This window comes from Ahaetulla prasina, chromosome 4 (assembly GCF_028640845.1).
Source record: "Ahaetulla prasina isolate Xishuangbanna chromosome 4, ASM2864084v1, whole genome shotgun sequence".
NCBI classification, from domain to species: Eukaryota; Metazoa; Chordata; class Lepidosauria; order Squamata; family Colubridae; genus Ahaetulla; species Ahaetulla prasina.
The window spans coordinates 32,598,324-32,657,039 of NC_080542.1; the positions used below are offsets into that span (position 1 = coordinate 32,598,324).

Here is a 58,716-nt window from a genome sequence, read left to right on the forward strand (position 1 = left end):
AAGCTTGATTATTTTTATCAGATGGGTCTGAAGGTGTAGCCTGGGAAAGGGAGGAATCAGGAGATGATGGCCTCATTACATCCTCCAACTGGTCTAGTTCTGGCTCCTGGAGCCGAGCCAAAGGAATCGGTGTTCCCAAGGTAAGCCTTACCGGCCCTTCCCCCTCACTTTCTGAGTCACTTTCGGGCATGGGACCAGGTTCGGGGGGCTGGAGTCACAACACATCCTGTCAGACTTGCAAGCCATCTTTCTACCTTTGTGCCTTCAGACTTCAGACCTGCCACAAATTCTACCATGGGAAAATGGGGAGGGGGACTGTATAGAGTGAAAAGGATATGTAGTCAAAATAAAAGGCCATTGTGCCCTGCAGCTATGCTGAGAAGAATGAGGAGGTATCTTCTGTTCTGGAGGGTACCTGATTGGTCGTGTGGTGGACATGTGGGTGAGGGGCAAGATCTTCAACTTTCTTTTTGGTGTGGAAAACCTGGAACTCGGATTTGGGTTTTCCCAGATGTGCCAATATGACATCTCTAATAAAAAATAGCTTTGAGGAACTTCAAACCTTGGACTTTGATTTCCTTGGGGATGTTATTTGGAAACCTGACATACGTGGACACACAGAGACACACCATTCAGAATTAGACTGAGATTATCCCCTTCAACTACTTCCTCACAAAGCTGCTCTTTTTTGCTCTGTGGCACTAAGGCCCAAGCAATCATATCTCCCTGCTAATTCCATGGGGGAGGGGCATCCTACTCAGGCAATTCCCTCACTTAAAGAGATAGCAGAAAAGAGATCTCCACAACCCAAGCCCTGACTGTAACTCACAAATGATGCTGCCCAGTTGCCCAGTAAAGCAGGATACATTGCACTGGTGCTCTCAAGAGTAGGAGTCCCAAGGCTCATTGTGCATAATTTTAAAAATACTAAATAGCTTGGATATTATTTAGAAATACTAAAAAATACTAAATACTAAAAAATACTAAATAGCTGCACTGGCTAACCTCAATTTGGATTCACAAACCCTGGAAACTAAGAGGAAGGGCAGGTTTAGTAACCATCCCATGGAAATGGGCAGCCTGTAATTTAAAGGAAAACTATGGCTGTGAAGAATTTTGGGACTTGTGCTTGCATGAATCCTGACTGGAAACTCACAGAAAGTGATAGCTAACATCTGAAAATAATTGGCATAGAAAATTGGATATTGTAAATTTCTTTCCAGAACTTTTCCCCTGGCTGCTAGACTTTCATGGTTGAAGTCTCTCCTTTTGGGAGCCACTGAGGGAATCCTTCTTCTGCTGCCTCTATCAATGTCTTCCCCTTTGCATCAGAAAAATTAAACGCACCCATCAAAATATTATTATTATTATTATTATTATTATTATTATTATTATTATTATTATTATTATTATTATTATTATTATTAGTCTCCCTGACCTGATCAATTTTTAATCTTTTGCCAATAACATGTGTAACTTCTACATATTTTGGCAAAAAGTGGGGATTGTAAGAAGTTAGCACCTACCCCTCTCCTAGAAAAATGAAATATTCTAGGAAATATTAAAAAGGCAGAATATTGTATTTTCCCTAAAGGAGAAACATGTTTTTAAAGACATAAACTCAGAACCTCAGCTCCCTGCCCCCCCAGCAGATATTTTGGTGCCAACCTATCTACAAGACAAAGGCTGGGACAGCATATCTATAAAACAAAAGACATGGCCCTCAGGACCTGATAGGATTAGCCCTCACTCAAGATCCAAACCAGGGCAAAGCCATTAAGCCATAATGCCCCTTCATTACATCATTACCCACAAAGATTCAACCAGGCTTGGGACTCAAGACAATCTACAAAGTTACCACTGCATGGCCCCATGGGAGTCTGACAACCAATCAAAGTACATTTATTACACAGGAACAGGAAGCTCCAAGACCGGACCCAAGAAAGGGTATAAATCTCTCTCCCTCTCTCACCCATGTGCTCTTTTTTGCCCAGGACCTCAAACCATCTGGTCCTATCCACCATTAAACCATCTTTCTGAGCAGTCTCCATGTTTCCAGTGTCTTTCTTCCCACTTGGAACTGAACCCAGATGGACATTTTTCCCAACAATTCACAAAAACCTGAATGCAGTCAGTTCAATTTTTCTCAAAAGCTACAAGTAATATCCAAAGGCTGAAAAAACATACAAGTCATTTAAAAGGTACCTTTGCTAGGGCTACTGACTGTGTGTGCAAATGCATATAAATCAGAAGCTGATTGCTTGAAATTTTCTGCAGCTTTTAAGCCTCATGACTGGAAGATTTTATTAACTGTTATTCAATCTGGGGATCCTGAAGGTGTACGAAATCCTATGATATCTGCTGCTATTATATGTGCTGATTACTGATCTCTTAATTTTATGACAGTACTCAAAAATTTTCAAAAACACTAGTAATCAAACCAATATTGTGCTTGATGGCAGTTGTAGTCCAAAGATAACTGGCAAGTACCAGTGCAGGAAAAGTTGGTTGAGGTTCCAAGGATCGAACATAGCTAAGATAACATTTTGTTATCTGTGAAAAAACACATACCAAAGCTTGCTCGGTTAGAATAATTTACATGTCTACCCATTTTCTTTCTGAATCATATATATTCATGTATATTTCAAATGAATTGGTTCATTTCACCCAATTAAAATAGGCCAAACCCTGCTTTTAGTTAGATGTATCCTACATCTAAATGCTAGAAGAAACAACAACTATAAAGAGAGATTTTAATATCAGAATGTGATGTGATATAGTCTGATACTATTGAAATATGCTGGATTTCAGTGCTCCAAATCTCCCATGCAGCATTGGAGGAGTTAAAAGCCTAACATTTCTGAAGAGCACCAGATGGATGAATATTAGATCAGAACATCAGAGATGAACTAAGATATGAAGGTGAGTGTTCTCGGTCATCATTGCTATGATTACAAATGGGGGCAGCTGTAAACTTTTGGGAGGAAGATGAAGTATTAATAAATAAATAAGTCAAAAATAATTTGGTGAGAGGTTGAAAACTAAAATTATTGATAACAACAATAAACCAGTGTTCTAATTTCTTCCATCTGGTTAGAATAAAGGTACAGTTCTATTTGAAGATGCCTCATTGCAGGTGGTTTCACATTGCGGATCATCCATAAATCATTTTGTGACAAGGGCAGAATGGCATATAGGTTAGAATGAGGGCAAACTGTGATGAGGAAGTTTAAAAGTGTGACATATTTTATAGATGGTTTGCAAGCCACTTGAAAAATCATTTTTCTGTCACCACTTCAGGCACTCCATTACTTCGGTAAAGAAGCTTTTGTTCAGAATAGTAAAAGCACCTTGATTTTTTTTATTTTTTTTTGCTGGAAGCAAAACTGCAGCAAGCACTCAAATGAAATGCATATGGTAGCAAATACCAGCTTTATTTTGTATTACAGAAGCTGAGAGGTATCAAATTCTGGAGTGGGAGTGAGTGGGATGGGACAGTCAGTAGGTAGTGGGCTAGTACAAACTCATTTAGGCAGATTGCACTGTCTGGATTCATACATATACTGAACCACAGAACAAACTTTGGAATAAACATGTTTAAAATCATGAGAATTTGATGTGTTTGCTTAAAACTGAGACTGAGTTCAGTGACCTTTAATTACTAGTAAAAGGAATTAGGATTGTGAGCCAAGCATATAAGGATTAAAAAGGCAGGTCCCAAATGCTTTTTGCTAAGACAGAAAACCTCAGAGCACTCTTCTTGAGGGGAAAATGCAATTCTCATAAATAAAAAAAAAATGAGTACTTTCTTTGCATTGTCATGAAAATCAAAAGCAGGAGCTTGGGGCCTCCTCTTAAGCCAAAGAGAGGGCTAGCACTTAAAATGAAGGAGACAGAAAAAGGGATCAGTAAGGTCAAGCGGCATGTCTCTGACAGTTCAGGGCAAGTCTAAATGTATACAACAATCTTTCTGAAGAGGTCCATTGGTTTAGTTTGCATTAATTCTACGGATTGCACTTCAGGGTGGAGGATCCCAGTTCTATATCATGTAAGAGCAATAACCTTTAAGCTTTAGTGGAGAATTGTCACTTCTATTTATTACATTTCTTGTCCATTTGGCCCCTGTGTTTATATTCCCTGAGTGCCACATAGAGATAGCATTTCCTGTATATTCTGAAGTAGTGGGCTACTTGAAAAGTTTGTGTCAGAATAAATTTCATTAGTTTTCCATTTAGATGCCAATGAATAAGATTTGTTGAATGCTTATTTTCAAATTAAAGAAGGTTTATTTTCCATACCATTTGGCATTTACAACCCACTAGTGTCAGGACCAGTCAATGTGTAGGAACAGGCAGAAGAGGCATTTCACTTGGACCTCAAAGTATTTTTAAAAAGTTAAATAAAAACCCTTTTAAAATAAATGCTCCAAGTATTCTTATTCTGGATGTGCCTTATTTTGTTATAATGTATTTTCCTCTTCCTTTTGATGTTGGTGGTGAAGAACAAAGAGGAAGAGGAGGAGGAGGAGATGGCTAGGGCCTTTTTGGAATACTATAGCAAAGACTGTTTCCTACGATTTTCCCCGCCCTGAGCTCTAACTCCGCGTAGGGCAAAAGAAGAAGAAGAAGCCCCGGGGCATGGATTACAGAGGGACGAGCTTGAACCTGATCGCCTCGGGTCTCTTCTCGGAAACCCCAGCCTGAAAGGGGGAGTTCCGGGTTTGGGGCTGGAAACAGGCCTGATGAACTGCTTGCCCAAGGAGGAAGCCGGTCTCCATTGCAGAAGGCAGGGGACTAGTCCTCATCAATCCCTACAGCCCTCAGCTCTCTTCTCTTCCCCCCTCCCGCTTTTGAAGTGGGTCGGGCAACGACCCCAAACCTTGAAGACGCCGGTGGGGCGTGTGTCAGGTATGGGCTTCGGCGAAGGAAGGGGGGCGACGGCGGAAAAGCCTTTTCAGAGAGTGACAGCAGCAAGACAAACCCCGGGCCAAGCGGCGGTAGAGATTTATCCAGGTAAGGAAGAAGCGGACAGGCTAGGCAGAGGCTAGGAAGGAAGAAGAGAAAGTGGGGCTCTCCCACCGTCCACCTCCACGTCCGCCTGTCCGCTGCTCTCTCGTCGTTTTCTGCACGTTTGCTCTCTCCACCTCAGCGCCATCAGCCAACCTTCCGCCCGCCCACTTCGGTGTTCCTTCTCTATCCGATGCCTCCTGCTCGATCCTTCCTTCCCCATCCATCTCCGGCACCTCCAAACCAGTTCCGCCGGTCCTTCTCCATCAGGGTCTTTCCCATTCCCCCACGCGCAGTGGAGTCGCTTCATTCCCTTCTCTCTCTCCCGCACTCCCCCACCTCCAACTGGGGAGTGGAGCCTCCGCCGACTCTCGCCTTCCACACCCCCCTGCCTCCAAACTCCAGCAGCTTTTAGCGTGCTCGCCTGAACTGCAAAGCAGGGAATGGGATCCCGACGGTGCCGAACTCCTCTTGGTGTTTGGAAGCCCGAAGAAGGCGTCCGGGGCACTCTAAAGGTAGGAGGCGAGCCGCGGCGGAGAGGGACTCTCGAAACCTGCCTCCCTCGACTAGGTGCCCTCCACCTGGTGGGATTCCTAGCTAGAAAACTGATTGAAAGATGAGGGCAATTGTTGCCCAATTCCTCCAGCGGGCATCAAGTTGAGGAAGACGGGTGCTCTCCAGCCAAAAATCCGATTTTCTATTTAGGGAATCAGGAGGCCTGTACCCCCATCTAGTAGTGACTTCGCTGTAAAGTACACTAATAAGTGATTAGTGCTACTTTCCTTCTCCCCAATATTCTCTCCTCTGCTGGGAGGCTGCCCTGCCTTCGTCTCTCAGAACACTTACCCTAGTCCTCTTACCTCCAGGTAAATGGGTGGCAAGCGAAGAGGGAAAGGATATAGCCATAATCAATATGCCATCTTACACATTCCCACATTTGTCTATGAGCAGGACTAGATGGAAACCAGCTGGAGAGACAAACAGAAAAGCGGAAATATCCCTGCCTGCTTTGGATTACCTGCTGGTGATGGAAAGCAGGATCTCTGGGTGCCTTGCAATGAGAGCAATTTAATACTTAGGGAAAACAGGGTTGCTTCCCCATTGCAAAATATCCTCCCTTTGCTTTGACTCAAGCCACGCTAGCAATGCACATGCTTTCCATAATGCTAATGAGAAAGGTGGATGAGAATTTTGACCTCTATAGCATGAGAAACAAAGACAATCTTGTACTTAAATCACTACAATTGCTAGACTGGAAGTGGGGTTAAAAATAGGTTGGATATGATAGGTTGGAAGCCCATTTTCCTCAGTGTGGAGAAAGAATTTTAATTTTCCAATTCTAATTAAGTAGCAGAAATAATTCCCATATTGTCTGGAAACTTTGGGTATTATATGATGATGCTTCTGAAGCAAACTTTGTGAAATTCTTATGAGTTTGATGAAGGGAGATAGGGCCTGAGTGCTCATTCAATCATTCCATTTCTATAGATACCCATTGCAGTCAAGTGACTCTGGGTAGCTTACAATTCTAAAACTATAAAACAATTTAAAACAATAAAAATGTCCAAAAAAATCTTATTGGGGTGACCTTCTCCCAAATAAGCTTGTTACTTAGGAAGCAAGTATATGGGGGAGATCAATCCACCCACATTCTCCTACTTCCCCATCTTCTAATTTGGATAGGCAAGAATGTCGTTTCATTGAAACACATTAAGTAAAGGTGAAACAATTTCTTAGAAATACTAGTGGGACATAAGATTCAAGAGTTTATATTAAGACACCAGTCAGTAACAGTGAAATACATTTAAACTGTAATGAAATACATTTATACAAATTGTAGATAGCATATTAATTATTAAGTATAGTTGATCAGGTCTGGCACAGATATTACAATATATCTATTGCATATACAGTACAAGTCAGCTGGTGACTTTTCCTTTAATGTACATGTATGTTTGTGCTTGTGAGATATGTATTCATCATTGGAATGTAGAAATAGTGCTAGAAAGATAGATGGGAATAACTGCGTATGGCTGAAACAAAAATTTAAAGTGTTGATATGGTTCTTTCATGTTCTTCCTAATTTGTGCTCCCAGATTTAGATCACTGCTTAAATGGAATCTAAAGGAAAAAATAACTCCTAGATTCCCTACCTCTGCTGGTCTTCTGAATAAGCTCAAATCTGCAATCTTCACTAATCTTAATTATTCTTAGAAACCCAACTGTGTGACTAAGAATACTTGTTGGATCTATTTAGAATTTCTACTTGTCAGAATCAAAGTATATTGCAAACAACACAGAATTCAAGAACAGAGTAACTGTGCACTTTCAGACTTTATTTTCAGTATCAAAATTGAACTGAGGTCACTATCACTTTTACCTAAGGCCCATTATTGGCTACCCATTTGTTTTCTTCATTTCTGCCACTTAATAAAGGTTAAAAAAAATTCAGTGTTCTTATCATGAAGCCCTTAGCACCCCAAAAGCCCTTTTTTGCTTATCTGATTTACCCTGACACCAGATATCCACTAGCAGTTACTTGGGGTCAACTTTCAGTGCAGTTCTTGGATCCTGTATATCCAGATTGCATCTTAGCTCTAATTGGTCAAAGATTTTTGAGCTGTGCAATCCACAGGTTTGGACTCTTTCTTTAAGTGACTCCTTAGTCAGCTTCAAAGCAGTCAAAATTCTGACCATGAATCCTTTAGGATTCCCTAGGATCTGCATGCAGAACAATTCGACTGGTGTATCTCAAGGGTTACTACAAAGGAGGAAGCCAGATCATTCCTGTATAGCAGGGGTATCAAACTCAAGGCCCACAGGCCAGATCCGTTTGGGTGCTTAGATCTGACCCGTGGTGCCTCTGCCAGCTGAGCTGTTTTCAGCTGCGATGGACTCCTCTAACCCTCTGCTATGAAAACAAAAATGGGCCAAGCTCCATTTTCACTGGCAAAGCACTTGGGCCACCACAGACGTCCCTCAGACTAGTGATGTCAAGTTGGCCAAACCCACCCTGGCCATGCTCCCATGCCCCTCCCCCAAGTCAAACCCAACCCTGATGCGGCCTTCAATAAAATCGAGTTTGACATCCCTGCTGCACAGAGTTACATGGGAATGGCTATTACTTCATTTTGGTATCTCAGATTTTTGGATTCATGCCTGAAAGTCAGGTAATGCTATGTTGTCATATAAAGGGGAAAAGAGATTTGTAGATAGAACTAGGATGGAGACTTGAAAAGGACTATCAACAGGCTATGGTCAAAAAAATCAAAGGGTTAACAACAATGGTGATTATAATTGTTGTTGTGTACACCATGATGCAGGTAAAAGAAAAAGGTGGGCTTCAATCCCACAATTATGGCCAATTCTTGACATTTTAAAGCAAATCTTGTGAAGCCACCACAAGATATGGCTAAAAATAGGATAGGATAAATAGATCCTATGGAGAGATTACCTAAGTGAATAGCCAAATTAAGCAAATAATTATTTACGTAAAAACCTACATGGTCTATGTATCATATGTCCCAAGTGATCATATCAAGCATAGAATTTAAATGTTCAAAATTTCAAATTCCTTTTAAGCAAAGGACTCAATTGTAATTTAAGGAATAAAACATTATTGGATGGGATAAAAGACTACATTAACTATTAACCATAATTGCAAATCATAATGCAAGACACTAAGCCAAGCCAAACCAAACCAAACCAAACCAAACCAAACCAAACCATATGGAGATTTAAGCTCAGGATATGAACTCCACTGGTGTTAATGTGTACATGGGAAGGCCAGTGATGAGTCTCCTACTGTATTTTGAATGGATCTGAAAAGCACTGAATGCTCATCTTGTTTAAACTGATAGCAGGATCTTGACTGTATTATACAGAGTTCTGTGCTTCCTTCAGGCAGAAACTCATATATGGTGTGCTGAGCAGCAGGTGTTTTTTCTTTCTCCCACAAATGAACAGTTGATTTTGCCGCCAAAGCTGGCTATTTGGCAGCCTTGCTCCTTAAAACTGAATGGGAGTAACTAGGAAGGACAACCCCGCTCCCCACAAAAAGAAAAACTCACACCTCTAAGATGCAATTCTTGCCAAAGTATCTGAAAAGGCCAAGATCCCTCCCTGTCATATTACCAGACAGAAAAAAAGAGGAAAGAAAGAATTATGGAATACCAAAAACTTTCTGTATAGAGCTTCAAGCCAGAACTGTGGACATCTTTGACATAGCTAAGGCTCCCTCCTTGTTGAGTGGTATTGCTGCAGAAGAGCACGTTGGAGCCTGCCCAGCACTAAGCTACACATACCTCCTTGAAGCAGGGGCTGGTTCCCCTGCCTTAAGTGCCTGCAGCTTCACATCACAGCCCCCTCTTACCCATGGGAGGGAGCAAGGTCATGAGTGTTGAGCATTATGGGAAAAATGCATATGCAAATAGCCTAAGGGTCAGGCTTAACACTGTTTGCTTAGCCACTAGGCACCACTCCTCTTTCACAAACCTAAAAGTCCAAGTGTCACCCTTTTGTAAGTCAGAGAACAACATATTCTAGGGTCTTTCGCAGATTGCCTTTGTTAATACCAAGGAAAGCAAAAATGGAATTTTTTTTCCTTTTCTCTCTCTCTGCCTTACATTATTAGAGGTTTTTTGTTACTATAGTGACCTTCTTTTATTTTTTTCTTTATCCTGCCCTTCATTAAGCACAGTAGGAATATGGACTGCTCATTACCAGTCTTTTGGTTCACTCTTCTTCCCATTAGCTCGAACTCTTTCTGGGAGACTAGATTTAGCAAATTAAGCAGAGGGATAGACATGTACTTGCATATGTTCTAAGAACGAACTCTTTTTTCTTATACGATATTATATTCTCCTTATTCTGCTCTCCTTTTCTCTCCCTGCCATTCAGATGGAATAAGGGAACTTGTTTCTTTGTACCCACATACTCATTCCCTCCCATCCTATTTCTCCCCCCTCCAGCATTAGCGATGATGCATACTGCATGGGTTTAGGCTAGTGGGGGGGGGAGAAAGGGAGGGGAGGTAGACCCAGTGTCAGTTTCAAAGGCAGGAGGGATTAGCTACCCTCCAAACCCATCCCCCCTGTGGTAGTTCTCTCCAGATGTTACTACATCTGGATCCCATTCCTGTGGCTCCTGTCAGCAGCTGCAGAATTTGCAGGAGTCACCAGCTGCCCTTGGGATGGGGTAGAGCAGTGGGTAAAAAAGACGATTTATCAGTCCCTTTTTCCAGTGGCCATGGGCAGGTGCCGCAGGAGGGGATGCTTTTAGGCAGAGTCACTACCTTCATGGCTTGTTCAACTTCTTGACTTGTGACTTCAAGAGAATATTCTTAATCTGTGGTACAGGAAAGATTTTTCAAAGAATCTATTCTCTCTGCAGCATCTTTCCTCTCATTAGTGCTCTCCCAGTTCTGTTCATCTTTAATGTCCTGTTGACTAGGTATATTGAGAGTTAAGTAGTACCAATTGGGGGATTAAGGGTAAATCTCCTGGATGCTTTTTCACACTGGAGGAGGGGAAAAACCTTTTAAAGTTTGAGTGTAACACCCAGCATCCCTGCCAGAATACTGAAAGCCTCTTTTGGCTGATGGGGGTGGGTGGGTGGCGGCACATGACACAGGAATTGTAATCTAACATATTTAGAGGCTGGCAGTTTAGTAAGATTGTTATAAAAAATAATTGGATAGTGCAAGGGAGTCTCCAAGAGCCAGTCCAGTCGGATGTAATGTTTAAGACATCAGACTAGAAACTGGGAGAGTGAGAGTTCTAGTTCTGTCTTAGGCACAAAGGCAGCTGGGTGCCTTCAGACTAGTCACTTTCTCTCACTCCTAGGAAGGAAGCAATGGCAAACTACTCTCAAAAAAACTTAACAAGAAAACTTCAGGGACTTGTCCAGGCATTTAGCAGGAGTCAACACTTACTCAAAAGCACATACACACAAAAGACTCAGTGGGGAATATTTTTATAGCAATTATATGAATGTCCAGTCAGTGCCAGAAATCCAACTTGTAAAAGGCAGTTTCTTTAAATATTTGCAGCATATTCTCAGCACCTTTTGAGCATTTCCATTTGTCTTGGCCCATTGTCTCAGATGTGATTGTGGAATACATTCTTTCTGAAAAACTTATATTTCTGTCCCCTTTGGCTTTTCCAGATGCAGCAATTACAACTTTCATGCTTTGGGTTGGAAGACAGTGGTTTTATAAAAGATGATAATTGGAAAAGATAACATTAATTCAGGGTTTCAGTGAAACAAATATAGCCAGGTTTAACCTGGATCTAAACTGTGGTCATTTAAGTCTGGGACATGGTTTTAAATGAGCAATTTTAAAATAGCATGTTCCAGTTAGGAACTCGCATACCAGTAGCATTCAATGTAAAATAATGTAATTTACATTAATTTTCATATATACTCAAGCTATAGGACCAACCTCTGTCTGACCAACCTACTGAGATATATGTCAGCCATATTTTATAAGTATATAGAATTTCTAGCCTGATACATTTTGTAGAATTTTAGAAACCTTTAGGATTTTTGCAGTCTTAGCAACTTTTACAAGTTGATGTAATCTAGATGTTGGTGTGTATCTCTCTCCTCTACATCCCTCCGCCCATCCATTTGGGAAATAGGAATTATAATCCAACATATCTAGATGGCAGATGATTACAGGAGACTTTGCTGGAACACTAGAACAGGCAGAATGATAGTTTAATGTTCTCTTCATTAAGAGGGTGTTGTTTCCCTCTTTTGCCAGATCCTATGAGTGACATCAAATTCTCAGCCAAATCCATATTCTTCCACACCTTCCTATTGCCATCCCTTATCAACAGTGAGGCAATTTTTTACCTCTGGGTGAGGGACCATTCTCTTTGCTATCTCAGCAGAAGCAAGGATGCAGCATGAGATTTGATGGGACCTGAGAAGTCCCATCTTTCAGACACATGAACAGCAAAGAATCACAAGTGCCTGTGAGAGACACGACAACAAAAAGACGGCCATTGCAACACAGGCTGGCTTGCATCACCAAATATCCAAGCAAGACCCCACTCTGGGGGGTCATGAATAAAGCCCAGAATCTGCTTGACTGTGGCCGAAGGAAGGCTTGAACCACAGGTAATCCTCCCACCCACTTTGGTCTATGTGTTTTTATTGCAGCTTTCCTAAACCAAGCTGGATTCTTTTCTTTTTGGAGGGAAGTATATATAGTATTCATTAGAATTGCACACACATTGAAAATGATGTACATTTTATCATGCAGAATCGCTTCAGATCCCACATGAGCACAGTGCCTCTCATGAAAGCATGCATGAGGTTTTTTTAACCTTCTGAACTTAAAAAGTTTAATGAACCAAATTGTTCAAGGGTGCATCTTTAATTCTTAAAGCTTCTTTAATGAATACCAAAGAGAGGTACTTATATGAGGCCTGAAGATTTCTGAATTATTTCTGAAGTATACAGTGCCCTAGTGTTTATTATAATTATGCTAATGAAAAAAGAATTTGTGAGAGATGAAAAACTACTGATGGGCTTTTTTATGGGAATGGTAAGAAACATAGTTTACTGGTATCTGGCATAGACAGAGATTTACACAAGTGAAACTGGCTTTAACCTGTTTTATCTCAGCATTTAATACTTCTAGTACCTGATTACTGACAACTATGAACTGGAAATATTGAGCTGTGCTTAGCTCAATATTAGCTAACTGTCTACTAATCTCGTGGTTCCTTTGCTGATAATATGAGATTCTTTTATAAACTGAGTCCAGTCTGGACATCTTTGCTGTGAGTCTCCAGTCTGAACACCAAGAGGCACTTGCTGGAAAACATGATAGATTGAAAGTTCCACTGTTCTCAGCTGGTATGCCTCTGAATGAACTACCCATGCTTTTTTTTTTTTTTTTTTGCCTGCAATGAGATGCTTTGATGGAATACCTGAGACACTGCATTCTGGCAAGAATTAAGATGGCTGCTGCCATCTTAAGCCAAACATGAGATCCTTTTAGATAAGGATTTTCTTGAGATGGAATGGAATTGGCCCAGCTAGAAAAGTGGAGGATGGTGGAAAAGAGCTGATGATCAATATCAATTTATTGTTGCTTTCTTTTTTCTGCATAGGTCCCCGCTGTGCAGAGTGATGCTTATTCTGTTCCATGCCATGGTCACCCCATTGCTCTGTGTCATCCAGGCTGCCCCCCTTCCCAACACCTATATCCTCCTTAACACCACTGATACTCTCTGGGCTGAGACTCCCCTGAGGGATTGGGACCTCTTCTCTCCACGTGTCACTCTGTCTAACCAAGCTCCTGAAGAGCCCCCCATGCTTTTCCTTATGGAGGATTCCAATACCCAACCTGGACAAGCTGCTAATAGAACGTTCAAGTCCAAACGGTCATTGGAAGGGTCCCTACGCCGGGGAGAAATGTCTGTATGTGACAGTGTTAACGTGTGGGTGACAGACAAACGGACAGCTGTGGACATCCGTGGCAAAACGGTGACAGTGCTGTCTGAGGTCCAGACACTTACAGGCCCCCTCAGGCAGTATTTCTTTGAGACCAAGTGTAATCCAGCTGGCGGAACTGTGGGTGGCTGCCGGGGTGTGGATCGACGCCATTGGATCTCTGAGTGCAAGGCTAAACAGTCTTACGTGAGGGCTTTGACTATGGATTCTGACAAGATTGTTGGTTGGCGCTGGATCCGGATTGACACTTCCTGTGTCTGCACCCTACTCACACGCACTGGTCGGACGTAGGAAAGAAAAGGGGATAGACCATAAACTCACTTTGGCCAATCAAAGCATGGCCAGCTCTCTAATATGTTCAGTCATGGATTGGAATAATTCCTAAATTTAATTCAGCTTTCATTGGCCAAAGTGTGTGTGTGTGTTGTGTGTGTATGTGTGTGTTTGCACGTACATGTGCCTGTGTTGAAAAAAAGAAGAGGGTGGTCTCTAGTGATTAACAGCTTCTGGGCTACACTGCTGATTCCATTTGTGCTGCAGCAAAACCAGGGGGGGAAGTACACTTTATGGCCATAAGCTCTGGGCATTTGCTGCCTAAGTGGAAGCATGGTTTCTCTTGTTCAAAGGGCCAGGAGAGGAACTTTAAAGTCCTACTTATGGAAAGTTAGGTATTGTTATGGTTGGAGGACTGCATTATCCATGCAAATTGGTGGGTAGTTCAAAAGAGATTAGTGGGTCTTTTGCATTCAAGAGGATCTCAGTTATTACTACTTGTGATCCAGGCATGAATATCAAGGTCCTTCTTTTCTACAATCCTCAGGAACCTTGCAAACCACAAGGGCCTCCCCTCCCCCCATGTTTTTCCTTCTGTGCACTCTCAGGGTTTTTCAAAATGTCTACCCTCGGGGAACATTTCCCATTTCCACACATCTGCCAAGGATTCCCTGCACATGATTAAAAAGTTTTTTTAGGGCATGTTTGAAAGTGCATTGTCTGTACTTGTGTGGCCAGCAGCCACACCTGCTGAGCCTCACCTCCATTCTATGCACACAGCTTAGAACTTTAGAGAATGCATTGGAAGGGAAATTAAGACGTTATGGGAGGTTCGTCCACCTTTACCAAGCTATGTCTTGAAAAAACATCTGATTCACCACTGAAGGCCTTTGGAACAGTTTTGAAAAGCAGTCTCTTAGGCGGAAAATGTTTACTTCCAGAATTTCCTTTTTTCCCCAGTTTACCCCTCTCTTCCTATTTATTGCCGCATCTCCAGTTAAAGAGTTTGTCTGTGACACAATCCTGTCATATTATTAACTTATTTGTGCACACTTATTCTGTGGGAAAATCATTTCTAGGAGTGTGTGTGTGTGTGTGTGTGTGTGTGTGTGTGCTGGCTGGAGGGATTAAAAACAAAGTTCTCAACTTCCTTTCCATTGTCATGAATATTTACTTTTGGGAGCTGGTGTGGGGAGCAGAGGGAGCCAGTAGTCAAGAAAGCAAAACTTGGTTATTAATATATTTGAAGTGTCCACAGACTCTCCATCTGAGTCACTGTTTGGATTGCTCTGTGACCTTCAATGCCACCTGGAGGCTGAAAATAACATTGCAGAGTCCTAATCGGAGTCAAGTCTTCTTCATGAACACATTCAAGGAATTTTCATAGAAGCAGTACAGATGCAATTTGCCATTGCCACGTTCTGAACTTTTAAATCTAACCCATGTTTCTCAACTTCAGTGACTTTCAGATGTCTGGACCAACTCCTAGGCTGGGGAATTCTGGGATTTGAAGTCCAGAAATCTGAAAGTAACTGAGATTGAGAAATACTGGTATAGACACTACCCTTGTATTTCTTGAAGTTTCCCATCAAAGTACTAGTCAGACTTAACCCTACTTAGCTTCTGAAACGTGAGATCAACCAGATGCTTCCCTCAAAGGTAAACAATCTTCCTCTGTCTGTACAGGTGCTATATTTAACATTCTGGGAGTGAGGGAGGCTGAGAGCTGCACACATTCTGTCAGAACTATCAATTTTCGGTAACAATTGTCAGATGAAGTACAAAAAACATATAATTTAGATGTTGCTGCCCACTCTGGTTTAGATATGGATATTTTTAGTATTACGTGCATGCTGTGGGCTAAAACCAACATTACCAAACTTAAGAGAAATATGAATTTATGTCCAGTATTAATCAGACTAGATTCTACAGCAACAGATTGTTGTTTAATCTCGCCAAATTATTATAGGATCCTACTCTGAAGAATTGTTGAAGCTATCAAAGGAAAACACTTCAACAAATAGAATGTGCTAACCCTACAGAGACACTGGAGATTTTGACCTTTTGTTTGTATCAAATAGTTGTGAACAGTAAAACTTAATGCAAGTGTCAACTGTAAACTTTTCAATGTCATTTGGGTTTAAAAGAGATAAACTGATAGAATAGGAAAGAACAGTGAGCTTAATGGACAAAACTGGAGGAAAGTATAGCCTAATGACTAAAGGTAAACATGTATATTAATGTTAAAAAGGATCTCAGGATACAAGATTGGCGGTACTGTAGAGATTTGATCTAGAAAGGCTTAATAAAAATTCCTTTCTTAATACTACTGAGGATAAGTGTGGATCATTATATATGTTATATAGCCAGAATAACATCTCCCATGAAGTCAGAATAGCATCTCCCACTCAGCTTTGACAAGCTCAGAAAATACCCCAAATTTTGCAAATACTCTTGAGGAAAAGAAAATTTAAAAGGGAAAGAAAAACATCCAGTAAGATGGAGGCATCTATGGAAAAAAAATGAAATTAACTCATTTAAGAAAGACAAGTCTAGTTCTAACAGGATAGATGTATGCTCTACATCTTTGTAATACAGTTTCCCTTTATTATAAATTTGAAAATTGAGCACTTGGCACTCTCTTTGGAATTATAAGAAGAAATTGTTTACATGGTAATAAACTTGATATAGATAGTCGCTGACCATAATGCAACTTTCTCATTACAATTGTAAGTCATGTTGGTCGTAAAGTGGATCACCATTTGACTGGACCCATTTTTATGAACAGCATTAATTGACTCCATTATTTGCTATGATCTGTTTTTGCTGAAAAGTGGAAGTAACTTACAGTTTTCAGTCTTAATTTGTGATCATATAACTGCACAATGCTGCAAACAGCCATAAATGTGGGTCAGTCCCTAATGCTTGAAATGCAGCCACATGACCATGTGGAGGGGGTGGCTGTCAAAACTTTGGAACTAGGTTATTAGCATTGTTTGGGTGGCCCTTTATAACTTTGAATGGCTACTAAGTGACTGGTTGTAAGTTGAGGACTACCATACCCTTTGCAATATAACTGCAAAACCACCATTCTTTGGCCCAAAGTCTTTTTAGGCAGTTACATATATTTGCTCCTTAAATAACATTTCCATATAGAAAGGTGAATAATTGGATTTTTAGTTGGCTTTCCCCCCCCAATACTACAATAGGAAATTTAATTTTTAGAAAATCTGGGCAGTCAAAATTGTTTTATGCTGAATTAGACCAAAAAAGCTTCATTTGGTGCAACTATCTAACTCCATTTTTGCCTACTCAGCTCCCCAACTTTGTTCAAGGTATTTACCAGCTTGACCATGCCAATTTTGTCCTTATAGGGTCCTAAACAGAGTTGCTGCTGTCAATATGCACAGCCTCCCCACTTTTCAGTATTCCTAGATATCACTAAGTGATTTCTTGCATCCTCATTTGAATCAGACATTATTTGCCCCATTATTTGGTGCTTTAAGCACCTCAAGGTTCTTGCTGCTGTGTTCACTCTCCTTGACCAGATTGCTCGTGATGTGTGCAGGAGGGAAAAGTGTGTGGGTCAGAGGAAGGTCCATTCCCTCTTCTTGTGAGGAGATCCAGCTTTGTAACCAAAGCACCCTCAGCTATAGGATGGGAGAACACCAGGAGAGGAGTTGGCAAAGGGACAGCGAAAAGAGCACTTGCTGGTGGGCAAGTGCTAAGGCAAGACTTCCCTCAGACCCTCCATCCCCCTCATAATCTTTCTTCCTTACTTCCTTCTCATCCCCATCTTCCTTCTCTCCTTCTCATTCCTTCCCTCCTTCCTTCGTTCCCATTCCCATCTTCCTTCCTTTCCTCCTTCTCATTCCCAACTTCTTTCCCTTCCTTTCTTCCCCTTCCTCTTTCCTTTTCCTCCTCCTCTTCCTTCTCCACCCTTATTCCTCCTATCCCTACCCTTTTCCCTTCTTCCTTCCTTCCTTCCTTCCTTCCTTCCTTCCTTCCTTCCTTCCATCCATCCATCCCCCCTCCCTGCCTACTTCCTTCTCATTCCCATCTCCTTCCCTCCTTCCTTCCCTGCTTCTCATTCCCATCTCCTTCTTCCTCTACTCTCAGGAAGCAACGAGGAAAGGGTGAGAGATTGGCAGCGCTGCCAGTGGCCATGCTACTAGCGGCTGTGGCTTTCCCATGTGGGGCAGGAGCAGTCCTGGTGAAAGGAAAGCTTTGCATGCTGCGAGGCCAAGCTGGCAAATGGGCCATAGAGGTTTGTAGTGGCCATCAAGGCTAGAACGCAGTCAGCCTTAGATCTGACCCATGGGGCTACCCTGGAGCCAGTGATGGGCTGCCCTGGTTTCTTGGTGAAAGGGAAGCCTTGCGGGCTGCAAGGCCTGGCCAGCAAGCGGGGCATGGAGGCACTGCTGGCGGGAACACCACTGATCTACAATTTGTGGTGGCCATCTGGACCAGAATGCAGTCAGCCTGTGGATCAAGACTGTCCCCAGGGACACCAGACCCTGTGTTTTTGCCACTTCATGTACAAGGGCCCAGTGGGCAGAGCAGGGATGGTCCCTTGCCCATTCCAGCGCGGTCCTGCGGATCTAAGGCTGACCATGTTCTGGGCCGGATGGCCACCACCAGGTTGTAGATCAGCGCCCGGCCAGCCCGAGGCACCACGGGCCCATTCTTTGCTGTTTCTAGGGTGGCCCCATGAGCCTTGACTAACCACACCATGGGCTAAATCTGACCCAAGGGCCTTGAGTTTGACACCCCTGATTTAGCTAATCAAATCACAACTCCCCCTTCAGACTATACAGCATAAAACATTTTCAGCCAAAAAAAAGTATCATTCCAAGCTGCAATGTGGGCTCTCATAAACAAAGGGCATAATCAGATAGTAATTTCTATCTGGAACTGAATCAGTTGCAGTGCTATAATCTTAATTCATTCCTCCCAGTATATTTTTCTGTGCATCCAGATCTCTAATTTATTCAAAATTTTTCTGCATTAATTTTTCTGCATTAATGAATTCATTCATTCATTATGCTCTTCTACAAGGTGAGTCTGGATACTTTGCATTAGGAATTTGCAAACATCTTTTAGACATTGCAAAATGAGACACTACATTTAATTGCTCGCAAAACATCCTTTAATATATTCTTATGGCCTTCCTTGATCCATTTTTGTTGCTAATACAGCTATTTTCCTTCCGTTCAATTGCGTCCAATTTTCAGAGACTGCCTCGACACAGTGGACAAGTCCCTGAAATTTTCTTGGCAAGGTTTTTCAAAAATGATTTGTCATTGTCTCCTTCCTAAGGCTGAGAAGAAGTGACTGGCTGAAGATCACCAGCTTAGCTATGTGTCCAAGGCAATACTAGAGTTCATATTCTTCTGGTTTCTAGACTGATGCCTTAACTACTAATGAAACTTGCTCAGAAATGCTGTACTGTACTTAAAAGGCTGGGATGGTTAAGACAAAAACCAATCACTTGGGCAATATACACAAGTCACTTTAAAGACTAGCAAATGTTTTAAATGTAGGATAACATAGCATTAAATTTCAACATAGTTGTCATTATGATAACATTTCCATTGCATTTTCCATTGAGTTCACAGGCTGGGGAATTCTGGGAATTGAACAGACATCTTCAAATTGTCAAAGTTGAGAAACACTGGTCCAGACACTTATTTATTTATTTATTTTATTAATTAGATTTCTAGACCGCCCTTCTCCCGAAGGACTCAGGGCGGTGTACAGCCTTATTAAAACACATAGGTACACAATAAATTTAAAATACATTTAAAATGAAATATTTAACCGGCCAATTTAAAACTAAAAACGGTCAGACGACCGATATAAAACCCTAAACTATAAAATCACCATTAAAAACCCATAACTTAAAAAAAACTAACCCAGTCCAGCGTAGATAAATAAGTACGTTTTGAGCTCGCGGCGAAAGGTTCGGAGGTCCGGAAGTTGACGAAGTCCTGGGGGGAGCTCGTTCCAGAGGGCGGGAGCCCCCACAGAGAAGGCCCTTCCCCTGGGTGTCGCCAGACACTGTCGCGCCGACGGCACCCTGAGGAGTCCCTCTCTGTGAGAGCGCACGGGTCGGTGAGAGGTATTCGGTAGCAGCAGGCGGTCCCGTAAGTAACCCGGCCCTATGCCATGGAGCGCTTTAAAGACGTTCACCAACACCTTGAAGTGTTCACCAACACCTTGAGATAACTGTAGTCTTGCCAAATTTGGATTATGAACATCAACTAAAACTTTTTTTAAATTTTGCAATATAATCTTGCATGTGGCTATTCAGAACTGGTTCTAATACAGCATTTCTGAGGCTTTGCACATAAACGCAAGATCAAATCTGCATTATTTGGTCCTAAGTGCCACCTAATGAGTATCATTGGAATTGCAAGTCCTTATAATCGGTGAAGGGTTTGCAGAATATGCATCGAGAGCGAACGAAGAATATTAAATGAGTCAGGTGCTGGGAAGGGGCTATTATCGTAATGAGTCTGATAACTGAATGAGAAATCGATTACCCTTCAAGGTACGTTTAATTGCCGATCCAATTTTTTGGAAAAATAATAAATTTAAATAGCAACATGGTTGCAGAAGGGGAAGGGGACGGGGAGGCAAAGAATAGGAATAAAGTACCCCAGAAGCGAATATATACTTTTTTCAAATATGGCTAGTTCAAACGGTCACTGAAGAGTTTTTTCTTCTAACCATTGCTCTTCCCTCAACTGAATCAAAAGAAAGCGCCTCAACATGTGAGGCTGAAAAGAGTTCTATCACCCGGGCAACATTTATCACAAACATTCTAGAAGTCCCGCCCCATTCGTGATCCCCTTGCACTGCCGTTAAGGCAACACTCCATTAGCAACCATGTCCAAAAAGCAGAGGCAAACATGGCAGGCACTTTCTCCGCCTTTCCCTTCGGATGGGAGGTGGACTCCGGCGCGCTGGTACCCCCCGAAAGCCGCCGACAAGACTGGAGACTGACTAGCAGCGGAGTGGGGCTCAATTATAGTCCACCATTGCCTTTCCCCCCGCCCTATGCGCGAGTGAGCAAGCTGATTTTTACCGGGGTAGCTGGTACAATCCGGATAGTTTGTAAACATTAAGGTTTGGAGATGAGGAGGTTAAGATCCCTGGGTTCTCTGGAAGAGGGCCGGAATGACACCAAAAAACAGGACGCGGGATTCTTTTGAGGCAGATCCTGTTCGTATGCACGTGGTTCCCATTTTTTTCTGATTGGCCATTATTTTTTTGTGTACTCACTGTTCCTCCTAAATTTTTCCATTATTAGTCCACGATCCAGGAACCGTTGCCACCTGCATCCCAGAAAGTATGGCGGGACGAAGTCATTCCCAGGCTGGCTACCACTGCACAACTTGCCCACTGCATGAAAACTCATAGGGAACTGCTAGCTCAACCCCGCTACTCTGTCTCTGCCTTACATCCGGACGTCCACTACAATAAAGATTTGAGAGAGAAGGTAAGTGGTTCTGGGGAAATTCTGGCAATTAGGTGCTCTTCGGAAAGTGTTTTGAAAATATGTTAAGCAGCAGATTCCCGATTTTGCTAAAGAGTTAAGATCCTATCTGGTTCCCAGGAAGATCTCTAGTACAGCAGGATGAAGAGCCTGATAGTCATATCAGTCAGTCCCAGAAGGCAAAACACATATCATTAGCTTTGCTTTTTCCTCTTCCCTCCTGACCAGTGATGGGATTCAAGTAATTTAACAACCGGTTCTCTGCCCTAATGATTTCTTCCAACAACCAGTTTGCCAGTCTGCTCAGAAAGTTAACAACCAGTTCTCCCGAAGTGGTGCAAACTGGCTGATTCCCACCACTGCTCCTGACCCCTTTTCCTTTGAGCAAGACTCTTTTACTGCAAGCCTGAAGGCAGTGCCAACATCTTTACCAATACAGTACTTAAAAAAATACCCAGTACTGCTTGGCTGTATTTTCCCTACATGCTTTTTTTTCAAATTTCAAAATAAAAAAAATGGAGGTCTATCTTGTTTCAATTACCATGAAACCCTGGAGGGAACAGGTGATAATAAAAAAAATGCATTAAGCAAAAGATATTTTGCCACCAAAAGTAAAATCAAGTTGCAAATTGCCCAAGGCTACTCTGGCATATAAAGTTAGAACATCTCACAACCTTTTTTATAACTTTTGCGTTACATTCAATAATAAAGTAATATCTTCTCTTATAAATAATTACCAGCTGCTTGAAGGGACAGAGGGAATTTGTGAATAACACCAATAACTTTTCTACTTTGAATAATAAAGATTTTAAGAAAACCAGCACTCAACATGAATAGAATCAACACGGATAATCTTAAAAATCTCCACTCCTTCCCCAGTCTTAGGAACAGTAATAACTGTCATTAGGTCCAATCATCTGTCTCTCTGCTTTTTTAATATAATTTTTAAAATTAGTTTCATAAAACATGAAAAACTAACACAAACTAATAAAATGCAGAAACAGGAAAAAATTAAAAAAGTGGAAGTGTAGAAAGAAAGAATCAAAAAGACCAAATACAAAAAAGTTTTCAATTTCTTTTACAGAAATATTATGTTTACAAAATTCTCTCTTACTCTGATTACAAAAAAACCCACATTTTTTTCTATTCTTTTTTTCTAATTATCAAAACCACAAATCCCCTATACATTTTTTCTGTTTCAGGCAAAAAAATAAATGGTTTCTAGTTGACCATAAATGTAGTTATCATTTTTCTCTAATTTGTCAAACATAACAATAGCACTGTAAAAAATAAATACCATTCCTTAGCCATTGAAATCTTTCATAGGTCCTCCCTTAATTAGTTTTTTGCAAATAAATCTTTAAACCAAAGTCTCTCTTGTATTTCTGTAGTCTGGAAAGAAGACTAATCACAAAAGACAAGACATCACAAGAAGTCTTATCTTTACTGCAAAATAAAATCTTTCTTCAGCTGTAATTGAGTACCAGTACTTCTTAAAGTGATTAAGAGATGGGGAGAGTAAGGCTGTAAAGTCCCTAGCCTAGTGGTTCCACTGCAGTTAAAAGTGTAGATGAAAGTCTAGGATTCCCAGTAGCTCAACTCATGCTCTGACTTCAAAACCTTTTCTGTTTCTTCAGTTTAATCAGAAGGAGCTGCCATCCAGAACCAATGTAGTTCATATCTCAATCTCCCCTTGATCCAGGGAGATAAAAGCCATCTGGAAATCATCTCTCAGCTGGCTTTCAAAGGCTATAGCAGTGCTCCTCACTTTGGAGAGTATCAAACTGCCACTCCCCATAGAAAACAACTCAGCTGTCCTTCTACTTTCTACTATATGTTCTGTTTCCTGGATTCTCAACCTGCTCTTCTCACCAACAGCTGAAGCTTAGAGCCTGGAGGTTCCCCTTGACTATGAGCAACCAGAAGAGTGAAATCCAAGCAAATTTTCGTGGTTGGCCCAATCTGCCGCACGACCCCACCTTTCATGCTGGGCCTCAGCCATTCAGATTGGCTGCTCATCACACAGATGGAGCATCCAAGGTATCTGGAATTCCAGGGACAAAGGGAGGATATCACACCCACGCTTCTTTTACCTGAAGACTCATCCTTTCTTGCCAGTCAAGATCTCCAAATTAAGGATGTTTCATTCTGTACATTTTTGCAGTTTTTTTGCACATGTGTCTCCACCTTTTTGATATTGAGCAAATGAATGTTTAATGAGCCTTTAGGTTCTTGCCAGATCTATTTGCAGCTTGTGTACACTGGAAGCACAACAACTAGGAGTGGCCTAGGGTTAGGGATGGCTTCAAATTCACAGAGAAATAGCCTCCAGAGGAGGCTAGATGGCAGCACATGGATAGACTCTGTTAGTTTATCAGACAGGGACAATAGATAGCTATTTAAATTTCCCATAGTGTATTAAATCTATTAAGGAATTGTGAAAAATTTTAAAAAGCAGATGTCGTGGGGGAGGGAATTAGATGACCTTGCTAATTGATGCTGGGCCTGACTGAAGTGTCGACTTCTTAAAGGTGTCTCCTGGAGTAGAGAAAATGCTGCTTAGCAAATTCAGAACATCCACTCCAATATTGGTCTTTATTCTTTTCACTTTAGTTGATGGTAGCCACTACGCAGAACAACGAACTCGCTGGAAGACCCTTCTACATCTGTGACAAGGCAGTGTTCCGGCTTAACGAACCCTATTTATCTACCACTGCCCAGGACTTCCGAATCTTCACACAGTAAGTGGAACATCTGTAGTCCTTTTCCCCACTCCTTCAGTCCGTTATAGGTAGTCCCCAACTTAAGATCACAATGAAGGCCAGAATTTCAGTCATAAGTCATTGTGGTTATTTAAGGGTCTCAGTGGTACTACTAGTTTTCATAACACCTTCAGAATCTGTATTTCACAGTAAAGGTAATTCTTAATTTACAACCATAATTGGGACTGGATTTTGGTTGTAATTCATTAGCTATTAAGTTGATGCATCTATGCGACCAGACCTAATTTCATGACACTTTTTGCAGCAGTCATTAAGCTGCACTTATTAAGCAAACTTTATAGTCATAAGTGTAAACTTATTCTTTCCACTGGGAGTTTTTGCCAGACAACAGGCAAAAAAATTGTAAAGCGTGGTCACATGACCATTTGAACCTACAACACATCATAAAGGAGAGCTGGTTGCCAAGCAACTGAAATGTGACATGACTATAGGGTATGCATGATATTTTACGACAGTCAGACTATAAAGCATCCTTCTGAATCTGTCATAATTTTAAATGGTTGTTAAATTATTGGTTGTAAGTCATGAACTACCTGTATTAATTGCTGGAGAGTAAAGTGGGAGGCATATTCTCCTAGGCTCTTCAAAACAGATAATTGGAAAAAGGAAAGTGGACTCCGTAGGATTTTGCTTTGATTCACAAAGCTGTACTTTTATATTTTTATTTTTGTTAACCTGAACTTTTGGCAATCTCTTCATTAGCCGATGGATACAGGTCACTTTAATCACTGTAAGTTCCATTCCGCCAATTGTGCAAAATATGCTAATTTAATCAATATCTAAGTATGACCACAACTGAGCCCAAAATTTCATAGACAAGCAAGACATTTGTTAAGTGAGTTTTGCCCTATTTTATGACTTTTCTTGCCACAGTTGTTAAGTAAATTGCTATGGTTCTTAAATTAGTAACACAGTTGTTAAGTAAATCTGGATTCCCCATTGATGTTACTTGTCAGAAAGTTTAAAAGGATGATCCCAGGACATTGCAACAATCAGAAAGTTATACTACTTGTCAAGCGTCCAAATTTTGGTCGTAAGTATGAAAAATGGGCATGTCACTTTTTTCAGTGCCATTGTAATTTTGAACAGTCACTAAATAAATGGTTATAAGTTAAGGACTATCTGTATCTTGTTTTGCAGAATTCATCCAACCTATGCTAGTCTATAACCATAATAAATTTTGATTCATCCTATTTATTTTACTAGGAAAAGATGAGGAGCTCCTCTGTCTTCTATAAGCTCATAAAACCTGTAATTTTAGTAGGTATCACCCAGTTTCACTGAAGTCATAGGGACTAGAAATATTTCCTTTTGGAAATTAAAGATAAGCTTCTTAGGAAGTTGAATTCTAAGTTTAGTGCTGTATTTAATGCCCTCAGAGCAGCACATACAAACTTGAGTAGAACTGATTCTTGCATTGTTGTATGTAAAGGAAATAGAAGCATTTCCAGAGGTGACCTCTGGAGTGAAATAAATGTCCCTTTCTTGTCCTCTTGTAACGTAATCTCACTCCTTACATAACAATGTACGTATTTCTTGCTTTTGTCTACCTTCATGAAAAAAATGATATTTTTATTGTCTCCATTCCCTCATAGGAAAGAGCTTCAAGGATATACTCAGAAGGAACTTCTCAATTTGGATCCTTACCCTCTGATTCGTGTACCTGGGCCTATGCGGGATCTCCAGATGTTTCCAAAGGCTACGCGGGTGCCCCACCTGATCCTGAACCCAGCTGTACCTCATCGAGGTTTATTCAGCCTGGCCCAAGAAACCTACCAACTTCCCAATGACCATAAGCGTACTTGGGACCGTTTCTGCCCTGTGCAGCGGCCACCCACAGTTTCCTGCCGGGTACCTGTGGTGGAAATTATGTGTGTGCCACACATGTATGAGACAGAGTATAAATGCTATGGAAGTGGCAAACCTATGCCAGTGTGAGATGGATAGAGATTTGCACTCTCTCACTATTCCCTTTCTCTTACTTCATCCAAAAAGAAATATATATATATCTCACCATGTTTACCTTTTGATCATTTTGTTGATATAACAAAAACTCTAGATACATTCAACAAATGGAATGTTTTGACTTATACTTTGCCATATACTGTCCTAGCATTTTAGCCTCAGAAAACTGTGATCAAACTAGATCAAACATAAAAAGGTGCCATACTGTGCACTCACTTGAAGAATAATAAGTCCACAGAAGTAAACAAACCAGTTCAGGATTAATGTGCAAGAATTGATTCTTGCATTATGGTATATAAAGGAAATAGAACCATATCCACAGGGGACTTCTGGAGTGAGATTAATCTGCCCTTCTTGTCTTCTTATAAAGTAGATTAATCTCACTCCATACATAACAACACCAGAACTACAGGTAGTCCTCAATTTAAGACCTGTTGCTTAGCAACCATTTGATGTTACAACTGACTTTCATGGCGATACTTATAATCTGATTCCAAAGTTCTAATGGCCAGGCCATTGACTGCATTTGGGTGTTCAGAAGCTGGCCCACATCTACAGCTATATCCTGCAGTCATGGGAACATGTGAGATTTTTCTAAAAACTAGTGTTTCTACTTTTTGGCAAAAAAAAACACCCCATTGTTTGCTTAACGACCATAGTGTTTACTTAACTGGAGCAAAAAAAGTCATAAATTTGAATCAGTTATGTGGGTTTTGATTTTGATTCTCACAATTTATCACCCTAGTGGGCAAGCTCCATTAAGGTCATAAGTCAAGGACTATTGTACAATGATACTGAAGTCCAAAACAAAACAAAGTCATAAGGGAATAGCAATTAAGAACTAACAGTTTGCTAGGCCTAACTTCAGGATTGATAGCCATAGAGATTTGCTTCAGTTATCCACAAAACAAGCCCCCACTGTATTGGCTCTTTGCTATACAGTTCACTGTGTCTCAAATATGGATAGGTCCTCAGGCAGCAAACAGGTTTGCTACATCATGCCTGCTTCAGATCCCATTTTGTATAGCCTGAACCATGAAATATATTGCTGTACTAGAGTGTGCTAATTTTGGCTTGATGTGTTATGTAAAATCCCCCAATTATTTAAATAATGTTTAAGCAAATCATGACATAATGCAATTGTTTGAACCTAACCCAAATGTGAAAGATAGAACAAATATAATTTTCACATTTATATTCTATGTTTCTGGTTTATATGAGATTTTCCTATTTTCTCTTCATATCAACTGGAAAGTTGGTTAGCTAGAGAGACAGTGACTTGGATTGCTTAAGTAACAATTGCACATCTGAAGAAAGAAGCATGGATTGTATTGTTCTAAGCAGATGTTCTAGCCAGTTCTATATTTGGATACAAGGCCCAGAACAGATGCTATATAGCAGTGATAATGAACCTTTTTGACATTGCGTGCCAAAAACGGGGGGAGTGCAGGGGGGGTTGCGCGTCTGCGTGCCCACACCCATAATTCTATGCGCCCCAACCCCGTGCATGCGCCAACCCCCCCACTCCCCCCACTTTTGGTAAGGTGGGCCGGATAAGCCCATTTTTGCTCTCCCCAGGCTCCAGAGCCTTTCAAGGAGCCTGGGGCGGGGCACAAAATGGCCTTTCCCACACACCCCCGGAGGCCGGAAATGGTGGGACTGGAAGTTGGCAAACGGGCCATTTCTGGCCTCCAAAGGGCCTCTGTGGGGTGGAGAAGGCCATTTTCTCCCTCCCAAGGCTCCTAGAAAGGCTTTGCAGCCTGGGGAGAGTAAAAATGGGCCTTCCGGTCCCACCAGAAGTTGACAAACGGGCTGTTTCCAGCCTCCAGAGGGTATCTGGGGACGAGGAGGCCATTTTTGTTCCCCTAGGCTCCTAGAAAGGCTTTGGAGCCTGGGGAGAGCAAAAAACGGGCCTTCCCCAGTCCTCCTGACTCTCCGAAGGTAGGAAACAGCCTGTTTCCATACTGCCAGGTGGCCCAGAAAGCCCAAAAATCAGCTGGGCATGCTGGAGCTGAGCTCACACGCCCACCAAGATGGCACACATGCCATAGGTTCGCCATCATGGCATATAGGGTTCTCAGCAGGAGTGAGCTACCAATGGCTGTTAAGATGACATTTATCTTCAGCCCCCTTGTCAATAAGTAGCAGCTGGAAGCCCACATAGCCTGGGGTTAGAATTTTGGATTGATAATGAGCATTTGCTGATTCAGATCCATTGCTAAATGATGGTCGCAAGGTGACTATCCTCTAAAATTGTATACATTTTATACAATTGTGGTATGAATAATATGTGAGAGACAGAAGCAGTGTTTAGGATGTGAGCTTCTAGAAGGGAGATGGCATATCAATGTGCAGTTTAGTCCTTGATTTACAACCACAATTGGGAACATAATTTCTATCGCTAATGGATGCAGTTCTTGAGTCATGGTTATTTTGTGACCTTTTTTGATGCAGTTGTTAAGTGAATCATGGTGACCGTTAAGGGAATCACATGGTTGTTAAGGGAATTTGGCTTACCTCACTGATTTTGCTTGTCAGAAGCCATCCAGGGAGGTCACAAATTGTGATCACATGACTCCAAAATGCAATAATCATTGTAAATACATGTTTTCCAAGTGCCCTAATTTTGATCATGTAATAGATACTATAGTAAATGAGGGTATGGCTCCTAAGTTACTTTTTTCAGTGTTGCCATATATAGTTGTAAGTTGAGGGCTATCTGTTATTACATAAACTAGTTACTGCATTTCTGTCTCTTGATGACAGAGAAACAATGACATGGGCAGGCAAAAAGAGCAATGAGACTATCAGCGACTTCCAATTTCTTGCTGATTTGGGCAAATCTGACCACTTTTTGGCAGCCAGTGATGGACCAGTCTATCCTGACTCTGGAGGTCTAGGGCAGGATTGATTTATCTGCTCTCCAGAAGCTGAATTTACCTGCCTCTGGAGGGCTAGATAACTATTGTATTTTTTGGACTATAAGACCCACTTTTTCTCTCCCAAAAGGTGAAAATGTCAGTGTGTCTTATAGACTGAATATTGCTGGAGCCCCGCCCACATATCGGCCATTTTTTTTGCCTCCACACAGCCCATTTTTTAGCCTATTTTCGGGGCTTTTTGACCCGTTTTTAGGCTTTTTTTGGCCTGTTTTCAAGGCCTTTATCAGCCTGTTTTTAAGGCCTTTATCAGCCTGTTTTCAAGGCCTTTTTTGTGCCAATCTTTCCAGAAAAAAGCCTGAAAAAGTTTCAAAAATGGGCCAAAAAACCCTCAAAAATGGACCAAAAAAACCCCCTTGAAAATGGGCCAAAAAGCCCTGAAAATGGGCCCAAAAAGCCTTGAAAATGGGCCAAAAAAAGCTTGGAAAAAGCTCAAAAAAAGGCCTGGAAATGGGGCATGAGGAGGCCAAAAACGTTTTTTTGTTGATTTACTCCTCTAAATTTAGATGGGTCTTACAGTCAAGTGCATCTTATAGTCAGAAAAATATGGTAAGTGGAACCAATCATAGCGGCAGCATTGAAGTGACCACAAATTGCTAAATTTCAGTCTTAACAGGACCCAAGAATTCTTGATGCATTCTGTATGTTGGCCCATCTGAATTATCTTGATTTAAAAATTATTAGACTATGATGCACCATTTTGCCCAGTTAAAGGGCACGAGAGTTTTAGTAGAGATAAATTTGAATGGAGTCTGTCCCATCACAGCTGTAGGTCGGGACAGTCATAAAGTGAATCAGTGGTTTATATGGGTGCAATTTTGAAAATCAAACCAAATATCAATTTTCAGCAAAACCATCATAAAACACTGTCTCATGACTGTGGGATGCTGCAAACTGCTGTAATTGCAGCCCAGCTGCTGAGAGCCTGAAAAGTGGCACTTGACTAGGGCAGCCCCGACAGTTGAAACTTCAAATCCAGGCCAAAGTATATCCAGGCAGGTCAGTCATGACTTCGAACAGTCACTAAGCAACTGGTGGTAAGTCAAGGATTACCTGTAGTGACAAGTGATACATCTCAAGTTTTATTAAAAAATATCCATAGTAAACTGTCCTTGCTTCATGCACTTCTATAGCTTAATTCTAAGCATTTCCTGACACACTGTGGCATATTGTCTGTATATGCTTTGGAGATGCCTTTGAAAAGAAAAAGTAATATTAAAGGACTCAGTGCAGTTTTTAAAAATGAGTCATAACAAAGCCAATTCATTGTGGCATTCCAAGCATATATTTGTGAATGTAACTTTTCTACTATTTAGCTTATGAATACACTAGTTTTTACACGTAGAAAAAAGAAATCAGTTAATAATAAAACATGGTTTCCTAAATTTGAAAAGGAAGCATGAATGCCATGCTAATCTTAATATCAACATTATTAAAAGACTAATAATAAAGCCTAAAACCCTAGGTAATATAACACGTAACTATTGGAGGGAGTTCCTTCCCTGAGCCGGCTCACCCACTCCAGAAGTCTGAGAGCTGCATCCTCTTCCCTCGATACCCCTTCCCTGCACCAACCCTGATTGGGGCTTCTCAACTTTTTCATTCATAAATCGCAACCGACTAACAAGCATGCCCAAGCCTCCTGCGGCCAGGTAACCGAGAGATCATAAAACCCAGGACTGGCCTGGGGTGTGATGTTATGGGAAGCCGTTGACCAGCCATGTTGGTTGAAGTGGGAAACAGCCATGGGCGTCATTTGGAGGCATGGCCTTGCGCGGAGCAGCTTCGGTTGGGCCACATAGAAGCGAGGCTTGGAGTGGGGATCACACTCAGTGCGAGGACAGCTTCAACAGAGCAGCCTCGCTTTTGCACTTTAACGGCGTCCTTTTGGGCATCTATGGGTTAGTCACATTGGGAAGCTACATCCATACATTAGAAGGACATGCTCTGGCTGGCCCCATGAGTGAGCAACCGTGAAATTATCTCAACTGATCTCTGCTGGGATCCAGGAAGAGGCGTGGGATAACGCCTTCCAGAATTCAGGGATAAGAATTGATTTTGGAAGTAAACCGTGGATGTGGTTGTGGGAACAACCCCCTCCCTAGAAGAATGAAATATTTTGTGAAATATTAAAAAACAGAATAATATATTTCCCCGAAGGGAGACATGGAGAAATATGCTCCATAAAGATAGAAAGCAAACTCAGTCTTTCTTAAGAGCCCACCCCCGCCCGCAGATAATTTGTGCCCATTAAGAAAGATTGGGCCAGCCTAGCTACAAAACAAAAAGACCTCCAGCTCCAGGGTGATGGGATTAAGAACAGGACATTTCCCTTCAAGACATAGTAGGATTAACCCACTACCATTTAGAAGATACAGAGCTCACTCCATTGCACAGTCGCCTAAGGACATTTTAGACATTACACAACCACCCTAGCAGCATCTCTGAAATTTATAAAAATCCATGTACTCATCAAACCAATTGGTCAGCTGACCCAGAACTGCACGCTGTGTGTGTGTTGGTTCTGTTCACCAATAACAGAAACTCTAATCAAGCCTCTCTGTTATTTCCAGCATCTTTCTCCCAGCTCGGAACTGAACCAAATGGATTTTCCTTCCTATATGGTGAAGCATAAACATATGGTCTGTATATCTGTCTGTGATATGTTGAAGCTGTTAGTAATTCCACTGTAAACTTGTGGTTTTTTGTTTTTTAGAAATTTTCAATGATTCATTTACTTTCAAATGGAGAGGAAAGAGAAAGATGGGAGGAGTGGATGAAGCGGCAACCCTTATAAATTGGCAAAAAGATGAATTGAAGGAAAATATGGGAATAAATTGCCTGGAGTTGGGTTCATTAAGTTGTTTATCCATTTCTAGACTTTCATCAAGCTTTTATTTATTTATTTATTTATTTTTCACAGCAGTATATATAAGCATAAGCATGAAATAACTATACCAGGGGTAGTCAACCTTTTTATACCTACCGCCTACTTTTGTATCTCTGTTAGTAGTAAAATTTTCTAACCGCCCACCAGTTTCACAGTAATGCGCTGTGTGTTGTCGTCTGCATATGCCTCTCACGCATCGTGGATTGGGTTTGTGGGGGGCACTGGCTACCAGCTCTGCTTGTCTGTTACAGCTGGGTGGTGTGGGGGGAGATGCGCGAGCTATTCTGGGATGAGGATCTTTTGTTTGCAGTCGCACTATAGTGCCATTCAGTTTCACTTACGTAACGTGAACTAAATTTATGTGCGGGCAATACAAATAGTATATTTTCAAAAATTTAAATTGTCACGGGGAATTTTATGAAAACCTAATGAAAATGTTTTTTGTTTTTTTTTAAAGTCAATTAAATTAAAAAAAAAGGAAAGTGCTTCAGTATCGGACAAAACCTCTATCGCCCACCATGAAAGCTGGAACGCCCACTAGTGGGTGGTAGGGATCAGGTTGACTACCACTGAACTATATGATATATAAGCATATATAAAGCATAAGTATGTAATAACTATAAGAAATTGGATACAATCAAAAGGAACATTAGGACAGAAACAGTAGGCACATTGGTGCTCTTATGCTCTACAGGTAGTCCTCGAGTTACAAACATAATGGACCCAATCCATTCATAACCCGAGGATTTGTGGGAGTGAATTTGTGGGACCTTGAACGGGATCACTCCCTCCTTTCTCCCACGCATTCATTAATTGAATACGAGGCTCGTAAAGTGCACATGAAGTATTTCAGGGTTGGAAAGGCCAGGGGGGGCCTACTGATGGAACAGACCACCTGCCTAAGACACCCAAGGCCGTGGTGCTACAAGATTGTTAGTTTTGGGACTTGTTCCCAAACATTAGGGGGCACTTATCGCACAACTTAGAACATTTGCTAAGTGAGCTTGCTCTTAATGCAGGATTATCTGTAACTAATCTCATTGATTTTGGTGGGATTCACAGACAAGTTGCTTAAATCCACACCTTCACAGTTAATCCTTTTTTTGCTCCCTTTTTTCAGGGAGGAAAAAAGGGGGGAGAATGTTTACAGCTTCAGATTGTGCCCTGTAGTAAAAGTGATAATACAGGCTTTACAAAAAACTTTTGATTTTTAAAGAGCTGTTGTCACTACCCTGGTCTCCAGCCTCGTTACTTCCCGAACTTAACATTGGCGGCGAGGTGGGATCTCGAGGCTAAGGAGAACCAGAACCGAGCTGAAGCACGCTAGTCCGAACCCAGCAAACTCAGGGCAGAAACGCGGAAATGGCAAACACGCCACCCGCACCGTACAACCCGGGCAAGGAGAAATGGGGAACATATATGACCCGTTTCGAAAGCTTTCTAGAAGCCAACGAACTACAGGGGATCCCTGATAACCGCAAACGGGCTTACTTCCTAAGCCATTGCGGGCCCGAGGTAATCGAGATTGCGGAAGCCCTGGCAGAGCCAACGCCGATACAATCGGTATCGTGGCCGACTCTGCAGACTTTGCTGAAGAACCATTTCGCACCGACGCCGTCCAAATACGTGCAGCGGTTCGAATTCGGAGAACGTAGACAGATGGAGGGCGAGTCCATCGGTGACTACATGGCCGCGTTGAGAAGAGCGTCCAAGGACTGTGGATACCGAGACTTAGACGAAGTGCTACTCGAGCAACTCATCCGAGGGGTCAAGGACATCCGCCTACGGCGACGACTGCTAGCCAGGAGCAACCTGACACTAGCCACCGCTCTGGACGAGGCCAGAGCACACGAAATGTCTACTAAAGCAGCAGAGACTCTGCAAAAGCCTCTTCAATCCAAGGCGGGCGCAAAGCCAACGCCAGTACACCAGGAGGAGATTCAGTCCGAATCCGAAGGTGAGGACGAGGATGAGGAAGAGGTCTGCCGGACCGAGAAGCGCGACACTGAGGACCGTGACGAGTGCGGAAGCTGCGGAGGGCAGCATCAGCGCCAACGCTGCAGGTTTAAAGACGCAACATGCCGGCGGTGTGGGAAGAAAGGACACTTAGCTCAGGTTTGCAGAGCGGCCCAACCTTCCCGCCGAAAATTCAAATCGGCCAATCAAAGCGGAACCGGAAAGGCGGCCCGCGATTGGTTCAAACAAGAAAGGCGCCAAGTCTAACCAAACGACTGTCATTATAGGCGCGCCTCAACCAAAGTGGAAAAGAAGATTTTACAAAGCCCAAGATCGAGGAGTACGGTGCAGGCTTGAAGTAGACACGGGATCAGCGATCACCATCATGTCCTGGGACACCCTGGCGAAGTCACTGCCGTCCGTCGCGGCGCCATTTGCAAGCACAGCGGCTACAGTGCACGACTACCAGGGAATCGCATCCCTGTTCGAGGGACCACCTCCGTCCGAGTCGAGTACGGCCCTCACAAAAGACCCTGCCCATCACGATCGTCGAAGGAACTCTGCCCAGTCTGTTGGGACTAGACTGGTTTCGTGCCCTGGGCATGGGAGTGACTGGCATCTACAGAAGTGACTGCAATTTGAAAGACATTCTCTTTAACGAGTTCAAGATGTCTTCAAGGACTGCCTGGGCAAGTACAAGGGACCCCTATTTCCTTCAACTTAGACCCCAGGTAGCCCCATTAGGCTTAAGGCGAGAGAGTCCTTTGCCCTAAAACCAAAATTGATAAGGAGCTGGACAAGCTCATAAATCAGGGGTTTTGGTGCCAGTCGATCACGCAAAGTGGAGACGCCAATCGTCACCCCAATCAAGTCGGACGGGTCAATTAGAATTTGCGCTGACTACAAGGCGGCGCTTAACAAAGCCTTACAGAAAAGCGCGTACCGGTTCCGTGGTGCAACATTTATTGCACTCCTTGGGGCAAGGCAAGTCTTTGCAAAGTTAGACTTGGCCCAAGCCTACCAACAACTGCCAGTAGACGCCCGCACAGCGAAGCCCAAGCGATTGTGGCGCACAGGGGGCATTCAAGTGCACCGATTGCAATTTGGGGTTAGTGTGGCACCAGGGCTGTTCCAAAACCTGATGGAACGACTACTGCAAGGGCTCCCAGGGGTAGTTCCCTACTTCGATGATGTCCTAATTTCAGGGGAAAACATGGAGGAATTGGGGGAGCGGTTAAGAAAGGTCTTGAGCATTTTCCGGACAGCCGGATTAAAAGTCAAGACAAATAAATGTCAGATAGGGTCGAATCGGTCGATTTCTTGGGCTACGGATAGACAAGAAAGGAATTCACCCTACTGAGAGCAAGGTTAAGGCAATTAGGAAGGCTCCAGCGCCCAAAAACAAAGCAGAGCTGCAGGCATTCCTGGGATTGGTTAATTTTTACGCGGTCTTTTTAAAGAACAAAGCAACCGTTGCGGAACCGCTGCATAGGCTCTTAGGGAAAAATACTGTTTGGTCTTGGGGAAAGTCAGAAAATAGGGCTTTTGAAGCAGTCAAGAACCTGCTCTCAAGTGATAGCCTGCTCATCCAATATCACGACTCACTACCCCTAGTGCTGGTTTGCGATGCGTCACCTTATGGGGTGGGGGCTGTACTCAGCCATAGACTTCCAAACGGCACAGAAGCCCCTATAGCGTTCTACTCTAGAACGATGTCCTCCCCAGAGAGGAACTACAGCCAATTAGACAAAGAAGCATTGGCCATTGTATCAGGGGTCAAAAAATTCCATGAGTATGTCTTTGGGCGGAATTTTGAAATTGTGACTGACCACAGACCGTTATTGGGACTACTGGCTGGCGACCGGCCAACACCTGTGGCACTGTCGCCACGTTTGACTCGATGGACTATATTTTTAGCCGCTTACTCATACAAGCTGCAGCATCGACCGGGAAAAGAAGTGGGGCATGCAGACGCTTTGAGCCGATGCCCACTGCCGGGGGCGACCGAAGATCCCACTCCGGGGACACCCATCCTCCTTATTGACTCGTTGGACTCTGGCCCAGTCACATCAAAGGAAGTGGCTCGGGCATCATACCGACATTGTGTTAAGGACTGTACTCGGTTGGGTACAGAGAGGGTGGCCCGCTGCGAACGGTTCAAAGAATTTGTTAAAGCGTGATGAGCTCTCGGCTCAAGGGGTGCCTGTTATGGGGTGATCGTGTAATAATTCCTGTTAAGTTAAGGGGCAAGGTATTGGACCTCCTCCACGAGGTCACCCAGGCATCGTAAGGATGAAGGGGTTAGCTAGAAGCTATGTATGGTGGCCACTCATGGGCAGAGATTGCTGAGAGGGTAGGGAAATGCCAAGCTTGCCAAGAGTCCAGACCGCTACCCCAACAGCCCCAGTCAGAGAATGGGAAAAGCCCCAAGGGCCTTGGTCAAGAATCCACATTGACTTTGCTGGCCCTTTCACGGCCAAACATTCCTAGTGGTGGTGGACGATTTTCCAAATGGTTAGAGATCATACTTATGAAGTCCACCACAGCCGAAACAGTAATCGCAACCCTCGCCACCTATTCGCAACTCACGGGTTGCGGACACTCTGGTGTCCGACAATGAGCCCCAATTCACGGCAGCCCAGTTTGAAGAGTACCTGGCAGAGGAAGGCATCCGACATGCCCTCTCTGCACCTTTCCACCCTGCGTCGAATGGCCTTGCAGGCGTTCCGTCCGGGCGCTAAGGAGGCGTGTCAGGCTCAAGCCAGGTGACTGGCAAACAAAAATAGACTTTTCCTAGCCGTCCAGCATAGAACCCCAAGCACAGCCACTGGGAAAAGCCCAGCCGAATTGCTAATGGGACGAAAACTCCGGTGCCCACTTGACGCTTGAACCCCCATTACACACCGAGGGTTACAAGGGGAGCTAGAAAAACAAGGGAATTGAGCATAGGCGACGGGTGTGGGCCGAAACTATGGGGACGGCCCTAGTTGGCTCGCAGGACAAGTAACAAGAGTAACAGGGCCAAAATCGTATGTGGTAGAGCTACCAGACAACCGAATGTGGCGGCGCCACATAGATCAGTTAAGGAAACGAATAACTGACCAAACCAACCAACAGAGACAGGTAATGACCAATACCACTTTGAATCCACAGCTGACAATGACCGGGAGGCGCAAGACTTAGCTGAGGTCCCAGAGTTCCAGCGACGCCATCAGGTCCCGAGGAAACAGCAAGGAAAATCCCAAAATTAATCCAAAGCCGGATGGCCAAGAAAAGAGTCGGCCAATAATCCAGAGCCCGACGGCCCAGAGAAAGAGCTGGGAGGAAAACAGCCCCTCCGACCAGCTCAAACACCACCAGAACTGAACCGCGCAGGTCAGAAAGAACTAGGGCGCCCAGGTTATTTGCGTGACTCGTGAAAAATAACATGTAAATAAATATGTAAATAAGACCAAGTGTTTTCTGGGAGGAGGTGTTATGTATTAACAGTTGTGCCTTTAAATATTTGAGCGGGAAATCAGCACGTTGCTGATTGGACGAAGCCTCCAGCAGAACTGTATAAAAGGAGAGGTTTTCCCCCAGCCTGTTGCTGGGTTCACCATATATTAAAGAGCTGTTGTCACTACCCTGGTCTCCAGCCTCGTTACTTCCCGAACTTAACAGAGTTCTTGCAAACTCAATCGTTCACTAAGTAAAATGTTAGTGGAATAAAAATAAAAGTAAACGTATGTTGTCTTTACATAACACACACCTCAGAATTTTGTTTTTTTAGCATATGGCTAACATGTTTTTTGTTTTTTTAGCATATGGCATATGGACTAGCAAAATAAATTAACATTTCAACTAGATTAGTAGAAACCAATAAAATATAAATGTCAAAAAGACCTATGTTCAAATATCAATGTCTAGGCCACCGGTCTCCACAACTTCATTTGAGCAAGCAGCAGGCACACGTGCCACTTATGCAAATGGATCTTTGGGAGCGCAAATGGCTGCCACTTGCACAAAGGGAACTTCACATGCGAACATGTGGCCACCGTGAGCGCAAATCAAGCTGCATGTATGTGCTCACCCACCACTTGCCAGCCCAGTTTTGAATAGGCCACGGTCTGGTAGTGCAGGGCTCTCCAAGCTTGGCAACTTTAAGCCTGGCGGATTTCAACTCCCAGAATTCCCCAGTCAGATATATAAATGATAAATGATAAATCACCTAATGAGAAGGAAGGACTCACTGGAGAAGAGCCTAATGCTGGAAAAGATGGAGGGCAAAAGAAGAAAGGGACGACAGAGAACGAGGTGCCTGGTTGGAGTCACTGAGGCAGTAGGCGTGAGCTTAAATGGACTCCAGAGGATGGTAGAGGATAGGAAGGCCTGGAGGAACGTTGTCCATGGGTTCGCGATGGGTCAGACACGACTTCGCAACTAATAACAACAACAAACTGATAAATGAGGAAGGTCACATGCACCAGTAGCAGTGAGTGGTTCATAATCTTTCTGTATACTCTCACTAATGCATCTTGACTTCATAAAATTGGCAGTGCTATATGGCTCAGAACAGGAAGGCAGCAAGTTAGAATGGTTTTAATACATCTGTTTATAATCCTCATGGTATTTATCTATATATTTATTATTCAAATTTTTATACTGCCCTTCTCCGAGGACTCAGGGCGGTATACATCACAAATAAAACATAGATACCAAAAAAGTTAAAATACAAAATTGGCTAAAAAACTGACTCAATACTTTAAATAATTAAAATAATAATATAAAATTCTAAAAATACTAAAAGCCCCACTAAAAACCCTCAATAAAACGTTAGGCCAGCCCTGCTTGATGAAAAAAGAAAGCTTTGAGCTCGCGTTTAAAAGTCCGAAGATCAGGGAGAAGGCGTAGCCCCACGGGCAATTCATTCCACAGGGTCGGAGCCCCCACAGAGAACACTCTTCCCCTGGGAGCCGCCAACCGACATTGTCTGGCCGACGGCACCCTAAGGAGGCCCTCCCTGTGAGAACGCACCAGATGGTGCGAGGCTGTTGGCGGCAGCAGGCAGTCCCGTAAGTATCCCGGTCCAATGCCATGGAGCGCTTTAAAGGTGATAACCAGGACCTTAAATCGCACCCGGAAGACCACCGGTAACCAATGCAGCCTACGCAGGAGAGGTTACACGGGAGCTACATGACGCTCCCTCTATCCCCCGCGCGGCCGCATTCTGAACTACCTGGAGCCTCCTGGTGCTCTTCAAGGAGAGCCCCATGTAGAGAGCATTGCAGTAATCCAGGCGGGAAGTAACGAGGGCATGATTGACTGTGCATAGAGAGTCCCGATCAAGGAAGGGGCGCAACTGGCGAATCAGGCGAACCTGATAAAAAGCTCCCCTGGTGACGTCTGTCAAGTGATCTTCTAAAGACAGCCGTGCATCCAGGAGAACGCCTAGATTGCGCACTGATTCCCTGGGGGCCAACGACTCGCCCCCCATAGTCAGCGATGGAGTTAGCTGACTGTGATGGGACGCTGGTATCCACAGCCACTCCATCTTGGATGGGTTGAGTCGGAGTCTATTCGTCCCCATCCAGACCCGAACGGCCTCAAGACACCGGGTCATCACATCAATGGCTTCGTTGGGGTGGTTCGGAGTGGAAATTTTATTTATTTATTTATTTTATTTATTTTATTTGTTCATACTTTTATACCGCCCTATCTCCCTAGGGACTCAGGGCGGTTTACAGCCAGATAAAAAAACATAAATATATACAGAATAAAACACTGATTTTAAAAACTTATTCAATAGGCCGAATATTTAAAATAGAAATATAAATAATAAAACCCCATTTAAAACCCCATTTAAAATTTAAAAAATTTAAAAAATCCTAGTCCAGTCCTGCGCAAATAAATAGATGTGTCTTAAGCTCGTGGCGGAAGGTTCGAAGGTCAGGAAGTTGGCGAAGTCCTGGGGGAAGCTCGTTCCAGAGGGTGGGAGCCCCCACAGAAAAGGCCCTTCCCCTGGGTGTCGCCAGTCGGCACTGCCTGGCCGATGGCACCCTGAGGAGTCCCTCTCTATGAGAGCGCACGGGTCGGTGAGAGGCAATCAGTGGCAGCAGATGGTCCCGTAAGTAGCCCGGCCCTATGCCATGGAGCGCTTTGAAGATAATTACCAAAACCTTGAAGCGCACCCAGAAGGCCACAGGCAGCCAGTGCAGTCTGCGCAGGAGAGGTGTTACAGGCAATTCATTCCACAGGGTCGGAGCCCCCACAGAGAACGCTCTTCCCCTGGGAGCCACCAACCGACATTGTCTGGCCGACGGCACCCTAAGGAGGCCCTCCCTGTGAGAGCGCACCGGATGGTGGGAGGCTGTTAGCGGCAGCAGGCGGTCCCGTAAGTATCCCGGTCCAATGCCATGGAGCGCTTTAAAGGTGATAACCAGGACCTTAAAACGCACCCGGAAGACCACCGGTAACCAATGCAGCCTACGCAGGAGACGTGACGCTCCCTCTATCCCCCGCGCGGCCGCATTCTGAACTACCTGGAGTCTCCGGGTGCTCCTCAAGGGGAGCCCCATGTAGAGAGCATTGCAGTAATCCAGACGAGATGTCACAAGAGCGTGAGTGACCGTGCATAGGGCATCCCGGTCTAGAAAGGGGCGCAACTGGCGGACCAGGCGAACCTGGTAAAAAGCTCTCCTGGAGTCAGCCGTCAAATGGTCTTCAAAAGACAGCCGTCCATCCAGGAGAACGCCCAAGTTGCGCACCCTCTCCATTGGGGCCAATGACTCGCCCCCAACAGTCAGCCGCGGCTGCAGCTGACTGTACCGGGATGCCGGCATCCACAGCCACTCCGTCTTGGAGGGATTGAGCTTGAGCCTGTTTCTCCCCATCCAGACCCGTACGGCTTCCAGGCACCGGGACAGCACTTCGATAGCTTCGTTGGGGTGGTCCGGTGTGGAAAAGTACAGCTGAGTGTCATCAGCATACAGCTGGTACCTCACACCGAAACCACTGATGATCTCACCCAGCGGCTTCATATAGATGTTGAACAAGAGGGGCGAGAGAATCGACCCCTGAGGCACCCCACAAGTGAGGCGCCTCGGAGCCGATCTCCGCCCCCCCGTCAATACCGTCTGCGACCGATCGGAGAGATAGGAGGAGAACCACCGATAAACAGTGCCTCCCACCTCCAATCCCTCCAACCGGTGCAGCAGGATACCATGGTTGATGGTATCGAAAGCCGCTGAGAGGTCTAATAGGACCAAGGCAGAGGAATAACCCCTGTCCCTGTCCCTCCAGAGATCATCCACCAACGCGACCAAAGCCGTCTCAGTGCTGTATCCGGGCCGAAAGCCGGACTGGAACGGGTCTAGATAGACGGTTTCCTCCAGGTACTGGGGTAGTTGACGTGCCACCAAACTCTCTACAACCTTCCCCGCGAAGCAAAGATTGGAGACCGGACGATAATTACCTAAAACAGCTGGGTCCAGGGAAGGCTTCTTGAGGAGAGGCCTCACCACCGCCTCTTTCAAGGCGGCCGGAAAGACCCCCTCCAACAAAGAAGCATTCGTAATCCCCTGGAGCCAGCCTCGTGTCACCTCCTGCGTGGCCAGCACCAACCAGGAGGGACACGGGTCCAGTAAACATGTGGTGGCATTCAACCTACCCAGCAACCTGTCCATGTCCTCGGGAGCCACAGGATCAAACTCATCCCAAACAGTCTCAACAAGACAGCCCTCTGACATCCCACCTGGATCTACCCAATTTTGGTCCAGACCATCCCGAAGCTGAACGATTTTATCGTATAAATAACCACTAAACTCCTCAGCACGTCCCTGCAATGGGTCATCCCGCTCCCCCTGTTGAAGGAGAGAGCGGGTCACCCGAAACAGGGCGGCCGGGCGGTTATCTGCCGACGCAATGAGGGAGGAGACATAGCAATGTCTCGCTTCCCTCAGTGCCACTAGGTAGGTCCTAGTATAGGACCTAACTAGTGTCCGATCAGCCTCCGAATGACTGGACCTCCAGGAACTCTCTAGGCGTCTTCTCCGGCATTTCATCTCCCTCAGCCCCCCGGAAAACCAGGGAGCTGGTTGAGACCTACGCTGGGTCAGAGGCCGCAAAGGCACGACACGGTCTAAGGCTCCCGCCACGGCCCGTTCCCAGGCCGCGACAAGTTCCTCAACCATGCCGTGAGCCAGATCCTCAGGAAACGGCCCAAGCTCCGTCTGGAACCTCTCCGGGTCCATCAGGCGCCTGGGACGGAACCAACGTATTGGTTCCGTCTCCTTGCAGTGTTGAGTGGCGGTCAGAAAGTCCAGGCGAAGGAGAAAGTGATCTGACCATGACAAAGGTTCAGTGACTAAATCCCCTAAGTCCAGATCCTTCAACCACTGACCAGAGATGAAAATCAAATCCAATGTGCCTCCCCCACTGTGAGTGGGACCATCAACTACTTGAGTCAGGTCCAAGGCCGTCATGGAAGCCATGAACTCCTGAGCAACTGTCGATGACATGCCGGTCGATGGCAAGTTAAAGTCCCCCATGACTATAAGTCTGGGGGTCTCCACTGCCACTCCAGCAAGCACCTCCAGGAGCTCGGGCAGGGCTGCTGTCACGCCGCAAGGAGCCAGGTACGTGACAAACAAGCCCATCTGACATCTATGACCCCACCTCACAAAGAGGGATTCACACCCGGCAATCTGAGGTACAGTGGTCTCCCTCGGCTCTAGACTCTCTCTAATGACAACCGCCACCCCCCCACCCCTACCCTGGGCCCTCGGCTGATGGAATGCTTGGAAACCCGGTGGGCACATTTCAACAAGGGGCATGCCCCCTTCAGTGCCTAACCAGGTCTCCGTAACGCCCATAAGGTCCGCGGCACCCCCCTGAATAAGATCGTATATTAGGGGGGCTTTATTGACCATGGACCGTGCATTGCACAGCATCAGCCGAAGGCCCGGGCTCTGAGGATCTTGACCATCCGGGAAACGGGAAAAGTCAGAGGGCTCGGGGCGTGCGATCGCCTGCAAACATCGAGCGCGCACCCCCAGAGAACGATATGAGCCCCCGCTTCCGCCATATGAGGCTGGCTCCAGGAAGTTACCAACGCTTCTTTGTTGGAGGGTGTCTTCCCCGCCGCTTTGAAAGAGGCGGTGGTGAGGCCCCTCCTCAAGAAGCCCTCCCTGGACCCGGCTGTTTTAGTGAACTATCGTCCAGTCTCCAACCTTCGCTTCTTAGCGAAGGTTGTTGAGAGTGTGGTGGCGAATCAGCTTCCTCAATACCTGGAGGAAACTGTCTATCTGGACCCGTTCCAGTCCGGTTTCAGACCCGGTTACAGCACCGAGACGGCTTTGGTCGCGTTGGTGGATGATCTCTGGAGAGCCCGGGACAGGGGTTGTTCCTCTATCCTGGTTCTATTAGATCTCTCGGCGGCTTTTGATACCATCGACCATGGTATCCTGCTGCGACGGTTGGGGGGATTGGGGGTGGGAGGCACCGTTTATCGGTGGTTCTCCTCCTATCTCTCTGACCATTCGCAGACGGTGTTGGCAGGGGGGCAGAGGTCGACCCCTAGGCGCCTCACTTGTGGGGTGCCTCAGGGGTCTGTTCTCTCGCCTCTCCTGTTCAACATCTATATGAAGCCGCTGGGTGAGGTTATCCGTGGTTTCGGGGTTGATTATCATCTGTACGCTGATGATACTCAGCTGTACATTTCCACCCCGAACCACCCCAATGAAGCCGTTGAGGTGATGGGCCGGTGTCTTGAGGCCGTGCAGGTCTGGATGGGGAGGAACAAGCTCCGACTCAACCCTTCCAAGACAGAGTGTCTGTGGGTGCCGGCATCCCGGTACAGTCAGCTTACACCATCGCTGACTGTGGGGGAGGAAGTACTGACCCCCAGGGAGGGAGTGCGCAACTTAGGCGTTCTCCTGGACGATCGGCTGTCCTTAGAGGATCATTTGACAGCCGTCGCCAGGGGAGCTTTTTATCAGGTCCACCTGATTCGCCAGTTGCGCCCCTTCCTTGACCGGGACGCCTTACGCACGGTCACTCATGCCCTCGTCACTTCCCGCCTGGACTATTGCAATGCTCTCTACATGGGGCTCCCCTTGAAGAGCACCCGGAGGCTCCAGTTAGTCCAGAACGCGGCCGCGCGGGTGATAGAGGGAGCACCGCGCTGCTCCCATATAACACCTATCCTGCGCGGCCTACACTGGCTACCGGTAGTCTTCCGGGTGCAATTCAAGGTTTTGGTTACCACCTTTAAAGCGCTCCATGGCTTAGGACCGGGATACCTTCTGCCGCCGATTGCCTCCCAACGACCTGTGCGCTCCCACAGAGTGGGCCTCCTCAGGGTGCCGTCGACCAAAAAATGTAGGTTTGCGACCCCCCGGGGGAGGGCCTTCTCTGTGGTGGCACCAGCCCTATGGAACGAGCTTCCTCCGGGATTACGACAACTCCCCGACCTCCAGACCTTCAGACGGGAATTGAAAACTTTATTATTCCAGTGTGCGGGACTAGCCTAAGAATAAAATGTTTTAGTTAAATTTTAATGGGGGTTTTACCGGTTTTTACTATTTTAGTGATCAGGCCATGATAATATTTAGTTTTAACTGGGTTTTAGTGCTTATTTATTATATTGTTTTTAATATGCCTGTGAACCGCCCTGAGTCCTACGGGAGATGGTGCGGTATATAAGTTTGATAGATAAATAAATAAATAAATAAATAAATAAATAAATAAATAAATAAATAAATAAATAAATAAATAAATAAATAAATATCTGCCCCTCCCACTTACTGTACAAATAGGACCACCCTCAGTAAGCGGAACGTAATCCTCCCCCACAACCTTCGAACCTATTAATTCACAGCCGCGAGCACACGCAGGAACTGGACCCCCTCCCGACGGGCTACCCCCAACACCCACCCTCACCCTCCCACCCCTTAAAAATGCCCTATCTAAAAAAACCCAAAGGCTCTTTCTCTTCGCATACCACCTCTGTGGGTCCCAAGACCCGTCATTGATGCCGGCCCTAGGTAATAAAGCGGGCCATTCCTGAGAGGTGGGGGCACCTCGCAGGCGCAAGAGTTCCGGTCCTGAATATCGCATAAATAAATAAATAGAAGATAGAAGGCGACGAAAGGTGATACTGTCCCAGGATGGCGGCATATTGCACAAAGTTCATCAAATGGATACCCATTTTCTGGTGATTCTTCAAATGGTGGCTGGCTTAGAGATGAAAGTAGATGTAAAAATAGGCAGATAGCATCCATGATAGAAAAAGTATTGCTATTCCGCCCAAAGCTCAGTCCTAAAATCCATAAGATGAAAAAGGTGGCAGTACTGTCACCGCCAGCGGTGTCCACAGGTATTTCTAAGTAAGTCCCCCAGCAGGTCATATACCGGTCTCCAAAGATCTTCCAAAGCAGTTCCAGAGAACAATCATGGCCAGCGAATCCCAAACGGCCAAGCACAATGCAGATGACATTGCAAACGATGTAATCAAAAGAAGAAGTAGTTCAAAATAGGCCAGGAGGCCTCCACGCTCACCACACCACTGCTTTCAGCCAGAATAGTCCAAGGCTAGAAACCTCTCCAGGCCAGCCATCCGCTCCTAAGGCTCCAGGTCCTGTTCAAGGTCTGCCCACTCCCTGGGGCCAGGGCCAGGCCTTTCCCAAGAGCCAGACCGGCCCCTCCAAAGAGGGCCTGTGAGTTGTAACAAGCCGCCGATCTTACTGCGGCAAGGAGCTAAGCATCTCATCCCGGCCGAGGGTCTCAAGCAGGGAGGCCCCTAAGGGACCGTTCACAGCCCTTCACTCCCACATCACTCCGAAGAAGGCCGGGGGAAGGGCGAGGCAGGCGAGAGCAGGGGAGAACACCGCAAAATAGTCCGGCAGGGAAAAGAAATAAGCCACGGGCTCGCCTCTCAACTGCAAACGAGCCGCGGCCTCACCTACGCCCAGTAAAGATGGCTGCCGTCCGCCGCTCGCCCGTGTCCTCCCGGTCTCATCCTCAGCAGCGGTGAGTCCGAAAAGGTCCGCGGACCTCTCCCACGGCTGCTGGGGGGATCATACAACCGACCGGGGGGCGAAAATGACTCGGCACGCCGCCTGGACCCCGCCATCCCGCTGCAGATCTTCCATCGTTGGCTCCGGTCTTCTACCGGGCCGCCATCTTGCGCATGCAAAATGTACAGCGGCTTCATATAGATGTTGAACAGGAGGGGCGAGAGAATCGACCCCTGCGGCACCCCACACGTGAGTTGCCTAGCGGTCGACCTCTGCCCCCCTGTCAACACCGTCTGCGAATGGTCAGAGAGATAGGAGGAGAACCACCGAAGAATGGTGCCCCCCACTCCTAAACCCTCCAGCCGTAGCGGCAAGATACCATGGTCGATGGTATCGAAAGCCACTGACAGATCTAACAGGACAAGAACAGAGGAACAACCCCTGTCCCGTGCCCTCCAGAGATCATCAACCAACGCGACCAAAGCCATCTCCGTGCTGTACCCAGGCCTGAAGCCGGACTGGCACAGGTCTAGATAGACAGTTTCCTCCAGGTACCGGGGAAGCTGCCAAGCCACCACACTCTCAACAACCTTCGCCACAAAGCGAAGATTGGAGACTGGACGGTAATTAGTCAAAACAGCCGGGTCCAGGGAAGGCTTCTTAAGGAGGGGCCTCACAACCGCCTCCTTCAAGGCGGCTGGGAAGACTCCCTCCGTCAAAGAAGCACTTATAATACCCTGGAGCCAGCCTCGTGTAACCTCCTGAGTGACCAGCACCAGCCAGGAGGGGCACAGGTCCAATAAACATCTGGTGGCATTCAACCTCCCCAGTATCCTGTCCATGTCTTCGGGAGTCACAGAGTCGAACTCAGCCCAAATAATATTCTCAAGACCTGCCTCCGTCATCCCGCCTGAATCCACCCAATCTGCGTCCAGCCCATCTCGGATCTGAGCGATTTTATCTGCAGATACCTTCAAAATTCCTCAGCACGACCCTGCAAGGGGTCCTCCCGCGCCCCCTGAGAAAGAAGGGAGCGGATCACCCTAAACAAGGTGACTGGGCGGTTATCTGCCGATGCGATAAGAGCGGAAAAGTATTCCTGCTTTGCCGCCCACATCGCCACTAGATAGGTCTGAATATGCGACCATACTAGTGTTCGGTCAGATTCAGAACGGCTGGCTCTCCATGCACTCTCTAGGCGTCTTTTCCGGCGCTTCATCTCTCTCAGCTCCTCAGAGAACCAAGGAGCCGGTTGAGCACAGCACCGGGTCAGAGGCCACAAAGCACGACGCGGTCCAAAGCCCCCGCCGCCGCCCTTTCCCAGGCGGCAACAAGTTCTTCGGCCGAGCCGTGGGCTAGATTCTCGGGAATCGGCCCAAGCTCCATCAGGAACCTAATAGGGTCCATCAGGCACCTGGGACGGAACCATCGAACTGGCTCTGTCTCCCTGCAGTGTGGGTTAGTGGTTCGAAAGTCCAGGCGAAGAAGCGAATGATCCGTCCATGGCAGGGGGGTATTGCTGAGTCTGGCATCTAACCTAACTAGTATCACAGTTGTTAAGCCATACAGGGGCACGGTATTCTGTTGTGGAGAAGACCAAACCTTGGGCTGATGACCTGATGGTGGCAGCTGAAGAACAGATTGTATGCATATTTATCTGGAAGTTTCTGTATACAGGTGGTCCTTGACTTATGATCAGTCACTTAGTAACCAAGTAACAAAGGATCTCCTCAGTGGTACTAATGATCCAGTTTCAAAATTCTGATGGCTATTCCTCCCCTGCCTCCCATGGTTACATGATTGCATTTCAGACAGTTCTATGACATTTCAGTGCCATCATGTGACAGCCATGCTACCATGGACAACTTGACTTGCCATTTTGGCACAGGATAAATTGCTCTGGGAAAGTTGCCATGGGACAATTTGACAAAAAAACCCACACCTTCCTTTATGGGAGGTGGCTGTCAACCACAGTAGTACAACAGGCCATGTTTCCCCATTAAGGGTCGGCCTCCTGCAGGCATGACCAGTATGTCAGGTCAAAGTGTATCCATCTGCATGGCTGTCTGCATGCAAGACGTATGTCCTACCTGTTGCCCACCCACCAGTGACTGTCAATGACTCCCGCTTGGCCTGCCTTTGAGCAGGGGGGGGAACCTTCTCTGAAGGCTTCATCACTTCACTTTCCTGCACCCCCCCCCTTGCAAAAGACAGGCTAAACGGGAGTCATTCACAGTCGCCAGACCGCTCTCACCATCCCTGCTTGCTCCTCTCCCTGACCAGGCCAGTGTAGCACACCCAAGGAGAGGTCCACAAATCCGAGACTGGCACAGATGCCACCCTTCCATGAGCATGATTTTTTCTCCTCAATACTTTTAGGGAAGGGTGAATTTTATTATCTTTTAGACAAACAACTACAGTTTATTTTGCGTTTGTTTCCCCATGCTCACACTTTTTTGCAAAAGTCAGCTTCTGGGACTTTGGGTTTTTTTGTTTTTTTTTTTTATTCAAAAAGTTTTACAAAATTTTTCCCCCTTTCCCCCCCTCCTCTCCCCCTCCCTTCACAACCCCCCTCCCCCCCCGACTTCCCGGAACGAACACAAGGTATAGTTAAAAATAAAACAAACATATGCTAAAAAATTATCATCCCAACTTAATTATACCCCTACAATCATCAATTCCTAACTTCCCCCAAAAACAATCAAAAATAATACTTCATAATCATTCAAAAACAGTCTGATAACTCTTAGTCTGATATCTACGTTGAATATAGTCAATCCATTTTTTCCATTCCTTTAAGTATCTTTCTTGCGTATTGTCTTTCAAAAAGGCTGATATCTTCGCCATCTCAGCCAAATTGGCAACGTTCAATATCCATTCTTCTATTGTAGGTACTTCTTTTTTCTTCCAGTATTGTCCTATTAGTAATCTTGCTGCTGTTATTAGATTTAAAATCAATTTAGTCTCAATTACTGTACAATCCGTAATAATTCCCAACAAAAAAAATTGCGGCAGGAACTTTATCTTCTTTTTCAAAACATTTTGTAAGATCCACCAAATTTTTATCCAAAAGGCCTTTATATCCTTACAAGTCCACCAAATGTGAAAATATGTAGCGTCATCACAATTACATCTCCAACATTTTGCGGGTTATGTATTAATCATTGTTGTTTCTTGTAAATTTCCTCTTCTAGATACCTACGCTGTCTTTGTTGCTTATTTTTCTGTCTATTATTAATGTATATTAATACACCTCTCATAAAAGCTTTACTGGCATCCCAAATCATTTCTATCGATGTTTCGTTATTCAAATTATAATCAAAAAATTCTTTCATCTGCTTTTTACATTGATTTACATTATCCTGATACCTAAACAAATTTTCATTTAATCTCCAAGTTCTTCTACCTTCTTTTCCATATTGCAATTCCATCCAAACAGGACTATGATCAGACAAACATCTTGGAAATATCTTAGTTTTCTTCACCCTAAAAAGCAAATCATTAGAAATTAAAATAAAATCAATACGTGAGAAGGATTGATGCCTATCAGAGAAAAAAGTATAGTCTCTTTCCTCCAAATTCCGCAGTCTCCATACATCTCTCAACTCGAAATCTTCTATCATGTCAAAAAAGGATTTAGGCAGCTTTGCATGTGCAGGTATCTTCTTAGAAAAAATTCTCTTGTCCTTTCATGTATCTATTACTCCATTCCAATCTCCCAATATAATACACGATTTATAATCCCATAGAATCAACTTATCATACAACATTCTATAAAATTTTTCTTGTAGCTGATTGGGTGCATATATACCAAACAAGAGGGTCCTTTTTGTTTCTATTGTAAGTTCAATAGCAATATATCTTCCGTGAATATCTGCCTCTATTAACTTGGCTGGTATATCTTTTCTCAAATAAACCACTATGCCATGTTTTTTCTCCAAAGCTGAAGCAACAAAATGTTTACCTAACTTTGAGTTTATTAAGTACTTTTGATCTGATAGTTTAATATGCGTTTCTTGTAAGCAAATCACATCATTTTTAAATTGTTTCAAATAATGAAATATTTTTCTTCTCTTCTGAGCTGAATTCAAACCATTGACATTCCAGGTCAAGATTTTATTTGCCATTACTGGCCTGCTGAAGCTTTTGAGTGATCAGCTGAAGATCGTCCTCCCGTATCTTCGGCCGTGCTCCTCCCACCGCTTCTGTAGCAGAATCCTAAACTTTACTTTGAGTTTGTTGCTCCTTTTCTTTACGCTTAAGGGCTCCCCTCGTCAGTCTTTGTTCTTGTGGTTGTTCCTCAGATGGTAACATCACTGGAATCACCTCAGCTTCCACACCCATTTGAGTCTCTTGAATTCTTTTTTCTATTATTTCTACTTCAAGTTTCAGCACGGTAGAAAGAAAATCTTTGGCCTTAAGCACTGTATCAATATGATATCTCCTTCCTTGATGATACACTGTCAAACCAACTGGAACCTCCCATCTAAATTGAATCTGGTATTTCTTAAGTTCTTGTGTAAAAAATGTAAAGTCCTTTCTATCCCTTAACATCTTGGGAGGAATCTCTTTCAAAACCTTCAACTCCTGTTCTCCTATTTTCAAGTTTTTCTGAAAAGCAACTTGCAAAATTTGATTCCTCACTGTTCTTTTCAAAAAATAAACCACAATGTCTCTAGGAAGTTTCTTCTGCCTAGCAATCCAGGAATTAACTCTATAAATTTTGTCAATTTGATAAGCAACCTCTTGTGGATCAAGTTCAATAAATTCAGCCAGAGCTTCTGATAAAATTTTTTAATCTTCCCTTTCTCCTCATTCAAGCCCCTAATTCTCAGAGCTCCTTCCATCATTCTATACTGCATCACCACCACTTGATCTTCATTTTGTCCAATTTGATTTGCATTCCCCCATTCTATTTTCTATTTGTTGATTTGACTGAGCAATTTCTTGCACCTCCTCCTCCACCACCTCCAGTCTTTTGCCAAACCTTGAAAAGCCATCAAGATATCTTCTTATTTTTTATTATTCTCTTTTATTTCTTCTCTTATTTTCTCATTATTATCCATAATCTCCTTAAACCTTTCTTCAAACACTTTCCTTGCTCTTTAATCAAATCTTCTAAAGCTGGTTCAGAACCCTTCTACCCCAGTCTTAGGTGGTTTAGTAGCCATTTCAGTTTTTAAGAGTCACAAAATATAAGTCTAGAAACTTCTCTTTTCCCCTTTAAGTATAGGAGAGCTCACTTCACTTCATTAGAATCCACACATAACATTTCTTATCTTCTTAGTTACACAGGCTGTTTAAAATTCCATTCTTTACTTTCACTCCCTTTCAGGTGCCATCTTAAAGAGTCAGTTGAAACAAAGAAAAAAAAGTTTCTCTTTTTAAAAGAGTAGAAGTCAGGAAATCAAAAATACTTGCAATCCAATAGTTGTTCACTCGTGCTCATTCCGTCTGCTTATAGAAATCCATAAAGATAAGACAATTAGCAGAGATGGACACTTTCTTCTTTTCCTGCTTTTGTAGGAGCGCACTGAAGTCGGAGCTTATGGCAGGATGATTTATGGGACTCAACCCTCAGGGCTCTGTTTAATAAAAAACAAAGCCCCTGGGGAGATCTACCACCATACCCCCGCAGCTCTTATCTTTTCCCTTTCATCCAGGGAAAGAGATTAAAGCTGGCTTTTCCTGGCTTTTACGATGTTCAGTACGGAGCCCCTTAATTAGGAACTCAGCGAAGAAGGTGGCGCCACCAGAAGTCTCTTTGTTTTTTTAATATCACAGGATTTCCAAAATGTAAGCAAATATATGGAGAGAGGTGGGGAGGATCCCTGGTACGCTTGATCCCTTAACACAGCTTCCTTTTTTGCTGTAGAGTGTGATATACAAAAATCTCATGGATTGCCTGGCCAAAATCATCTAGACCAGAGGTTCCCAATCTTTTTCGCCTGCGGCTCCCCCGGAAATCCGACCTGCAACTGCGCATGCGCACCAGACGCGCCCGCGGCTCCCCCGGAAATCCGACCTGCAACTGCGCATGCGCACCAGACGCCCCAGAAATGGCGCATCAGCGCCGGACCCAGCGGGCGCAGATATTCCGCGGCGCCCCCATGACGATAGCGCGGCTCCCTGGGGAGCCGCGGCTCACAGTTTGGGAATCACTGATCTAGACAAAGGGATTCTGAAGGTTGAATGGGACAACTCACTGCAGGCAATTTACCATGGCCAACTCACCATGGGACAACTCTGTGTGGGACATGTCAATAATTCAATTTAATTATTTTAAATTATTAAAATGTTATTTTAATTTTTGTTATTCATGTTTCATTTTGCCTTTCTTTAATTATTCCATTGTTTCTTAAATATTAGCATAACTCTTGTCCTGTGGTGAGTTGACTGTGGTAAGTTGGCCTGAGCGAAATGGCCATGGCGAGTTCTGACTGTTCTGGGGTTTTTTACAAAGATACAGGAGCTTCTTACTGCTGCGTTAAGCCACATACAGTCCTCAGCCTTTTCTTCTGGGTTCAGCTGCACCAAGCAAACTTCCATTGATCTTAGGAGTGAAGCCAGCCATGGGGAGATGGATGCCCATCCCAATTTCCATGTTGCTATTTATCTTAGGAAGAGACCAGATTTTCCTGAGAGTCAAGCCAGTTTCAGATATTTGATGCCTACAGGCTGGTGACTTTTACTGCATAGATGAAGTTGTTGGTTGTTCTTATCTGGCCCTCTGTTCTTTTATGTACTCAATGTTGGCTGTTCCCTCCTCTTGGTCCCCTTCCCTTTCCAGAATAGGACAACTTGGCACGGTGAGCTCAGCATGGCTAGCTCACTGCTGCCAGCTTGCCACTGCCAAATCATCTCTGCCAACTCACCACTGCCAAGTCATCACATGGCCAACTCACTACGGGGAAAACTTGCTGCAGGCAGTCAGATGAAGGGCCAGGTGGGCAACTGAGCAGGTGGACAATAACAGTGGCAGCTCAGAGTGTCCAATTTTCACAAACCCCACAGCCGCCATTGCTGCCATACTGACCTACTGGCCAGAGGGTGGGGGCAGCAGCAGGGTGTGTGTGTGAAAACCTGACACTCCTGAGTGCCACCACTTCCCTCCCACCCACCCACCCTATTGCTGTTGCCATCATTGTCCCTGGCCTCTTTGGCCAGGGCCTGGCAGCAACAGTGGGTACATGTGAAAATGGGAAGTCCCCAGCTACCACCACCACTTTGTGCTTTCCACCTGCTTCCTTGCCTGCCTGCCCAGCTCTCCCTCTGGCTACCCATGTCAAGTTATCCCCATGGTGAGCTGGACATGCATATGTAGTTGTCCTGTGGTGACTTGATTGCAATAAATTGACAGGCAACTTGGTGATGATGAGCTGGCCATGGCAAATCATCATAAATCTTCCTTTCTACCCTACAATTTAGGGGAAAGATAGCATCCAAGCATTTCTTCTGCCCAGAGCAATAATATGGCAGTTACATCTTTTGGATTGAGGAGGAAATGCATTAAACCAAAGTCTTTTTTTCTGATTTGAATTTTTGAAAGAACAATGCGCCATCCATCCATTGCAGCAGATCAACCACTGTCTGCTTGGTAATGGCTCCTGATTCCAGTCATATACAAGAACTCCCAAAAGCTTTGCCCAGGATTCTACTGGCTCACTTGCATTCAGTCTGCAAAATTATAGGGCTTTAATAAAGATTGAGAAAGAGGTTCTGAGTTTCTCAAACTGTTGCCATATCAACCAATTAGATCCGCAGCTAGGCTTCATCTGTACCTGTTAATTGCTTTTGCAACTGTGGCCCCTAGGTGACGATAGAGTGTCATCTTGCACTTTAAGATTTCTTCTCATTCCCCTCTCCCATCTATATCTCTATACTACTAAAAACAATCTTGTGCCTTTTTATTTTTGCAACCTTGAATTAGCAAAAAGTACGTCATAGGGCACCAGTTTTTGAATCAACATATCCCAAATGAGATAACTGCAATGAATAAATAAGATAACTGCAATGAATAAATGAGACTTCTGCAAAGCTTTTGACTCAGAAGTACATGATAAACTTCTCCTAAAACTAAAATCCTACGGCATTTCAGGACTCCTTCACAATTGGATATCTGCTTTTCTGTCTAACAGACAACAAATGGTCAAAATTGACAATTCTCTATCAAATCCTGTTCCTGTCAAGAGTGGCGTTCCTCAAGGCAGCGTTCTTGGACCAACACTCTTCATACTATACATAAATGATCTCTGTGACCATATCTCAAGTAATTGTGTTCTCTTTGCTGACGATGTCAAACTATTTAACACCACCGACAATACATCTACCATTCAAAAAGACCTTGATCATCTAACTGCTTGGTCTAAAACTTGGCAACTCCAAATCTCAATCAGCAAATGCTCAGTCTTACATATTGGAAAAAAGAACTCAAACACTAAGTACATGCTTGATGGACATTACCTTACAGATGACCCCCACCCTGTTAAAGAACTTGGAGTTTTCATATCAAATGATTTAAGTGCCAAAGCCCACTGCAACTACATAGCAAAAAAGGCTCTAAGAGTTGTAAATCTAATCTTGCGTAGCTTCTTTTCCAAAACACTACACTACTAACCAGAGCATATAAAACTTTTGCTAGGCCAATTCTAGAATACAGCTCGCCTGCCTGGAACCCACACCACATTTCTGACATCAATACAATTGAATGTGTCCAGAAATATTTCACAAGAAGAGTTCTCCACTCCTCTGTAAACAACAAAATACCTTATCCCACCAGACTTGAAATCCTAAGCTTAGAAAACTTAGAACTCCGTCGCCTTCGACAAGACCTAAGTTTAACTCATAGAATCATCTATTGTAACGTCCTTCCTGTTAAAGACTACTTCAGCTTTAATTGCAATAATACAAGAGCCACCAATAGATTTAAACTTAATGTTAACTGCTTTAATCTAGATTGCAGAAAATATGACTTCTGTAACAGAATCATCAGTGCTTGGAACACTTTACCCGAGTCTGTGGTCTCTTCCCACAATCCCAAAAGATTTACCGTATATACTCGAATATAAGCCGATCCGAGTATAAGCCGAGGCCCCCAATTTTACCCCAAAAAACTGGGGTAAACTGGGGACTCGAGTATAAGCCGAGGGAGGGAAATGAGGCAGCTACCGGTCAGGGAAAGCCTCCCTCCCTCAGCCGAGAAGGCTGGCGGCTCCCCCGCCCCGCCCTCTCACTGCACCGGCAGGGCTTCCCCGCGGTAATGCAAAAGCCCGCCAAGTTTGCTCCATCCGGTATAATGTGAAAAAAAGAAAAAAAAAAAAACTCGAGTATAAGCCGTATATACTCGAGTATAAGCCGAGGGGACGTTTTTCAGCACAAAAAACGTGCTGAAAAACTCGGCTTATACTCGAGTATATACGGTAACCAAAAGCTTTTGGCCAATTCAGTGTTGCTGTGCTGTCACATCATCGTGGTCAGCCACAACCACATATTTATATTTCTAGTGGTTCTGATGTAGTGGGGAATCTAACAGGAAAGTCAAAAGTTGCCCGGGCAACTCTCTTCTGCTCATTCAATATTTATAGCCCCTCTGTCCTTGTGCTGCATTAGCCAATGTTACACCCTAGATACTATTTACAGCCCATGCTACACCCATATGCATCCTTCCCAATCTATGCAACATCTCTTGCACACACCTATACATCCATCATAGCCTGTGCTGCAATGCCCTCCTGCATAGCACCTCTCATGTACTGAGGAGGAAATGCAATGGTATGGCACAGATCAGGATGGTTGTTGAGTGTGAGAGATATGTAATATGGACTGGGGAAGACACATGAGTATAAAGCACGAGTTGGCAAGGTGCATGAATAGCCAAATATCTGAGAGGTACCATGTCATTCAGGGAGGGCATGAAGGGGTGAGGCACAAGCTAAGAAGGTTAAATGGGAAGGACAAGTGGCTATCATGGTGTTGTGACAGAGGCCCAAGTAGTGATTACCAAACACAATTCAGTCCTGAACAAACTTATTTTATTAAAACAGCTGAGAATTAATTCATTCTCAGCTTAGTCCAAAACAATTTTTTTATAAACAGTCCTTCGGCCTTATCACCAACCTTTGTTGTCTTTGGCAACCTGCTGTCTTGGCAAAAAACCCACAAAGTTCAAGAGATGCTGACAAGCAATGGAATCAATGTTGCTTTTCCGCAAAGAACCCAACAGCTCATTGCTGCTCTTTTAAGCTTTATAGGAGTGGCCAATCATCTTCTGGTCTTACTCCTGAGTCATCCTTTTTGCTTCAGCTGCTCTTGCTTCTGGCAGCTCTTCACATGTGTGCACTAGGAACAGGCTCCTTCTGTTCCTCTGTCTTTCTACTGTCTGCCTCTGGAGGCTCCGGAGTTTGTGCATCGCTCCCAGATGGCCCTGGCCCCATCTCTGCCTCCGACACAGAGCCCTCATCCGGGCCTTCCCTTAGCACTAGTGCATTGTCCACCCCAGCCTCCTCATTGTTGGACTCTGCTGCCAGGTCCACAGGCTGCTGGCGGACCACAACACATGGTGTGACAGCAGAGGGGTTATGGAAGTTGTACAGGTGGGAGAGACTTGCCCAAAGAACTTGCAACACTCCCTGCTGTCTTCTCCATTGTCTTATGGGAAACTGTAAAGGAGCATTGGAAATTATGGTTGCACACTGCAGCTACCTGCGGTAGTGCAGTGGTGTAAGTAACATTGAAGCAGCTACAAATTTGCCAAAATTCAATTCTCTGGAGGTCATTGTAGTGACATTGTGAAAGATTACTTGATTACAAGGAGGTAGTAACATCCTTTCACTTTCATGGATTAATGCCTTATCATGCAAATGGAGCTGTGTGCATATGCTTGCCCACCACACACATGGAACCATCTCCTCTCACTCCCTCCCCTGCTGGTCCACGAAGCTGAAATGATTGGGGAACTCTGCTGTAAAGAAAAATTGGATAGAAATCTGGAATGTAAGATCTATGAATCAAGGTAAGCTGGATGTGGTTAAAAATGAGATGACAAGATTGAATATCAACATCTGGGGAATCAGTGAACAAAGTGGACATGAAAGGATGAATTTAATTCAGATGACTATTATATCTACTACTGTGAGCAAGAATCCCTTAGAACAGTGGTTCTCAACATTTATAGTGCTGCAACCCCTTTAATACAATTCCCAACGATGTGGCGACCCCTTTAATACAATTCCCTATGATGTGGCAACCCCAACCATAAAATTATTTTCGTTTTGAATTTATTGCGCCTGAAGCCGTATTGGCTAGCGATCTGAACTGCTTGCGATTGCCTTGAGGACGGAGGCATTAAAGCGGAGACTCCTCCCCTATTAAGTTTATCGCGCCTGAAGCCAAATTAGGCTAGCAATTGGGAGTGATTGCAGCTGGCTTGAGAGGGAGACATCAGAGCAAAGATTTCTCTCTTTTTTAATTCATTGCGCCTGAAGCTGAATTCGGCTAGCGATTTGAAGAGCCTACAACTGGCTTATGGAGTCAACCATTGGAGCGCGATTCTTCGACTCGCAAGTATACTTCCCATATTTCCGATGGTCTTAGGCGACCCCTGGCAAATCGTTATTCAACCCCCAGTGGGGTCCCGACCCACAGGTTGAGAACCGCTGCCTTAGAAGATTAGACTGGCCTTCATAGTCAATAAAAAAGTGGGAAAAGCTGTACTAGCGGACAATCTCAAAAAAGACAGAATGATGATTTGAATCCAAGACAAACTATTCACAGTAATCCAAGTCTACACCCCAACCACTGAAACCAAAGAGCTGAAGTTGACTAGTTCTATAAAGACTTACAACATCTACAACTAACAAAAAAAGATATCATTTTTATCATAGGGGATTGGAATGCTGAAGATGGAATTCAAAAGGTAACTGGAATAACAGGCAAGTTTGGCTTTGGAGTACAAAATGAAATAGGGCGAAGGCTAATAAGAGTTTTGTCAAGATAACACAATGGTCGTAGCAAACACTCTTCCAACAATCCAAGAAGTGATTCTCACATGGACATCACCAGATAACCAATACCAAAATCAGATTGATTGTGTACTTTGCAGCCAAAGATGGAGAAGCTCTATACAGTCTATACAGGGCACAATAAGGTAGAGATTGGTCTCTACCAAAAATGGTAGAGACCAACAGAAGCAGAAGAGATTAAAAAGAAGCAGCAAGAATATCCAGAAGAACTATTCAAGAAAGATCTTAATGTCCCTACTAGCCACTATGGTGTGATTGCTGATCATAAACTAGACATCATGGAGAGTGAAGTCAAATAGGCCTTACAAAGCATTATCAACAGAGGCCAGCAGATTTTTTTTTATTTTATTTTATCACAACATTATATACAAGCACATACAATGAAAGGAAACAATAGGACAGGAACGGTAGGCACTTTTGTGCACTTATGCATGCCCCTTATAGTCCTCTTAGGAATGGAGTGAGGTCAACGGTAGATAGTTTTTGGTTAAAGCTTTTGGGAATTTGAGAAGAGACCACAGAGTCAGATAGTGTATTCCAAGCATTAACAACTCTGTTACAAAAGTCATATTTTCTGCAATCCAGATTGAAGCGGTTAACATTAAGTTTGAATCTATTGTTTGCTCTTGTATTATTGCGATTGAAGCTGAAGTAGTCTTTAACAGGAAGGACATTGCAATAGATGATTCTGTGTGTTAAACACAGGTCTTGTCAGAGTCGGTGGAGTTCTAAGTTTTCTAGTCCCAGGATTTCAAGTCTGGTGGTATAAGGTATTTTGTTTATTTATTTTTTTATTTATTATTCATATTTGTATACCGCCCTATCTCCCGAAGGACTCAGGGCGGTTCACAGGCAAATAAAACATTTATATACAAATTAAGATAACCATTAAAAAACTTATTCTAATGCCAAATTTTA

At 44.2% G+C, this 58,716-nt stretch overlaps 1 protein-coding gene across 11 annotated transcripts; it reads left to right on the forward strand.

Moving 5' to 3' along the window:
- Window positions 1–4,538: 4,538 nt before the first annotated feature.
- SAXO3 (stabilizer of axonemal microtubules 3) lies at window positions 4,539–29,070 on the forward strand. Of its 11 annotated transcripts, none has more exons than XM_058180597.1 (6): window positions 4,539–5,012; window positions 11,773–12,131; window positions 21,064–21,252; window positions 23,128–23,289; window positions 23,863–23,990; window positions 25,628–29,070. In XM_058180597.1, the coding sequence occupies exons 3-6, from the start codon at window positions 21,160–21,162 to the stop codon at window positions 25,968–25,970; spliced, it is 726 nt and encodes a 241-aa protein (XP_058036580.1). In that variant the 5' UTR covers window positions 4,539–5,012; window positions 11,773–12,131; window positions 21,064–21,159; the 3' UTR covers window positions 25,971–29,070. The 11 variants fall into 11 exon arrangements, with proteins under 11 accessions (XP_058036580.1, XP_058036583.1, XP_058036582.1 ...); XM_058180600.1 differs by having other exon boundaries at window positions 11,900–12,131; XM_058180599.1 differs by having other exon boundaries at window positions 4,539–4,907.
- The last annotated feature ends 29,646 nt before the right edge of the window (window positions 29,071–58,716 follow it).

What these genes read in the sequence shown, in the direction of transcription:
- SAXO3 (XM_058180593.1), top strand. Translation starts at nt 20,663, where the DNA reads ATGGCAGGCACTTTCTCCGCCTTTCCCTTCGGATGGGAGGTGGACTCC. An exon ending in ATAAAGATTTGAGAGAGAAG is followed by an intron (nt 21,253 to 23,127) that starts GTAAGTGGTTCT and finishes TCTCACCAACAG; the next exon opens with CTGAAGCTTAGAGCCTGGAG. An exon ending in ACACAGATGGAGCATCCAAG is followed by an intron (nt 23,290 to 23,862) that starts GTATCTGGAATT and finishes TTTTCACTTTAG; the next exon opens with TTGATGGTAGCCACTACGCA.